At 42.4% G+C, this 72,089-nt stretch overlaps 1 non-coding gene across 1 annotated transcript; it reads left to right on the top strand.

Annotated features, from left to right (window-relative positions):
• Positions 1–35,611: 35,611 nt before the first annotated feature.
• LOC138072116 (U6 spliceosomal RNA) lies at positions 35,612–35,718 on the top strand. Its single transcript, XR_011144263.1, has one exon. It is a non-coding gene; the product is annotated as a U6 spliceosomal RNA (small nuclear RNA).
• Positions 35,719–72,089: the final 36,371 nt, after the last annotated feature.

The raw sequence follows: 72,089 nt of genomic DNA, 5'->3' as shown, positions 1-72,089 counted from the left end.
TGGACTGCAAGGAGATCCAACCAGTCCATTCTGAAGGAGATCAGCCCTGGGATTTCTTTGGAGGGAATGATGCTGAAGCTGAAACTCCAGTACTTTGGCCACCTCATGAGAAGAGTTGACTCACTGGAAAAGACTGTGATGCTGGGAGGGATTGGGGGCAGGAAGAGAAGGGGACGACAGAGGATGAGATGGCTGGATGGCATCACTGACTCGATGAAGGTGAGTCTGAGTGAACTCCGGGAGTTGGTGATGGACAGGGAGGTCTGGCGTGCTGCAATTCATGGGGTCGCAAAGAGTTGGACACAACTGAGTGACTGAACTGACTGATTGACTGACCCAAAGCAATCTACAGATTCAGTGCAATCTCTATCAAACTACCAATGATACTTTTCACAGAGCTAGAACAAAAAATTTCACAATTTGTATGGAAACTCCAAAGACCCTGAATAGCCAAAGAAACCTTGAGAAAGAAGAATGGAGCTGGAAGAATCAATTAGCTTGATTTCAGACTATACTACAAAGCTACTGTCATCAAGACAGTATGGTACTAGCACAAAAACAGAAATATAGATCAATGGAACAAGATAGAAAGCCTAGAGATAAACCCATGCACCTATGGATACCTAATGGAGAAAAGATAATGCCTTCAATAAGTGGTGCTGGGAAAACTGGACAGCCACATGTAAAGGAATGAAATTAGAACAATTCTGAACACCATACACAAAAATAAATTCAAAATGAATCAAAGACCTAAATGTAAGACCAGAAACTATAAAACTCTTAGAGGAAAACACAGGTGGAATACTCTTTGATGTAAATCACAATCACAGCAAGATCTTCTATGACCCACCTCCTAGAGTAATGAAAAAAACAAAAAAACAAATGGGACCTAATTAAACTTAAAAGCTTCTGTACAGCAAAGGAAACTATAAACAAGGTGAAAAGAAAACACTCAGAATGGGAGAAAATAATAGCAAATGAAACAACTGATGAAGGATTAATCTCCAAATTATACAAGCCACTCATTCAGCTCAATACCAGAAAAACAAGCAACCCAATCATAAAGTGGGCAGAAGATCTAAACAGATATTTCTCCAAAGAAGATACACATATGGCTAATAAACACATGAAAAGATGCTCAACATCACTCAGTATCAGAGAAATGAAAATCAAAACTACAGTGAGGTATCACCTGACACTAGTCAGAATAGCCATCATCAAAAAACCTAAAAACAATTAATGCTGGAGAGGGTGTATAAAAAAGGGAATCCTTTTGCACTGTTGGTGGGAAAGCAAATTGATACAGTTGCTATGGAGAACAGTATGGAGATTCCTTAAAAAAAAAACTAGGAATCCCCTGTGACCCAACAATCCCACTACTGGGCATATACCTTGAGAAAACCATAACTGAAAAAGATACATGTACTTCAGTGTTCATCACAACACTATTTACAGTAACCAGGACGTGGAAGCAACCTAGATGTCCATCGATAGATGAATGGATAAAGAGCTGTGGTACATATACACAATGGAATATTACTCAGCCATAAAAAGGAATGCATTTGAGTCAGTTCTAATGAGGTGGATGAACCTAGAGCCTATTACACAGAGTGAAGTGAGTCAGAAAAAGACAAATATCCTATATTAATGTGCATATATGGAATCTAGAAAGATGGTACTAATGAACCTATCTGCAGGGCAGCAATGGAGACACAGACATACCACAAGTCTATTCTCTATGTCTGGGAAAGAGGAGAGGGTGGGACGAATTGAGAGAGTAGCATTGAAACATATACTTTACCATATGTAAAACCATATATAGCAAGTGGAAATTTGTTATATGATGCAGGGAGCTCAAATCTGGTGTTCTGTGATACCCTAGAGGGGTGGGATGGGGTGGGAGGGAGGTTCAAGAAGAAGGGGATATATGTATACCTATGACTGATTCATGTTGATATATGGCAGAAACCAATATAATATTCCAAAGCAATTATCTTCCAATTCAAAATAAATAAATTTAAAAATAGAACCCTGTATGCAAGACAGGAAAAAAGACACAGATGTGTATAATGGACTTTTGGACTCAGAGGGAGAGGGAGAGGGTGGGATGATTTTGGAGAATGGCATTCTACCATGTATACTATCATGTAAGAATTGAATCGCCAGTCTATGTCTGACGCAGGATACAGCATGCTTGGGGTTGGTGCATGGGGATGACCCACTGAGATGTTATGGGGAGGGAGGTGGGAGGGGGGTTCATGTTTGGGAACACATGTAAGAATTAAAGATTTTAAAATTAAAAAAAATAAAAATAAAAATAGAACTCTGGGGGTGGGACCCAGGTAACTCCAATGCACAGTCAAGATCAGATGCTGAGGCCTTGTGTGTTAACTTTTAGTGTGCTGAACAAGAGCCTCCAAAGGTAAAATGATAGATATATTTATCTTTCCTATTTGACTTGTGACAAATGGTGTCTGCATTATAACTAGATTAAATTTATCAAGAATATTTTCTTAGTTCCCAAGATTGAAGACCACTTTGCATGACAAAGCCATTCCCTGAAGAAACATTGTTTGATTATAAAAATGAGAAGCTCTTCAAGAGCTAGCAATATTTGTCAGAACTTTGGAATGCCACCCTCCCTTCCCAGTCTTGTTATCTTTCAGCTCGCTGAGATGAGACTCATTTGGAGCTTCTCATTTCAAGTATTGGTCACCATTCATGGGCTCTCAGCAGCTTGCTGCCTTTCCCTGTCTATGAGATGATTACTAGCGAAAAATGTCACTTGCCCTAGTTGTGTTACATCATTTTTTAAAGACGTTGTTCACTTACTCTGAAAAATCTTCAAAAGAAGATAATAGTATAATTTCTGCTAATAGCAAGGAGGAAGACAAGTGTGGAGGGGTCCTCAGCAATTCTACATTCCTTTCCTCTCCTGTTTTTTTTTTTAATCTATTTTCAATATAGTAGTGTGTTCATGTAAATTCCAAACTCCAAGTTTATCCCTCTCCCCCATCCTTCCTCCCTGGTAACCATAAGTACATTCTCTAAGACTATGAGCCCATTTCTGTTTTGTAAATAAGTTCATTGGTATCATTTTCTAGATTCTGCATATAAGTGATACCATATGATATTTCTCTTTCTCTGTGTGACTTACTTCACTTAGTATGATAATCTCCAGGTCCATCCATGTTGCTGCAAAAGGCATTATTTCATTTTTTTTTTAGTGGCTGAGTAATATTCCACTGTAAATATGCACCACATCTTTTTTATTCATTCAGCTCTTGCTGGACATTTAGGTTGTTTCCATGTCTTCGTTATTTTAAAAAGCACTGCAATAGACACTGGGATGCATGCATTCTTTCAAAGCATGTTTTTCTCTGGATGTATGCTTGATGAAGGTAAAATAGGAGAGGGAAAAAGTTGGCCTAGAGCTCAACATTCAGAAAACAAAGATCATGGCATCCGGTCCCATCACTTCATGGCAAATAGATGGGGAAACAGTGGAAACAGTGGCCGACTTTATTTTTCTGGGCTCCAGAATCACTGCAGATGGTGACTGCAGCCATGAAATTAAAAGACGCTTACTCCTTGGAAGGAAAGTTATGACCAATCTAGATAGCATATTCAAAAGCAGAGACATTACTTTGTCAACAAAGGTCCGTCTAGTCAAGGCTATGGTTTTTCCAGTGGTCATGTATGGATGTGAGAGTTGGACTATAAAGAAAGCTGAGCACTGAAGAATTGATGCTTTTGAACTGTGGTGTTGGAGAAGACTCTTGAGAGTCCCTTGGACTGCAAGGAGAGCCAACCAGTCCATCCTAAAGGAAATCAGTCCTGAATGTTCACTGGAAGGACTGATGCTGAAGCTGAAACTCCAATATTTTGGCCACCTGATGCAAAGAACTGACTCAGTGGAGAAGACCCTGATGCTGGGAAAGATTGAAGGCTTGAGGAGAAGGGGACAGCAGAGAATGAGATGGTTGGATGGCATCTCCGCCATGATGTACATGACTTTGAGCAAGATCCAGGACTTGGTGATGAACAGGGACCCTGGTGTGCTGCAGTCCATGGGGTCGAAAAAGTCAGACACACCTCAGCGACTGAACTGAACTCAACATGGCATGGCTCATAGTTTCATTGAGTTAGACAAGGCTGTGGTCCATGTGATCAGTTTGACAAGCTTTCTGTGACACTGGTTTTCATTCTGTCTGCCCTCTGACAGATAAGGATGAGAGGCTTATGGAAGCTTCCTGTTGGGAGAGACTGACTGTGGGGAAACTGGGTGTTGTTCTGATGGGCGGGACAATGACCAGTAAATGTTTAATCCGATTTTCTGTTGATGGGCGGACCTGTGTCCCTCCCTGTTGTTTGACTGAGACCAAACTAAGGTGGAGGTAATGAAGATAATGGCCACCTGCTTCCAAAGGTCCCAGGCAGGCACCACTGCACTCAGTGCCCCTGACCGTGCAGCAGTGCACTGTGGACCCATGCCTCCACCAGGGACTCCTGGACACCCACGGGCAAGCCTGGGTCAGTCCCTTGTGGGGTCCCTGCTCTTTTCTCCCGGGTCCTGGGGCACACAAGGTTTTGTTTGTGCCCTCCAAGAGTCTGTTTCCCCAGTCCTGTGTAAGTTCTGTAAGCAAATCCCACTGGCCTCCACAGTCAAATTCCTTGGGGGTTCTCAGTTCCCTTGCCAGATCCCCAGGTTGGTAAATCTGTTGTGGGTCCTAGAACTTCCTTAACAGTGCGAGAATTTCTTTGGTATGATTGTTCTGCACTTTGTGGTTCGTCTGCTCGGGGGCTCTATGGTTGGGGTTAATGGCGACCTCCTCCAAGAGGGCTTATGCCACAGGGTGCGTGACCAGGGCTCCTGCACCCAGAGCCCCTGCCCCTGCGGCAGGCCACTGCTGACCCCCAGTCCCTCCACAGGAGACACCCAAACACAGTTCTGGCTCAGTCTCTGTGGGGTCTCTGAGCCCTGCTGTGCACAAGGTTTTATTTGAGCCCTCAAAGGGTCACTGGTGGGTATGGGATTTGATTTGAAACGAAATTTCACCCCTCCTAAATGACAGTAAAGGAATCAAAAGAAAAGATATGTTCTTACTGACAAAACAGGAGAGCAGGTACCAGCAGCCAAGTAGGGACAAGGGCACTTTAATGCTTCAGAACCCTGGAAAGGCTCAGGAATTCTAGGCTCTCTCTGAAGGTTGAGGAAAAATTGATATCAGAGTGGGCATCTAGCCTGTCCGCTACACTTTAAAACAAAACGAAGAAAGAACTGTGTAAGCATATTATGAGTTACAGAACCAAACACATGAAACTGCTAATGATTTAAAATGGTTGTTTCTGGGAAGTGGGAACTGGGACTGGAAAAAGCATTTTTGGCTTTTGCTCTTCTGAGAGCCTTGTGTCACTTGGCCTTTAAAATTAAATTCTGTAAGCAATTATCCTTCAATTACAAAATAAATTTATAGATAAATATATTTTTTAAAAACAAAACCAAATGAAAATATTAACTATATACAAAACATTTTTTTTAAAGTTGCTTTTGAAACACACTTGGGAGTGAAGGTATGCAAATACTGTAGATAAGAATGTAAAATTGTAAAATCTTTCCAGGTGACAGGTGGGTAATATGGATCAAAAATTTCAATGTGTGGAACATTTAGTCCAGCATTTTGACTCTTGGAATTTGTTCTGAGGAAGTAATTGGACAACCACTGCTTCGAGTATAAAATAGAAAAATTGGAAACTATCTACACGCCCTACACCAGAATTTTGATTTGAACAAGTGATGGCTCCTCCAAACAGTGAAATTATATGCAAATACTTTAAACAATGGATTGCAAACGTCCCAGATGCTCAAGAATTCTAAAAGCCTGAAAGCAACAAGAGTGCTGGGCATGTGAATCCGTGAAATGTTGATATAGTGCCGATGTACAGTCTTTGGAGAAAAGGCAAAAATTGGCATTACATAAATGAAAAGTTAAATATACACGTTGATCAGCAATGCTCATAGGGAGTCTAAAATGACTCCCATGAACTATACACTGCATAGAATTCTCCAGGCCAGAATACTGGAGTGGGTAGCCGTTGTCTTCTCCACGGGATCCTCCCGACCCAGGAATCAAAGCCAGGTCTCCTGCATGGAAGGTGGATTCTTTACCAGCTGTGCTACCAGTGAAGCCTGAGACCTTCTATGGATTTTTACAAACATTACATCCTGGGGTGGGAAGGGTGAGAACAGAACGAACACATCTACCTACCTACATAGGTTTACTAACTACCTCCACAAGTTTATGAACCAAGAAAACGAACCTATATGAATAGTGCAAATATGAAAGTTGACTACCACTAAATCCAGTAGTAATAACTGTGGATTAGAAAAAAACAATGGTGGCTCACATGGTAAACAATTCGCCCGCAATGCAGGACACTCGGGTTTGATCTCTGGGTCGGGAAGAGTCCCTGGACAAGGGAATGGAAACTCACTCCAGTATTCTGGCCTGGAGTGCCCACAAGACAGAGCAGCCTGGCAGGTTAGAGTCCATAGCGTGGCTGACAGTCCCACAGGACTGAGTGACTGACACTACAGAAAACAAAGCACAGCCCAAAAGACAATTACACCTGCGACAGAAACGCGGGATCACGCAGAAAGAGTTCTCCTTTTCCCAGGTGGCTCTCTCTCTGAAAGTCTCTCAGTCGTGTCTGACCCAGAGCCTGTCTGGCTCCTCTGGCCATGGGATTCCCCAGGCAAGAATACTGCAGTGGGTAACCATTCCCTTCTCTAGGAGAACCGTCCCCAGGAATTGAGCCTGGGTCTACCACATTGAAAGCAGGCTCTCTAAGTCAGCAGGGAAACTCTAATCAGAAAAAAAAAAAATAATAATAATAATAATAATAACCTGTCTGTCTGCCAATATCCGAAGCCTGGGTTCCATCCATGGGGAGCGAAAAATCTGGCTGGTTCATTTGCTCAGCCGTGTCCAAGTGGCCATCCTGTCTTCGCTTGAAAAACCCCATTGTGATTTTATGGATATTGGGCTTCCCTTGTGTCTCAGCTGGAAAAAAAATTTGCCTACAATGCGGGAGACCTGGGTTCCATCCCTGGGTTGGGACGATCCCAGCAAAAAGGGAAGGCTAACCACTCTGGTAGTCTGGCCTGGAAAATTCCAAGGACTGCCTAGTACATGGGGTCACAAAAAGTCGGAAACGACTAAGCGACTTTCACTTTCAACTCACCAAAGACCAAACCCGCAATCTGAAATGGTAAACAAAAGAGAATCTAAAAAAGTCGCCCGAAATCACTTATTTCCCAAGTTCTACTTTTCTACACAAGAATATCGGTCTTGTTTAAGCTCATAAGACCTCCAAAAACCGTTGGCTAATGTAAAATTTCTTTCTTTCTTGGTCCTACTTGACTTAGTCTGCACGGCAATACTAGAGTTTAAGCTCAAGCAGCTGCAAGAAATGGAGGACGGATACCCGACTGTGCCTGGGCACGTACTGATGAGGGGAAGCTCACCTAATACACTGAGGATGAGAAGCAAAAAACGGGTAAGTCCCGGTGAAGACGCTGTAGCAGATCTCTTCACGTTAGCGGAGGAAGGCTCATTCTTCGAAACATTATGTTTAAAGGAAATCTACAATAAAGTCAAATAATAAATTGAACATATTGTGTGCAGTGCCTTCTGGTTATACAAATGTACGCTGAGTCCCCACCCCCCGAGATTCGCCCCTTTCCCACACCAGCTCCCGTGAAGCCTGCTTCCAGTCTCTAGATCCCAGGCCCCTGACTCCATGTCTTCTCCTCGATGCTCTGCGTCTGATTTCTTTCAAATAAAGGATTTTCTCGATGGCTTAAGAAAATGATACGGGAGTGCTGCATTTGACACAGAAAAGGTTCACTATAATGTCAAATGAAACAGAGTGCCCTGAGTGCACAGTCATGCCAAACTATTTGCGACCCCATGGACTGTAGCCCTCCAGGCTCCTCTGTCCATGGAATTCTCCAGGCAAGAATACTGCAGTGGGCAGCCATTCCCTGGTAGCCATACACAAGAGGGTAGCTTCCCCAGGAGATTCTTCGCAGGAGTGCACCTGGGTCTCCCATATTGTAAGCGGACTCTCCACTGTCGAAGCCGCCAGGATGACTCTAGCCCCTTAAAAAAAAAAAATTACCTACCAATATAGGAGGATTTGGTTCCAATCCCTGGGTGGTAAAAATCGTCCAGTTCCTTTGCTCAGTCCTCTCCAAACAGCTCTTCTGGGGCTTGTTCAAACGCATGTCCACCGAGAGGGTGAGTGCTCTATAATGAGTCAACATCGTCCCTTTCTCTTCCTGTCTTCAATCTTTCCCAGAATCAAAAAACAAAAAAACCTCGAGGAAAACCCATTCAGCATTATTAAAATGCCACCGATTAAACACTATTGTTTCTCTACATAAACACACGTAAAAGTCTTAACTGCCACAGGTGTAGAGATATAAGTTCACTTTTTAAATTCTTTTTTTCCACACAACTGTGTTAGCCTTGTTTAATATAACAAGGCCTCCAAAAATTAGCAGAGCTCCTTTATACCCTTGCTTAGACCTACCCAGCCGAATCCTCAGTAAAACACTAAGGACTCATGCCGGGTAGAAGCAAGGGTGAGACTAAGTATACCACAAAGCCTCTGAACATATTGATTAGGTAACAGTCACTCCTAACTCAGTGAGGGTGAGGACCGTCAAGTGTAAGTCTGGGTCAGGGGTTGACAGGTCTTTTCACGGAAGTGGATGAAGGCTCATTCTTCAAAATACTACGTTTTAAATAAAATTATGAAAATGGAAATAATAAATAGAAACTACAGTGCGCGCAGTGCATGCTGGTTATGCAAATAAAGGCTGAGGCCCCGCTCCCGAGAATCACGCCTCTCCCCGCCCCAGCTCCCATGAAGCCAGCTTCCGGTCCCTTGTTCTCAGGCCCCTGACTCCATGTTCTCTCCTCCTGGACACACTGGGTCTGATTTCGTTTGAATAAGGCTTTTCTTGACGGCTTAAGGTAATGATATAGGGGCGCTGCATTTGACACAGAGAAGGTTCACTATAATGTCGAATGAAATAGACTGGAGAATTCCATGGACAGAGGAGCCTTGGAGGGCTACATCCATGGGGTCGAAAATAGTCTGAGCACGACCGACTGCGTTTGGCACTCTATTTCATTCGACATTATAGTGAACCTTCTCTGTGTCAAATGCAGCGCCCCTATATCATTATCTTACGCCATCAAGAAAAGCCTTATTCAAACGAAATCAGACCCAGAGTGTCCAGGAGCAGAAAACATGGAGTCAGGGGCCTGGGAACAAGGGACCGGAAGATGGCTTCGTGGGAGCTGGGGCCGGGAGAGGCGTGACTCTCGGGAGCGGGGCCTCAAGCTTCATTTGCATAACCAGCATGCACTGCGCGCAATGGAGTCTCTCTTTATTATTTCCATCATCATAATTTTATTTAAAACGTAGTATTTTGAAGGACGTGTGCCTTCCTCCACTCCCGTGAAAAGATCTGCAAAGTCTTGACGCGGACAGACCCTTGACGGTCCTCACCCTCACTGTGTTAGACGTGGCCGTTACATAATCAGTATGTTCACAGCCTCCTTCGTATCTTTATTCTTCGCTTTACCCTTGCTTCTGCCCAGTTCGCCTCCTTGGTGTTTTACCGAGGAGTTGGCTGGGTAGATCAAGTAAGGGTAACGTGAAGCTCTCCTAATTTTTGGAGGCCTTGTGTAGTGTTAAACAAGGCTGCTATGGTTGTGTGAAAAGTAGAATTTAAAAGGTGAATCTGTTTTTCTACCCCTGCAGCGGGAAAGACTTGTGTGTGTGTTTATCTCGGAAAACCATATTTGTAGATTTTAGTTAGTTCGTTGTTTCATAATGCTGAATGGGTTTTCCTCGAGCTTTTTTGTGTTTTGATTCTGGGAAAGATTGAAGACAGGGGGAGAAAGAGACGACGGTGCCTCGTTATAGAGCACTCACTTTCTCGGTGGACATGCGTTTGAACAAGCCCCAGAGAACTGTTTGGAGATGACTGAGCGAACGAACTGGACGGTATTTACGAGCCAGGGATTGGAACCAAATCCTCCTATATTGGTAGACAGCTTTTTTTTTTTTTTTTAAATATTTAAGTGCTTAGAGGCACCCCGGCGGCTTCGACAGTGGAGAGTCCGCTTACAATATGGGAGACCCAGGTGCACTCCTGGGGAAGAATCTCCTGGGGAAGCTACCCACATGGGTATGGCTGCCCACTGCAGTATTCTTGCCCGGAGAATTCCATGGACAGAGGAGCCTGGAGGGCTATAGTCTGTGGGGTCATAAATAGTTCCACAGAGTCCAAAAGACTGTTCTATGCATCTGTGTCTCTTTTGCTGTCTCGCATACAGGGTTATCATTACTTTCTTTCTAAATTCCATATATATACGTTAGTATACTGTATTGGTGTTTTTCTTTCTGGCTTACTTCCCTCTGTATAATAGGCTCCAGTTTCATCCACCTCATTAGAAATGATTCAAATGTATTCTTTTTAATGGCTGAGTAATATTCCATTGTGTATATGTACCACAGCTTTCTTATCCATTCGTCTGCTGATGGACATCTAGGTTGCTTCCATGTCCTGCTGCTGCTGCTGCTGCTACGTCGCTTCAGTCGTGTCCGACCCTGTGCGACCCCATAGACGCCAGCCCACCAGGCTCCCCCATCCCTGGGATTCTCCAGGCAAGAACACTGGAGTGGGTTGCCATTTCCTTCTCCAATGCATGAAAGTGAGAAGGGAAAGTGAAATCGCTCAGTTGTGTCTGACTCTGTGCGACCCCATGGACTGCAGCCTACCAGGCTCCTCCGTCCATGGGATTTTCCAGGCAAGAGTACTGGAGTGGGGTGCCATCGCCTTCTCCCTAGCTATTATAAACAGTGCTGTGATGAACATTGGGGTACATGTGTCTGTTTCGATTCTGGTTTCCTCAGTGTGTGCGCCCAGCAGTGGCATTGCATTCAGTTTGACAGTAATCCAAGACTATGCCCCAACCAGTAATGCTGAAGAAGCTGAATGGTTGAATGAAGACCAACAAGACCTTTTAGAACTAACACCCAAAAAAGATGTCCTTTTCATCATAGGGAACTGGAATGCAAAAGTAGGAAGTCAACAGATACCTGGACCAACAGGCATATTTGACCTTGGAATACAAAATGTAGCCAAGGAAAAGGCTAACAGAGTTTTACCAAGAGGACACACTGTTCACAGCAAACATCCTCTTCCAAAAACACAAGAGAAGACACTACACAAGGACATCACCAGATGGTCAAAACCAAAAACAGATTGATTATATTCTTTGCAGCAAAAGATGGACAAGCCCTATACAGTCATCAAAAATAAGACGGGGAGCTGACTGTGGCTCAGATCATGAACTCCTTATTGCAAAATTCAGACTTAAACTGAAGAAAGTAGGGAAAACCACTAAACCATTCAGGTATGACGTACATCACATCCCTTACGACTATACAATGGAAGTGACAAATAGACTCAGGAACTAGATCTGATAGAGTGCCTGAAGAACTATAGATGGAGGTTCATGACATTTTACAGGAGGCAGTGATCAAGACCATCCCCAAGAAAAAGAAATGCAAAAAGGGAAAAATGGTTGTCTGAGGAGGCCTTACAAATAGCTGAGAAAAGAAGAGAAGTGAAAGCCAAAGGAGAAAAGGAAAGATATACCCATTTGAATGCAGAATTCCAAAGAATAGCAAGGAGAGACAATAAAGACTTCCTCCGTGATCAATGCAAAGAAATAGAGGAAAACAATAGAATGGGAAAGACTACAGATCTCTTCAAGAAAATTAGATACACCAGGGGAATATCTCATGCAAAGACAGGCACAATAAAGGATACAAACCATATGGACCTAACAGAAGCAGGAGATATTAAGAAGAGGTGGCAAGAACACACAGAAGAACTATATAAAAAAGATCTTCATGACCCAGATAACCACGATGGTGTGATCACTCACCTAGAGCCAGACATCCTGGAATGCGAAGTGGGCCTTAGGAAGCATCACTATGAACAAAGCTAGTGGAGGTGATGGCGTTCCAGTTGCGCTGTTTCAAATCCTAAAAGATGATGCTGTGAAAGTGCTGCACTCAATATGCCAGCAAATCTGGAAAACTCAGCAGTGGCCACAGGACTGGAAAAGGTCAGCTTTCATTCCAATCCCAAAGAAAGGCAATGCCAAAGAATGTGCAAACTACCGCACAATTGCACTCATTTCACACACTAGTAAAGTAATGCTCAAAGTTCTCCAAGCCAGGCTTCAACAGAACATGAACTATGAACTTCCAGATGTTCAAGCTGGATTTAGAAAAGGCAGAGGAGCCAGAGATCAAATTATCAACGTTCATTGGATCACTGAAAAAGCAACAGAGTTCCAGAAAAACATCTACTTCTGCTTTATTTACTACGCCAAAGCCTTTGACTGTGTGGATCACAGCAAACAGTGGAAAATTCTGAACGAGATGGGAATACCAGACCACCTTACCTTCCACCTGAGAAACCTATATGCAGGTCAAGAAGCAACAATTAGAACTGGACGTTGAAAGCCAGGCTGGTTCTAAATTGGTAAAGGAGAACATCAAGGCTGTATATTATCACCCTGCTTATTTAACTTGAAAGCAGAGTACATCATGCAAAATGCCAGGCTGGATGAAGCACAAGCTGGGATCAAGATTTCCAGGAGAAATATCAGTAACCTCAGATATGCAGATGACACCACCCTTATGGCAGAAAGTGAAGAAGAACTAAAGAGCCTCTTGATGAAAGTGAAAGAGGAGAGTGAAAAAGTTGGCTTAACACTCAACATTCAGAAAACTAAGATCATGGCTTCCGTGCCATCGCTTCATGGGAAATAGATGGGGAAACAGTGGCTGACTTTATGTTTTGGGGCTCCAAAATTACTGCAGATGGTGGGTGCCGGCATGAAATTAAAAGACACTTGCTCCGTGGAAGAAAAGGTATGACCAACTTAGACAGCATACTAAAAAGCAGAGACATTACTTTGCTGACAAAGGCCCATCTAGCCAAAGTCCCTTGGACTGCAAGGAGATCAAATCAGTAAATCCTAACAGAAATCAGTCCTGCATATCCATTGGAAGGACTGATACTGAAGCTGAACTCCAATACTCTGGCCACCAGATGTGAAGAACTGACTCACTGGAAAAAGACCCTGGTGCTGGGAAAGATCCAAAGGCATGAGGAGAAGGGGACAGCAGAGAATGAGATGGTTGGATGGCATCTCCACTGCAATGTACATGACTTTGAGCAAGTTCCAGGAGTTGGTGATGAACAGGGACCCTGCTGTGCTGCAGTCCATGGGGTCGCAAAGAGTCAGACACGACTCAGGGACTGGACTGAACTGAACACGGCATGGCTCATAGTTTCATTGAGTTAGACAAGGCTGTGGTCCATGTGAAAGTGAAGTTGCTCAGTCATGTCTGACTCTTTGTGACCCCATGGACTGTAGCCTACCAGGTTCCTCCTCTGTCTATGGGGTTTTCCAGGCAAGAACACTGAAGTGGGTTGCCATTTCTTTCTCCAGGAGATCTTCCCAACCGAGGGATTGAACTTAGGTCTCCCACGTTGTAGGCAGACGCTTTACCATCTGAGCCACCAGGGAAGTACTCACAGAAAACTAGTCAATCTAATCACACTAGAACCACAGCCTTGTCTAACTCAATGAAACCAAGCCATGCCCGCGGGGCAACCCAGGACGGGCAGGTCATGGTGGAGAGGTCTGACAGAATGTGGTCCACAGGAGAAGGGAATGGCAAACCACTTCAGTATTCTTGCCTTGAGAACTCCATGAACAGTATGAAAAGGCAAAATAATAGCATGCTGAACGAGGAACTCCCCAGCTCAGTAGGTGCCCAATATGCTACTGGAGATCAGTGGAGAAATAACTCCAGAAAGAATGAAGGGATGGAGCCAAAGCAAAAACAATACCCAGCTGCGGATGTGAATGGTGATAGAAACAAGGTCCAATGCTGTAAAGAGCAATATTGCATAGGAACCTGGAATGTCAGGTCCATGAATCAAGGCAAATTGGAAGTGGTCAGACAAGAGATGGCAGAGTGAACGTTGACATTCTAGGAATCAGTGAACTAAAATGGACTGGAATGGGTGAATTTAACTCAGATGACCATTATATCTACTACTGCAGGCAGGAATCCCTCAGAAGAAATGGAGTAGCCATCATGATCAACAAAAGAGTCCAAAATACAATACTTGGATGCAATCTCAAAAATGACAGAATGATCTCTGTTCGTTTCCAAGGCAAACCATTCAACATCACCGTAATCCAAGTTTATGCCCCAACCAGTAATGCTGAAGAAGCTGAAGTTGAATGGTTCTATGGAGACCTACAAGACCTTGTAGAACTAACACCCCAAAAAGATGTCCTCTTCATTATAGGGGATTGGAATGCAAAAGTAGGAAGTCAAGAAACAGACTCTGATGCTGGGAGGGATTGGGGGCAGGAGGAGAAGGGGACGACTGAGGATGAGATGGCTGGATGGCATCACTGACTCGGTGGATGTGAGTCTGAGTGAAATCCGGGAGTTGGTGATGGACAGGAAGGCCGGGCGTGCTGCAATTCATGGGGTCGCAAAGAGTCGGACACGACTGAGCGACTGAACTGTGGTCCATGTGATCAGTTTGACAAGCTTTCTGTGACACTGGTTTTCATTCTGCATGCCCTCTTAACAGATAAGGATAAAAGGTTCATGGAAGCTTCCTCCTGGGAGAGACTGACTGTGGGGAAACTGCATCCTATTCTGATGGGCGGGACCATGCTCAGTAAATGTTTAATCCAATTTTCTGTTGATGGGCGGACCTGTGTCCCTCCCTGTTGTTTGACCTGAGACCAAACTAAGATAGAGGTAATGAAGATAATGGCCTCCTCCTTCCAAAGGTCCCAGGCAGGCACCACTGCACTCAGTGCCAGTACACTGCCGACCCACGCCTCCACCAGGGACTCCTGGACACCCGCAGGCAAGCCTGGGTCAGGCTTGTGGGATCTCTTGTGGGATCCCTGCTCCTTTCTCCCAGGTCCTGGGGCACACAAGGTTTTGTTCGTGCCCTCCAAGAGTCTGTTTCCCCAGTCCTGTGTAAGTTCTGTAAGCAAATCCCACTGGCCTCCACAGTCAAATTCCTTGGGGGTTCTCAGTTCCCTTGCCAGATCCCCAGGTTGGTAAATCTGTTGTGGGTCCTAGAACTTCCTTAACAGTGCGAGAATTTCTTTGGTATGATTGTTCTGCACTTTGTGGTTCGTCTGCTCGGGGGCTCTATGGTTGGGGTTAATGGCGACCTCTTCCAAGAGGGCTTATGCCACAAGCTGGGTGACCAGGGCTCCTGCACACAGAGCCCCTGCCCCTGCGGTGGGCCATTGCTGACCCCCAGTCCCTCCACAGGAGACACCCAAACACAGTTCTGGCTCAGTCTCTGTGGGGTGTCTGAGCCCTGCTGTGCACAGGCTTTGTTTGAGCCCTCAAAGCAGCACTGGTGGGTATGGGATTTGATTTGAAATAAATTTTCTGGAATTGAGCTGCATAAGTTGCTTGTATATTTTTGAGATTAGTTGTTTGTCAGTTGCTTCATTTGCTATTATTTTCTCCCATTCAGAAGGCTGTCTTTTCACCTTGCGTATATTTTCCTTTGTTGTGCAGAAGCTTTTAATTTTAATTAGATCCCATTTGTTTATTTTTGCTTTTATTTCCAGAATTCTGGGAGGTGGATCATAGAGGATCCTGCTGTGATTTATGTCAGAGAGTGTTTTGCCTATGTTCTTCTCTAGGAGTCTTATAGTTTCTGGTCTTACATTTAGATCTTTAATCCATTTTGAGTTTATTTTTGTGTGCGGTGTTAGAAAGTGATCTAGTTTCATTCTTTGACAAGTGGTTGACCAGTTTTCCCAGCACCACTTGTTAAAGAGATTGTCTTTACTCCATTGTATATTCTTGCCTCCTTTGTCAAAGATAAGGTGTCCATATGTGTGTGGATTTATCTCTGGGCTTTCTATTTTGTTCCATTGATCTATATGTCTGTCTTTGTGCCAGTACCATACTGTCTTGATGACTGTGGCTTTGTAGTAGAGCCTGATGTCCATCAGCAGATGAATGGATAAGAAAGCTTTGGTACATATACACAATGGAGTATTACTCAGCCATTAAAAAGAATTCATTTGAGTCAGTTCTGATGAGATGGATGAAACTGGAGCCGATTATACAGAGTGAAGTAAGCCAGAAAGAAAAACACCAATACAGTATACTAACACATATATATGGAATTTAGAAAGATGGCAATGACGACCCTGTATGCAAGACAGGAAAAAAGACACAGCTGTGTATAACGGACTTTTGGACTCAGAGGGAGAGGGAGAGGGTGGGATGATTTGGGAGAATGGCATTCTATCATGTATACTATCATGTAAGAATTGAATCGCCAGTCTATGTCTGACGCAGGATACAGCATGCTTGGGGCTGGTGCATGGGGATGACTCACAGAGATGTTACGGAGAGGGAGGTGGGAGGGGGGTTCATGTTTGGGAACACATGTAAGAATTAAAGATTTTAAAATTAAAAAATAAAAATTAAAAAAAAAAAAAGAAATAAATTTTCACCCCTCCTAAATGACAGTAAAGGAATCAAAAGAAAAGATATGTTCTTATTGACAAAACAGGAGAGCAGGTACCAGCAGCCAAGTGGGGAGAAGGACACTTTAATGCTTCAGAACCCTGGAAAGGCTCAGGAATTCTAAGCTATCTCTGAAGGTTGAGGAAAAATTGATAGCATCTAGCCTGTCTGCTACAGTTTAGAACAAAACAAAGAAAGAGCAGTATAAGCATATTATGAGTTATAGAAGCAAACAGATAAAACTGCTAATGATTTAAAATGGTTGTTTCTGGGAAGTGGGAACTGTGATCGGAAAAAGCATTTCTGGCTTTTGCTCTTCCGAGGGCCTTGTGTCACTTGCCCTTTAAAATTAAATTCTGAAAGCAATTATCCTTCAATTAAAAAAATAAATTTTAAAAATAGATAAATTTTTTTTAAACAAGTGAAAACATTAAGTATATACAAAGCATATATATATATATATATATATTTAAAGTTGGTTTTGAAACACATTTGGGAGTAAAAGATATGTAAATACTGCAGATAAGAATGTAAAATCATAAAATCTTTCCAGGTGACAGGTGGGTAATATGGATCAAAAATTTCAATGTGTGGAACATTTAGTCCAGCATTTTGACTCTTGGAATTTGTCTCGAGGAAGTAATTGGACAACCACTGCTTCGAGTATAAAATAGAAAAATTGGAAACTATCTACACGCCCTACACCAGAATTTTGATTTGAACAAGTGATGGCTCCTCCAAACAGTGAAATTATATGCAAATACCTTAAACGATGGATTGCACACGTCCCAGACGCTCAAAAATTCTAAAAGCCTGAAGACAACAAGAGTGCTGGGCATGTGAAACAGTGAAATGTTGATATAGTGCCGATGAGTGTGCACTGGTACAGTCTTTGGAGAAAAGGCAAAAATTGGCATTACATAAATGAAAAGTTAAATATACACGTTGATCAGCAATGCTCATAGGGAGTCTAAAATGACTCCCATGAACTATACACTGCATGGAATTCTCCGGGCCAGAATACTGGAATGGGTGGCCGTTCTCTTCTCCACGGGATCTTCCCCACCCAGGAATCAAAGCCAGGTCTCCTGCATGGAAGGTGGATTCTTTACCAGCTGTGCTACCAGTGAAGCCTGAGACCTTCTATGGATTTTTACAAACATTACATCCTGAGGTGGGAAGGGTGAGAACAGAATGAACACATCTACCTACATAGGTTTACTACCTACCTCCATAAGTTTATGAACCAAGAAAACGAGCCTATATGAATAGTGCAAATATGAAAGTGGACTACCACTAAATCCAGTAGTAATAACTGTGGATTAGAAAAAAACAATGGTGGCTCACATGGTAAACAATTCGCCCACAATGCAGGACACTCGGGTTTGATCTCTGGGTCGGGAAGAGTCCCTGGACAAGGGAATGGAAACTCACTCCAGTATTCTGGCCTGGAGTGCCCACAAGACAGAGCAGCCTGGCAGGTTAGAGTCCATAGCGTGGCTGACAGTCCCACAGGACTGAGTGACTGACACTACAGAAAACAAAGCACAGCCCAAAAGACAATTACACCTGCGACAGAAACGCGGGATCACGCAGAAAGAGTTCTCCTTTTCCCAGGTGGCTCTCTCTCTGAAAGTCTCTCAGTCGTGTCTGACCCAGAGCCTGTCTGGCTCCTCTGGCCATGGGATTCCCCAGGCAAGAATACTGCAGTGGGTAACCATTCCCTTCTCCAGCCTGGGTCTACCGCATTGAAAGCAGGCTCGCTTAAGTCACCAGGGAAACTCTAATCAGCAAATAATAATAATAATACTAATAACCTGTCTGTCTGCCAATATCCGAGGCCTGGGTTCCATCCATGGGGAGCGAAAAATCTGGCTGGTTCATTTGCTCAGCCGTGTCCAAGCGGCCATCCTGTCTTCGCTTGAAAAACCCCATTGTGGTTTTATGGATATTGGGCTTCCCTTGTGTCTCAGCTGGGAAAGAATTCGCCTACAATGCGGGAGACCTGGGTTCCATCCCTGGGTTCGGAAGATCCCAGCGAAAGGGGAAGGCTAACCACTCCGGTAGTCTGGCCTGGAAAATTCCATGCACTGCCTAGTACATGGGGTCACAAAAAGTCGGACAAACTAAGTGACTTTCACTTTCAACTCGCCAAAGACCAAGCACGCAAGCTGAAACGGTAAACACAAGAGGGCTTCAAGAATCTAAAAAAGTCGCCCGAAATCACTTATTTCCCAAGTTCTACTTTTCTACACAAGAATATCGGTCTTGTTTAAGCTCATAAGACCTCCAAAAACCGTTGGCTAATGTAAAATTTCTTTTTTTTCTTGGTCCTGCGCCCCTTTCCCACGCCAGGTCCCGTGAAGCCTGCTTTCAGTCCCTAGATCCCAGGCCCCTGACTCCATGTCTTCTCGATGCTCTGCATCTGATTTCTTTCAAATAAAGGATTTTCTTGATGGCTTAAGAAAATGATACGGGAGTGCTGCATTTGACACAGAGAAGGTTCACTATAATGTCAAATGAAACAGAGTGCCCTGAGTGCACAGTCATGCCAAACTATTTGCGACCCCCATGGACTGTAGCCCTCCAGGCTCCTCTGTCCGTGGAATTCTCCGGGCAAGAATACGGCAGTGGGCAGCCATACCCATGTGGGTAGCTTCCCCAGGAGATTCTTCCCCAGGAGTGCACCTGGGTCTCCCCTATTGTAAGCGGACTCTCCACTGTCGAAGCCGCCAGGGTGACTCTAACCACTTAAAAAAAAAAAAAAAGCTGTCTACCAATATAGGAGGATTTGGTTCCAATCCCTGGCTCGTAAATATCGTCCAGTTCGTTCGCTCAGTCATCTCCAAACAGTTCCCTGGGGCTTGCTCAAACGCATGTCCACCGAGAAAACGAGTGCTCTATAATGAGTCAACATAGGCCCTTTTTCCTGTCTTCAATCTTCCCCAGAATCAAAGAACGAAAAAACCTCGAGAAAAACCCGTTCAGTATTATGAAAATGCCACTGATTAAAAACTATGGTTTCCCTACATAAACACGTAAAAATCATAACTGCTGCAGGTGTAGAGAAACACGTTCATTTATTAAATTCTGCTTTTCACACAACTATGTTAGCCTTGTTTAAGACAACAAGGCCTCCAAAAATTAGCAGAACCACCTTACACCCTTGCTTGGACCTACCCGGCCGAATCCTCAGTAAAACACTAAGGGCTCATACCGGGTAGAAGCAAGGGTGAGACTAAATGTACCGCAAAAACCTCTGAACGTACTGATTAGGTAACGGTCACTCCTAACTCAGTGAGGGTGAGCACCGTTAAGGGTCAGTCAGGGTCACGAGTTTGCAGGTCTTTTCACGGAAGTGGACGAAGGCTCATTCTTTGAAATTCTACGTTTTAAATAAAATTATGAAAATGGAAACAATAGGTAGAAACTACATCGCGCGCAGTGCATGCTGGTTATGCAAATGAAGGCTGAGGCCCCGCTCCCGAGACTCACGCCTCTCCCTGCCCCAGCTCCCACGAAGCCATCTTCCGGTCCCTTGTTCCCAGGCATTTCACTCCATGTTTTCTCTTCCTGGACACTCTGGGTCTGATTTCGTTTGAATAAGGCTTTTCTTGATGGCGTAAGATAATGATATAGGGGCGCTGCATTGACACAGAGAAGGTTCACTGTAATATCGAATGAAATAGACTGGAGAATTCCATGGACAGAGGGGCCTGGAGAGCTACAGTCCATGGGATCGCAAATACTCTGAGCATGAATGAGTGCGTTCGGCACTGTGTTTCATTTGACATTATAGTGAACCTTCTCTGTGTCAAATGCAGCGCCCCTAGGAGATGACTGAGTGAAGGAACTGGACGATTTTTACGACCCAGGGATTGGAACCAAATCCTCCTATATTGGTAGACAGCTTTTTTTTTTTTTTTTTTTTTTGATATTTAAGTGCTTAGAGGCACCCCGGGGGCTTCGACAGTGGAGAGTCCGCTTACAATATGGGAGACCCAGGTGCACTCCTGGGGAAGAATCTCCTGGGGAAGCTACCCACATGGGTATGGCTGCCCACTGCAGTATTCTTGCCAGGAGAATTCCATGGACAGAGGAGCCTGGAGGGCTATAGTCCGTGGGGTCGCAAATAGTTTGGCATGACTGTGCACTCAGAGCACTGTGTTTCATTTGACATTATAGTGAACCGTCTCTGTGTCAAATGCAGCGCCCCTATATCATTATCTTACGCCATGAAGAAAAGCCTTATTCAAACGAAATCAGACCCAGAGTGTCCAGGGGCAGAAAACATGGAGTCAGGGGCCTGGGAACAAGGGACCGGAAGATGGCTTCGTGGGAGCTGGGGCCGGGAGAGGCGTGACTCTCGGGAGTGGGGCCTCAAGCTTCATTTGCATAACCAGCATGCACTGCGCGCAATGGAGTCTCTCTTTATTATTTCCATCATCATAATTTTATTTAAAACGTAGTATTTCGAAGGACGTGTGCCTTCCTCCACTCCCGTGAAAAGATCTGCAAAGTCTTGACGCGGACAGACCCTTGACGGTCCTCACCCTCACTGTGTTAGACGTGGCCGTTACATAATCAGTATGTTCACAGCCTCTTTCGTCTCTTTATCCTTCGCCTTACCCTTGTTTCTGCCCAGCTCACGTCCTTGGTGTTTTACTGAGGAGTCGGCCGGGTAGATCAAGTAAGGGTAACGTGAAGCTCTCCTAATTTTGGAGGCCTTGTGTAGTGTTAAACAAGGCTGCTATGGTAGTGTGAAACGTAGAATTTCAAAGGTGAATCTGTTTTTCTACCCCTGCAGTGGAAGAGACTTGTGTGTGTGTTTATCTAGGAAAACCATATTTGAAGATTTTAGTTAGTTCGTTGTTTCATAATGCTGGGTGGGTTTGCGAAATGTTGATATAGTGCCGACGTACAGTCTTTGGAGAAAAGGCAAAAATTGGCATTACATAAATGAAAAGTTAAATATACACGACTCCCATGAACTATACACTGCATAGAATTCTCCGGGCCAGAATACTGGAGTGGGTAGCCGTTGTCTTCTCCACGGGATCTTCCCGACCCAGGAATCAAAGCCAGGTCTCCTGCATGGAAGGTGGATTCTTTGCCAGCTGTGCTACCAGTGAAGCCTGAGACCTTCTATGGATTTTTACAAACATTACATCCTGGGGTGGGACGGGTGACACAGAACGAACACATCTACCTACCTACATAGGTTTACTAACTACCTCCACAAGTTTATGAACCAAGAAAACGAACCTATATGAATAGTGCAAATATGAAAGTGGACTACCACTAAATCCAGTAGTAATAACTGTGGATTAGAAAAAAACAATGGTGGCTCACATGGTAAACAATTCGCCCGCAATGCAGGACACTCGGGTTTGATCTCTGGGTCGGGAAGAGTCCCTGGACAAGGGAATGGAAACTCACTCCAGTATTCTGCCTGGAGTGCCCACAAGACAGAGCAGCCTGGCAGGTTAGAGTCCATAGCGTGGCTGACAGTCCCACAGGACTGAGTGACTGACACTACAGAAAACAAAGCACAGCCCAAAAGACAATTACACCTGCGACAGAAACGCGGGATCACGCAGAAAGAGTTCTCCTTTTCCCAGGTGGCTCTCTCTCTGAAAGTCTCTCAGTCGTGTCTGACCCAGAGCCTGTCTGGCTCCTCTGGCCATGGGATTCCCCAGGCAAGAATACTGCAGTGGGTAACCATTCCCTTCTCCAGCCTGGGTCTACCGCATTGAAAGCAGGCTCGCTTAAGTCACCAGGGAAACTCTAATCAGCAAATAATAATAATAATAATACTAATAACCTGTCTGTCTGCCAATATCCGAGGCCTGGGTTCCATCCATGGGGAGCGAAAAATCTGGCTGGTTCATTTGCTCAGCCGTGTCCAAGCGGCCATCCTGTCTTCGCTTGAAAAACCCCATTGTGGTTTTATGGATATTGGGCTTCCCTTGTGTCTCAGCTGGGAAAGAATTCGCCTACAATGCGGGAGACCTGGGTTCCATCCCTGGGTTCGGAAGATCCCAGCGAAAGGGGAAGGCTAACCACTCCGGTAGTCTGGCCTGGAAAATTCCATGCACTGCCTAGTACATGGGGTCACAAAAAGTCGGACAAACTAAGTGACTTTCACTTTCAACTCGCCAAAGACCAAGCACGCAAGCTGAAACGGTAAACACAAGAGGGCTTCAAGAATCTAAAAAAGTCGCCCGAAATCACTTATTTCCCAAGTTCTACTTTTCTACACAAGAATATCGGTCTTGTTTAAGCTCATAAGACCTCCAAAAACCGTTGGCTAATGTAAAATTTCTTTTTTTTCTTGGTCCTGCGCCCCTTTCCCACGCCAGGTCCCGTGAAGCCTGCTTTCAGTCCCTAGATCCCAGGCCCCTGACTCCATGTCTTCTCGATGCTCTGCATCTGATTTCTTTCAAATAAAGGATTTTCTTGATGGCTTAAGAAAATGATACGGGAGTGCTGCATTTGACACAGAGAAGGTTCACTATAATGTCAAATGAAACAGAGTGCCCTGAGTGCACAGTCATGCCAAACTATTTGCGACCCCCATGGACTGTAGCCCTCCAGGCTCCTCTGTCCGTGGAATTCTCCGGGCAAGAATACGGCAGTGGGCAGCCATACCCATGTGGGTAGCTTCCCTAGGAGATTCTTCCCCAGGAGTGCACCTGGGTCTCCCCTATTGTAAGCGGACTCTCCACTGTCGAAGCCGCCAGGGTGACTCTAACCACTTAAAAAAAAAAAAAAAGCTGTCTACCAATACAGGAGGATCTGGTTCCAATCCCTGGCTCGTAAATATCGTCCAGTTCGTTCGCTCAGTCATCTCCAAACAGTTCCCTGAGGCTTGTTCAAACGCATGTCCACCGAGAAAGTGAGTGCTCTATAATGATTCAACGTAGGCCCTTTTTCCTGTCTTCAATCTTCCCCAGAATCAAAGAACGAAAAAACCTCGGGAAAAACCCGTTCAGCATTATGAAAATGCCACTGATTAAAACCTATGGTTTCCCTACATAAACACGTAAAAATCATATAACTGCTGCAGGTGTACAGAAACACGTTCATTTTTTAAGTTCTACTTTTCACACAACTATGTTAGCCTTGTTTAAGATAACAAGGCCTCCAAAAATTAGCAGAACCACCTTACACACTTGCTTGGACCTACCCGGCCGAATCCTCAGTAAAACACTAAGGGCTCATACCGGGTAGAAGCAAGGGTGAGACTAAATGTACCGCAAAAACCTCTGAACGTACTGATTAGGTAACGGTCACTCCTAACTCAGTGAGGGTGAGGACCGTCAAGGGTCAGTCTGGGTCACGAGTTTGCAGGTCTTTTCACGGAAGTGGACGAAGGCTCATTCTTTGAAATTCTACGTTTTAAATAAAATTATGAAAATGGAAACAATAGGTAGAAACTACATCGCGCGCACTGCATGCTGGTTATGCAAATGAAGCTTGAGGCCCGGCTCCCGAGAGTCACGCCTCTCCCTGCCCCAGCTCCCACGAAGCCATCTTCCGGTCCCTTGTTCCCAGGCCCCTGACTCCATGTTTTCTGCCCCTGGACACTCTGGGTCTGATTTCGTTTGAATAAGGCTTTTCTTGATGGCGTAAGATAATGATATAGGGGCACTGCATTTGACACAGAGACGGTTCACCATAATGTCAAATGAAACACAGTGCTGAGTGCACAGTCATGCCAAACTATTTGCGACCCCATGGACTATAGCCCTCCAGGCTCCTCTGTCCATGGAATTCTCCTGGCAAGAATACTGCAGTGGGCAGCCATACCCATGTGGATAGCTTCCCCAGGAGATTCTTCCCCAGGAGTGCACCTGGGTCTCCCATATTGTAAGCGGACTCTCCACTGTCGAAGCCCCCGGGGTGCCTCTAAGCACTTAAATATCAAAAAAAAAAAAAAAAAAGCTGTCTACCAATATAGGAGGATTTGGTTCCAATCCCTGGGTCGTAAAAATCGTCCAGTTCCTTCACTCAGTCATCTCCTAGGGGCGCTGCATTTGACACAGAGAAGGTTCACTATAATGTCAAATGAAACACAGTGCCGAACGCACTCAGTCGTGCTCAGAGTATTTGCGACCCCATGGACTGTAGCTCTCCAGGCCCCTCTGTCCATGGAATTCTCCAGTCTATTTCATTCGATATTACAGTGAACCTTCTCTGTGTCAATGCAGCGCCCCTATATCATTATCTTACGCCATCAAGAAAAGCCTTATTCAAACGAAATCAGACCCAGAGTGTCCAGGAAGAGAAAACATGGAGTGAAATGCCTGGGAACAAGGGACCGGAAGATGGCTTCGTGGGAGCTGGGGCAGGGAGAGGCGTGACTCTCGGGAGCGGGGCCTCAGCCTTCATTTGCATAACCAGCATGCACTGCGCGCGATGTAGTTTCTACCTATTGTTTCCATTTTCATAATTTTATTTAAAACGTAGAATTTCAAAGAATGAGCCTTCGTCCACTTCCCTGAAAAGACCTGCAAACTCGTGACCCAGAGTGACCCTTGACGGTGCTCACCCTCACTGAGTTAGGAGTGACCGTTACCTAATCAGTACATTCAGAGGTTTTTGCGGTACATTTAGTCTCACCCTTGCTTCTACCCGGTATGAGCCCTTAGTGTTTTACTGAGGATTCGGCCGGGTAGGTCCAAGCAAGGGTGTAAGGTGGTTCTGCTAATTTTTGGAGGCCTTGTTGTCTTAAACAAGGCTAACATAGTTGTATGAAAAGAAGAATTTGAAAAATGAACATGTTTTTCTACACCTGCAGCAGTTATGATTTTTACGTGTTTATGTAGGGAAACCATAGTTTTTAATCAGTGGCATTTTCATAATACTGAACGGGTTTTTCTCGAGGTTTTTTCGTTCTTTGATTCTGGGGAAGATTGAAGACAGGTAAAAGGGCCTATGTTGACTCATTATAGAACACTCGTTTTCTCGGTGGACATGCGTTTGAACAAGCCCCAGGGAACTGTTTGGAGATGACTGAGCGAACGAACTGGACGATATTTACGAGCCAGGGATTGGAACCAAATCCTCCTATATTGGTAGACAGCTTTTTTTTTTTTTTTTAAGTGGTTAGAGTCACCCTGGCGGCTTCGACAGTGGAGAGTCCGCTTACAATAGGGGAGACCCAGGTGCACTCCTGGGGAAGAAACTCCTGGGGAAGCTACCCACATGGGTATGGCTGCCCACTGCCGTATTCTTGCCCGGAGAATTCCACGGACAGAGGAGCCTGGAGGGCTATAGTCCATGGGGGTCGCAAATAGTTTGGCATGACTGTGCACTCAGGGCACTCTGTTTCATTTGACATTATAGTGAACCTTCTCTGTGTCAAATGCAGCACTCCCGTATCATTTTCTTAAGCCATCAAGAAAATCCTTTATTTGAAAGAAATCAGATGCAGAGCATCGAGAAGACATGGAGTCAGGGGCCTGGGATCTAGGGACTGAAAGCAGGCTTCACGGGACCTGGCGTGGGAAAGGGGCGCAGGACCAAGGAAAAAAAAGAAATTTTACATTAGCCAACGGTTTTTGGAGGTCTTATGAGCTTAAACAAGACCGATATTCTTGTGTAGAAAAGTAGAACTTGGGAAATAAGTGATTTCGGGCGACTTTTTTAGATTCTTGAAGCCCTCTTGTGTTTACCGTTTCAGCTTGCGTGCTTGGTCTTTGGCGAGTTGAAAGTGAAAGTCACTTAGTTTGTCCGACTTTTTGTGACCCCATGTACTAGGCAGTGCATGGAATTTTCCAGGCCAGACTACCGGAGTGGTTAGCCTTCCCCTTTCGCTGGGATCTTCCGAACCCAGGGATGGAACCCAGGTCTCCCGCATTGTAGGTGAATTCTTTCCCAGCTGAGACACAAGGGAAGCCCAATATCCATAAAACCACAATGGGGTTTTTCAAGCGAAGACAGGATGGCCGCTTGGACACGGCTGAGCAAATGAACCAGCCAGATTTTTCGCTCCCCATGGATGGAACCCAGGCCTCGGATATTGGCAGACAGACAGGTTATTAGTATTATTATTATTATTATTTGCTGATTAGAGTTTCCCTGGTGACTTAAGCGAGCCTGCTTTCAATGCGGTAGACCCAGGCTGGAGAAGGGAATGGTTACCCACTGCAGTATTCTTGCCTGGGGAATCCCATGGCCAGAGGAGCCAGACAGGCTCTGGGTCAGACACGACTGAGAGACTTTCAGAGAGAGAGCCACCTGGGAAAAGGAGAACTCTTTCTGCGTGATCCCGCGTTTCTGTCGCAGGTGTAATTGTCTTTTGGGCTGTGCTTTGTTTTCTGTAGTGTCAGTCACTCAGTCCTGTGGGACTGTCAGCCACGCTATGGACTCTAACCTGCCAGGCTGCTCTGTCTTGTGGGCACTCCAGGCCAGAATACTGGAGTGAGTTTCCATTCCCTTGTCCAGGGACTCTTCCCGACCCAGAGATCAAACCCGAGTGTCCTGCATTGTGGGCGAATTGTTTACCATGTGAGCCACCATTGTTTTTTTCTAATCCACAGTTATTACTACTGGATTTAGTGGTAGTCCACTTTCATATTTGCACTATTCATATAGGTTCGTTTTCTTGGTTCATAAACTTGTGGAGGTAGTTAGTAAACCTATGTAGGTAGGTAGATGTGTTCGTTCTGTGTCACCCGTCCCACCCCAGGATGTAATGTTTGTAAAAATCCATAGAAGGTCTCAGGCTTCACTGGTAGCACAGCTGGTAAAGAATCCACCTTCCATGCAGGAGACCTGGCTTTGATTCCTGGGTCGGGAAGATCCCGTGGAGAAGACAACGGCTACCCACCCCATTATTCTGGCCCGGAGAATTCCATGCAGTGTATAGTTCATGGGAGTCGGGTATATCTAACTTTTCATTTATGTAATGCCAATTTTTGCCTTTTCTCCAAAGACTGTACGTCGGCACTATATCAACATTTCGCAAACCCACCCAGCATTATGAAACAACGAACTACCTAAAATCTACAAATATGGTTTCCCTAGATAAACACACACACAAGTCTCTTCCGCTGCAGGGGTAGAAAAACAGATTCACCTTTGAAATTCTACGTTTCACACTACCATAGCAGCCTTGTTTAACACTACACAAGGCCTCCAAAAATTAGGAGAGCTTCACGTTACCCTTACTTGATCTACCCGGCCGACTCCTCAGTAAAACACCAAGGACGTGAGCTGGGCAGAAGCAAGGGTAAGGCGAAGGATAAAAAGACCAAAGAGGCTGTGAACATACTGATTATGTAACGGCCACGTCTAACACAGTGAGGGTGAGGACCGTCAAGGGTCTGTCCGCGTCAAGACTTTGCAGATCTTTTCACGGGAGTGGAGGAAGGCACACGTCCTTCGAAATACTACGTTTTAAATAAAATTATGATGATGGAAATAATAAAGAGAGACTCCATTGCGCGCAGTGCATGCTGGTTATGCAAATGAAGCTTGAGGCCCGGCTCCGGAGAGTCACGTATCTCCCGGCCCCAGCTCCCACGAAGCCATCTTCCGGTCCCTTGTTCCCAGGCCCCTGACTCCATGTTTTCTGCCCCTGGACACTCTGGGTCTGATTTCGTTTGAATAAGGCTTTTCTTGATGGCGTAAGATAATGATATAGGGGCGCTGCATTTGACACAGAGACGGTTCACTATAATGTCAAATGAAACACAGTGCTGAGTGCACAGTCATGCCAAACTATTTGCGACCCCACGGACTATAGCCCTCCAGGCTCCTCTGTCCATGGAATTCTCCTGGCAAGAATACTGCAGTGGGCAGCCATACCCATGTGGATAGCTTCCCCAGGAGATTCTTCCCCAGGAGTGCACCTGGGTCTCCCATATTGTAAGCGGACTCTCCACTGTCGAAGCCCCCGGGGTGCCTCTAAGCACTTAAATATCAAAAAAAAAAAAAAGCTGTCTACCAACATAGGAGGATTTGGTTCCAATCCCTGGGTCGTAAAAATCGTCCAGTTCCTTCACTCAGTCATCTCCTAGGGGCGCTGCATTTGACACAGAGAAGGTTCACTATAATGTCAAATGAAACACAGTGCCGAACGCACTCAGTCATGCTCAGAGTATTTGCGACCCCATGGACTGTAGCTCTCCAGACCCCTCTGTCCATGGAATTCTCCAGTCTATTTCATTCGATATTACAGTGAACCTTCTCTGTGTCAATGCAGCGCCCCTATATCATTATCTTACGCCATCAAGAAAAGCCTTATTCAAACGAAATCAGACCCAGAGTGTCCAGGAAGAGAAAACATGGAGTGAAATGCCTGGGAACAAGGGACCGGAAGATGGCTTCGTGGGAGCTGGGGCAGGGAGAGGCGTGAGTCTCGGGAGCGGGGCCTCAGCCTTCATTTGCATAACCAGCATGCACTGCGCGCGATGTAGTTTCTACCTATTGTTTCCATTTTCATAATTTTATTTAAAACGTAGAATTTCAAAGAATGAGCCTTCGTCCACTTCCGTGAAAAGACCTGCAAACTCGTGACCCTGACTGACCCTTAACGGTGCTCACCCTCACTGAGTTAGGAGTGACCGTTACCTAATCAGTACGTTCAGAGGTTTTTGCGGTACATTTAGTCTCACCCTTGCTTCTACCCGGTATGAGCCCTTAGTGTTTTACTGAGGATTCGGCCGGGTAGGTCCAAGCAAGGGTGTAAGGTGGTTCTGCTAATTTTTGGAGGCCTTGTTGTCTTAAACAAGGCTAACATAGTTGTGTGAAAAGCAGAATTTAATAAATGAACGTGTTTCTCTACACCTGCAGCAGTTATGATTTTTACGTGTTTATGTAGGGAAACCATAGTTTTTAATCAGTGGCATTTTCATAATACTGAACGGGTTTTTCTCGAGGTTTTTTCGTTCTTTGATTCTGGGGAAGATTGAAGACAGGAAAAAGGGCCTATGTTGACTCATTATAGAGCACTCGTTTTCTCGGTGGACATGCGTTTGAGCAAGCCCCAGGGAACTGTTTGGAGATGACTGAGCGAACGAACTGGACGATATTTACGAGCCAGGGATTGGAACCAAATCCTCCTATATTGGTAGACAGCTTTTTTTTTTTTTTTAAGTGGTTAGAGTCACCCTGGCGGCTTCGACAGTGGAGAGTCCGCTTACAATAGGGGAGACCCAGGTGCACTCCTGGGGAAGAATCTCCTGGGGAAGCTACCCACATGGGTATGGCTGCCCACTGCCGTATTCTTGCCCGGAGAATTCCACGGACAGAGGAGCCTGGAGGGCTACAGTCCATGGGGGTCGCAAATAGTTTGGCATGACTGTGCACTCAGGGCACTCTGTTTCATTTGACATTATAGTGAACCTTCTCTGTGTCAAATGCAGCACTCCCGTATCATTTTCTTAAGCCATCAAGAAAATCCTTTATTTGAAAGAAATCAGATGCAGAGCATCGAGAAGACATGGAGTCAGGGGCCTGGGATCTAGGGACTGAAAGCAGGCTTCACGGGACCTGGCGTGGGAAAGGGGCGCAGGACCAAGAAAAAAAAGAAATTTTACATTAGCCAACGGTTTTTGGAGGTCTTATGAGCTTAAACAAGACCGATATTCTTGTGTAGAAAAGTAGAACTTGGGAAATAAGTGATTTCGGGCGACTTTTTTAGATTCTTGAAGCCCTCTTGTGTTTACCGTTTCAGCTTGCGTGCTTGGTCTTTGGCGAGTTGAAAGTGAAAGTCACTTAGTTTGTCCGACTTTTTGTGACCCCATGTACTAGGCAGTGCATGGAATTTTCCAGGCCAGACTACCGGAGTGGTTAGCCTTCCCCTTTCGCTGGGATCTTCCGAACCCAGGGATGGAACCCAGGTCTCCCGCATTGTAGGCGAATTCTTTCCCAGCTGAGACACAAGGGAAGCCCAATATCCATAAAACCACAATGGGGTTTTTCAAGCGAAGACAGGATGGCCGCTTGGACACGGCTGAGCAAATGAACCAGCCAGATTTTTCGCTCCCCATGGATGGAACCCAGGCCTCGGATATTGGCAGACAGACAGGTTATTAGTATTATTATTATTATTATTTGCTGATTAGAGTTTCCCTGGTGACTTAAGCGAGCCTGCTTTCAATGCGGTAGACCCAGGCTGGAGAAGGGAATGGTTACCCACTGCAGTATTCTTGCCTGGGGAATCCCATGGCCAGAGGAGCCAGACAGGCTCTGGGTCAGACACGACTGAGAGACTTTCAGAGAGAGAGCCACCTGGGAAAAGGAGAACTCTTTCTGCGTGATCCCGCGTTTCTGTCGCAGGTGTAATTGTCTTTTGGGCTGTGCTTTGTTTTCTGTAGTGTCAGTCACTCAGTCCTGTGGGACTGTCAGCCACGCTATGGACTCTAACCTGCCAGGCTGCTCTGTCTTGTGGGCACTCCAGGCCAGAATACTGGAGTGAGTTTCCATTCCCTTGTCCAGGGACTCTTCCCGACCCAGAGATCAAACCCGAGTGTCCTGCATTGCGGGCGAATTGTTTACCATGTGAGCCACCATTGTTTTTTTCTAATCCACAGTTATTACTACTGGATTTAGTGGTAGTCCACTTTCATATTTGCACTATTCATATAGGCTCGTTTTCTTGGTTCATAAACTTATGGAGGTAGGTAGTAAACCTATGTAGGTAGATGTGTTCATTCTGTTCTCACCCTTCCCACCTCAGGATGTAATGTTTGTAAAAATCCATAGAAGGTCTCAGGCTTCACTGGTAGCACAGCTGGTAAAGAATCCACCTTCCATGCAGGAGACCTGGCTTTGATTCCTGGGTGGGGAAGATCCCGTGGAGAAGAGAACGGCCACCCATTCCAGTATTCTGGCCCGGAGAATTCCATGCAGTGTATAGTTCATGGGAGTCATTTTAGACTCCCTATGAGCATTGCTGATCAACGTGTATATTTAACTTTTCATTTATGTAATGCCAATTTTTGCCTTTTCTCCAAAGACTGTACCAGTGCACACTCATCGGCACTATATCAACATTTCACTGTTTCACATGCCCAGCACTCTTGTTGTCTTCAGGCTTTTAGAATTTTTGAGCGTCTGGGACGTGTGCAATCCATCGTTTAAGGTATTTGCATATAATTTCACTGTTTGGAGGAGCCATCACTTGTTCAAATCAAAATTCTGGTGTAGGGCGTGTAGATAGTTTCCAATTTTTCTATTTTATACTCGAAGCAGTGGTTGTCCAATTACTTCCTCGAGACAAATTCCAAGAGTCAAAATGCTGGACTAAATGTTCCACACATTGAAATTTTTGATCCATATTACCCACCTGTCACCTGGAAAGATTTTATGATTTTACATTCTTATCTGCAGTATTTACATATCTTTTACTCCCAAATGTGTTTCAAAACCAACTTTAAATATATATATATATATATATATATATGCTTTGTATATACTTAATGTTTTCACTTGTTTAAAAAAAATTTATCTATTTTTAAAATTTATTTTTTTAATTGAAGGATAATTGCTTTCAGAATTTAATTTTAAAGGGCAAGTGACACAAGGCCCTCGGAAGAGCAAAAGCCAGAAATGCTTTTTCCGATCACAGTTCCCACTTCCCAGAAACAACCATTTTAAATCATTAGCAGTTTTATCTGTTTGCTTCTATAACTCATAATATGCTTATACTGCTCTTTCTTTGTTTTGTTCTAAACTGTAGCAGACAGGCTAGATGCTATCAATTTTTCCTCAACCTTCAGAGATAGCTTAGAATTCCTGAGCCTTTCCAGGGTTCTGAAGCATTAAAGTGTCCTTCTCCCCACTTGGCTGCTGGTACCTGCTCTCCTGTTTTGTCAATAAGAACATATCTTTTCTTTTGATTCCTTTACTGTCATTTAGGAGGGGTGAAAATTTATTTCTTTTTTTTTTTTTTAATTTTTATTTTTTAATTTTAAAATCTTTAATTCTTACATGTGTTCCCAAACATGAACCCCCCTCCTACCTCCCTCTCCGTAACATCTCTGTGAGTCATCCCCATGCACCAGCCCCAAGCATGCTGTATCCTGCGTCAGACATAGACTGGCGATTCAATTCTTACATGATAGTATACATGATAGAATGCCATTCTCCCAAATCATCCCACCCTCTCCCTCTCCCTCTGAGTCCAAAAGTCCGTTATACACAGCTGTGTCTTTTTTCCTGTCTTGCATACAGGGTCGTCATTGCCATCTTTCTAAATTCCATATATATGTGTTAGTATACTGTATTGGTGTTTTTCTTTCTGGCTTACTTCACTCTGTATAATCGGCTCCAGTTTCATCCATCTCATCAGAACTGACTCAAATGAATTCTTTTTAATGGCTGAGTAATACTCCATTGTGTATATGTACCAAAGCTTTCTTATCCATTCATCTGCTGATGGACATCAGGCTCTACTACAAAGCCACAGTCATCAAGACAGTATGGTACTGGCACAAAGACAGACATATAGATCAATGGAACAAAATAGAAAGCCCAGAGATAAATCCACACACATATGGACACCTTATCTTTGACAAAGGAGGCAAGAATATACAATGGAGTAAAGACAATCTCTTTAACAAGTGGTGCTGGGAAAACTGGTCAACCACTTGTCAAAGAATGAAACTAGATCACTTTCTAACACCGCACACAAAAATAAACTCAAAATGGATTAAAGATCTAAATGTAAGACCAGAAACTATAAGACTCCTAGAGAAGAACATAGGCAAAACACTCTCTGACATAAATCACAGCAGGATCCTCTATGATCCACCTCCCAGAATTCTGGAAATAAAAGCAAAAATAAACAAATGGGATCTAATTAAAATTAAAAGCTTCTGCACAACAAAGGAAAATATACGCAAGGTGAAAAGACAGCCTTCTGAATGGGAGAAAATAATAGCAAATGAAGCAACTGACAAACAACTAATCTCAAAAATATACAAGCAACTTATGCAGCTCAATTCCAGAAAATTTATTTCAAATCAAATCCCATACCCACCAGTGCTGCTTTGAGGGCTCAAACAAAGCCTGTGCACAGCAGGGCTCAGACACCCCACAGAGACTGAGCCAGAACTGTGTTTGGGTGTCTCCTGTGGAGGGACTGGGGGTCAGCAATGGCCCACCGCAGGGGCAGGGGCTCTGTGTGCAGGAGCCCTGGTCACCCAGCTTGTGGCATAAGCCCTCTTGGAAGAGGTCGCCATTAACCCCAACCATAGAGCCCCCGAGCAGACGAACCACAAAGTGCAGAACAATCATACCAAAGAAATTCTCGCACTGTTAAGGAAGTTCTAGGACCCACAACAGATTTACCAACCTGGGGATCTGGCAAGGGAACTGAGAACCCCCAAGGAATTTGACTGTGGAGGCCAGTGGGATTTGCTTACAGAACTTACACAGGACTGGGGAAACAGACTCTTGGAGGGCACGAACAAAACCTTGTGTGCCCCAGGACCTGGGAGAAAGGAGCAGGGATCCCACAAGAGATCCCACAAGCCTGACCCAGGCTTGCCTGCGGGTGTCCAGGAGTCCCTGGTGGAGGCGTGGGTCGGCAGTGTACTGGCACTGAGTGCAGTGGTGCCTGCCTGGGACCTTTGGAAGGAGGAGGCCATTATCTTCATTACCTCCACCTTAGTTTGGTCTCAGGTCAAACAACAGGGAGGGAAACAGTCCCACCCATCAACAGAAAATCGGATTAAACATTTTTGGGCATGGTCCCACCCATCAGAACAACACCCAATTTCCCTACAGTCAGTCTCTCCTAACAGGAAGCTTCCATAAGCCTCTCATCCTTATCTGTCAGAGGGCAGACAGAATGAAAACCAGTGTCACAGAAAGCTTGTCAAACTGATCACATGGACCACAGCCTTGTCTAACTCAGTGAAACTATGAGCCATGCCATGTTGAGTTCAGTTCAGTCGCTGAGGTGTGTCTGACTTTTTCGACCCCATGGACTGCAGCACACCAGGGTCCCTGTTCATCACCAAGTCCTGGATCTTGCTCAAAGTCATGTACATCATGGCGGAGATGCCATCCAACCATCTCATTCTCTGCTGTCCCCTTCTCCGCAAGCCTTCAATCTTTCCCAGCATCAGGGTCTTCTCCCCTGAGTCAGTTCTTTGCATCAGGTGGCCAAAATATTGGAGTTTCAGCTTCAGCATCAGTCCTTTCAGTGAACATTCAGGACTGATTTCCTTTAGGATGGACTGGTTGGCTCTCCTTGCAGTCCAAGGGACTCTCAAGAGTCTTCTCCAACTCCACAGTTCAAAAGCATCAATTCTTTGGAGCTCAGCTTTCTTTATAGATCAACTCTCACATCCATACATGACCACTGGAAAAACCATAGCCTGACTAGACGGACCTTTGTTGACAAAGTAATGTCTCTGCTTTTGAATATGCTATCTAGGTTGGTCATAACTTTCCAAGGAGTAAGCGTCTTTTAATTTCATGGCTGCAGTCACCATCTGCAGTGATTTTGGAGCTCAGAAAAATAAAGTCAGCCACTGTTTCCACTGTTTCCCCATCTATTTGCCATGAAGTGATGGGACCGGATGCCATGATCTTTGTTTTCTGAATGTTGAGCTCTAGGCCAACATTTTCACCAGGAGTCCCTGGCAGAGGCGTGGGTCGGCATTGTACTGCTGCACAGTGGGTTGCACTGAGTGCAGTGGTACCTGCCTGGGACCTTTGGAAGGAGGTGGCCATTGTCTTCATTACCTCCACCTTAGTTTGGTCTCAGGTCAAAGAACAGGGAGGGAAACAGCCCCGCCCATCAACAGAAAATTGGATTAAACATTTACTGAGGATGATCATATATATTTTATGTACTCTGCATATAAGTTAAATTAGTACAGTAACCACCACAGAATTCCCTCTAAATGGTCCTTTATTTTAAATCTGTTTGTAGGTGCTCGCTTCGGCAGCACATATACTAAAATTGGAACGATACAGAGAAGATTAGCATGGCCCCTGCGCAAGGATGACAGGCAAATTCGTGAAGCGTTCCATATTTTTTCTAACACCGCACACAAAAATAAACTCAAAATGGATTAAAGATCTAAATGTAAGACCAGAAACTATAAAACTCCTAGAGGAGAACATAGGCAAAACACTCTCTGACATAAATCACAGCAGGATCCTCTATGACCCACCTCCCAGAATTCTGGAAATAAAAGCAAAAATAAACAAATGGGATCTAATTAAAATTAAAAGCTTCTGCACAACAAAGGAAAATATACGCAAGGTGAAAAGACAGCCTTCTGAATGGGAGAAAATAATAGCAAATGAAGCAACTGACAAACAACTAATCTCAAAAATATACAAGCAACTCCTGCAGCTCAATTCCAGAAAAATAAACGACCCAATCAAAAAATGGGCCAAAGAACTAAATAGACATTTCTCCAAAGAAGACATACGGATGGCTAACAAACACATGAAAAGATGCTCAACATCACTCATTATCAGAGAAATGCAAATCTCAACCACAATGAGGTACCACTTCACACCAGTCAGAATGGCTGTGATCCAAAAATCTGCAAGCAATAAATGCTGGAGAGAGTGTGGAGAAAAGGGAACCCTCCTACACTGTTGGTGGGAATGCAAACTAGTACAGCCACTATGGAGAACAGTGTGGAGATTCCTTAAAAAATTGCAAATAGAACTGCCTTATGACCCAGCAATCCCACTGCTGGGCATATACACCGAGGAAACCAGAATTGAAAGAGACACATGTACCCCAATGTTCATCGCAGCACTGTTTATAATAGCCAGGACATGGAAACAACCTAGATGTCCATCAGCAGATGAATGGATAAGAAAGCTGTGGTACATGTACACAATGGAGTATTACTCAGCCGTTAAAAAGAATTCATTTGAATCAGTTCTGATGAGATGGATGAAACTGGAGCTGATTATACAGAGTGAAGTAAGCCAGAAAGAAAAACACCAATACAGTATACTAACACATATATATGGAATTTAGAAAGATGGCAATGACGACCCTGTATGCAAGACAGGAAAAAAGACACAGCGGTGTATAACGGACTTTTGGACTCAGAGGGAGAGGGAGAGGGTGGGATGATTTGGGAGAATGGCATTCTATCATGTATACTATCATGTAAGAATTGAATCGCCAGTCTATGTCTGACGCAGGATACAGCATGCTTGGGGCTGGTGCATGGGGATGACCCACAGAGATGTTATGGGGAGGGAGGTGGGAGGGGGGTTCATGTTTGGGAACACATGTAAGAATTAAAGATTTTAAAATTAAAAAAAGAAAAAAAAAGAAAAAATAAAATTAAAAAAAATTAAGGCATAAAATAAATAAATAAATAAATAAATAAATAAATAAATAAATCTGTTTGTAGGATTTTCCCCTCCTCCAGTACAATGATATATATTGACCCATCTTTTTCTTTACTGATAACTATTACAAATAATGCCTATACGTTTTGCAGGCTAAAGCTAAAACTCAGCAAGACTAACCAGCCTCTCTAAGAATTAAGCCTGTTTTCAATAACGCTTTATGGGGGAGGGAGGTGGGTGGGGGGTGCTAATATAGTGCATCCGTGTGTGCACTATAAGGAGATCCAAACTGTCCATCCTAAAGGAAATCAGTCCTAAATATTCATTGGAAGGACGGATGCTGAAGCTGAAAGTCCAATACTTTGGCCACCTGATGTGAAGAGCTGACTCATTGGAAAAGACCCTGATGCTGGGAAAGATTGAGGGCAGGAGGAGAAGGGGACGACCGAGGATGAGATGGTTGGATGGCATCACTGACTCAGTGGACATGGGTTTGGGTGGACTCTGGGAGTTGGTGATAGACAGGGAGGCCTGGTGTGCTGCAGTTCATGGGGTTGCAAAGAGTTGGACACAACTGAGCAACTGAACTGAACTGATGTCCAGGAGTGGTATTGCTGGATCATATAGTAGCTATATTTTTAGTTTTTAAAGGAACCTCCAAACTGTTCTCCACAGTGGCTGTTACCAATTTACGTTTGTACCAATGGCATGTAGGAGGGTTCCCTTTTTTCCACAGCTTCACCAGCACTTATTTGGAGACTTTGATGGTGGTGTGGGGTGATACCTCACTGCAGTTTTGATTTGCATTTCTCTAATAATTAGTGATTTTGAGCATCTTTTCATGTGCTGTTGCCCATTTGTATGTCTTCTTGCCTTCTTTGGAGAAATGCCTATTTAGGTCTTCTGGCTATTTTTTTTTAAATTGGGTTGTTTGTTTATTTATTTGTTTATTTTTATATCAAGCTGCATGTTGTTGTTGTTGTTCAGTCGCTAAGTCATGTCCAACCCTTTGCAACCCCATTGACTGTAGCACGCCAGGCTCCTCTGTTCTCCACTATCTGGAGTTTGCTCAAATTCATGTCCATTGAGTCAGTGATGTTATCTAACCATCTCATCCTCTGCTGCCCCACTTCTCCTTTTACCTTCAATCTTTCCCAGCATCAGGGTCTTATCCAATGAGTCAGCTCTTCACATCAGGTGGCCACAGTACTGGAACTTCAGCATCAGTCCTTCCAATGAACATTCAGGGTGGATTTCCTTTAGGACTACTGATTGGTTTGATCTCCTTGAGCTACATGAGCTGTTCATAAATTTTGGAGATTTACATCTTGCCTGTTGCCTCATTTGCAAATATTTTCTCCATTCTGTGGGTTGTGACCAGATAAAATTTTTAGAAATAAAATTACTCTGAAAAATTCATTCATTGTGAAGCAGTTCCAAGGCCATTTGCTTTCCATTCACTTATATAACAGATAATTGAGTCCCTTTATGCTAGGCACTGTGACATTGACTGTGAATACAATGGTGAACAAGGCCTTTTATTGTCCCTGATTTCATGGAAGTAATGTTCTGATGGAAGTTTTATTATCAAAAAAGGATTGAATTTATCCATGTCAGAATTTTAGGCATTTATAGAGAAAATTTTGAGTGATCTTGGATATCCTTATAGCATTTAATATGCTGTGCTCCGTTGCTGTCATGTTCAACTCTTTGCAACCCCTTAAACTGTAGCCTGATAGGCTCCTCTGTCCATGGGGTTTCCCAGGCCAGAATACTGGAGTGGGTTGCCATTTCCTTCTTCAGTATCATTGTATATAAGTACCGAATACTCTGCTGACAGCATGGTTGGCCCTATTAACTCTCTTTAACACAGTCTAAGTGATACTTATTGGATTGGCCAAAAAGTTCTTTGGGGTTTATTTCATAACAGCATATGGAAAAACTTGAATGAAATTTTTGGCCAACCCAATATATAAATACATTTGTGTACAGGTACATGCATAATTGTATTTGAATATTATTTAATTTGCAGGCTAAATATTTACTGAAAGCTTATTACAATCCAAGTCCAACTTGAACAGACATGGTAAATAACTTTTAAGATAAAGAACACCTTATTTAAAAAAAAATGCTTACCAATACCTTCACCACTCACTCTCTTGTTTTTTCTGTCACTCTGGTATTTACTAGAGCCTGTAGGAAAAAAGACTCATAGAGGCCCCTGCCTATATTTGTTTTCACAAGAGCCTTAAGGCATTGAACCTTTGGCAATCAGCACACTCCAGGCAAGTATGACTTGAGAGATGGTTGATAAGCTTTTGAAGAAAACAGATCTTAGTGGGTTACAGAAGGGGAAAAATGAGAGACAACAAATGAAGCCTCAGCGGAGTGGCAGGGGCACATCAAGGGCTGCTGCTCCCCATCGTCCTGGTGGCTCTCCAGTCGCAAGGATTAGTTGTTGTTTTTTTTTTTTTTCCCAATGGATTAATTTTTTTAAAGAGCCATTCATGTTTATCTTTTAGTTTGATTATTTCTTGGCCTTTCAAAACTCTATTTAAAAAATTGTATAAATTAGATCTTTCCCTTCTTTTCTCAGTATTGTTTATTTTTCTTAGTTTTTGAAAAGAAGAAGCTTTACTAAATACATGTCTTGTATGTTTTGCTTGGTTTTAAATCTCAGCATGAATGGTATCTGAAATCATTGGACTGAAAATAGATTATATTGTGTTATTAAGGAGAAAATTCTTAATAAAACAGAAATCATTTAGGAGAAGAAAGCAGTCTTTAGGCTGTTTTAGAACCTTGAATTTTTTTCTGTCTATCAAGCAATCATCTATCAATCCAGTTTATTTCTTTTAGCACATAAACCTTTGTGCTTAATATAAGCAGGAATTATGTAGAAATATGAGGGTTACAAAACTGAATGACCTTCTTCCCTGTTCTCTATTTTTACATTCTATCTATTGTAATATTTACCAGATCTACTTTGGTGATGATGACTTGAAAACAGTTCCTCACATATAAGATGTACACAATAGCAGGTGATGACAACTCAAGTACTTTTTCCTAAAGGAAACAAATGCATTGATGCCTGAGACAGCCTTATGGGTCCCTCTGGATAGTGTAGATCAATGAAACCATAATTACTAATTAGTTGCTCTGTGCAAGGCCCTCACCAAGTGTATTTAAAGAGATGGATGAATAATACTCCTTGCAATTTATAAAAGATCCTACGAATTCCTCTGGAGACAAGTGGATAGTAGAGGGAACAGGCATGACACCAGACACAATCAGGGAAGTTTGAACTGACACAGAAAAGTTACAGGATCTTAGATGCCAAGTAGGGGATTGATAGGTGCAGAAGGGCTAGCGAGGCATTCAAATTTGAGTACATGGTTGCCAAGGAAAATTGGAGAATCAGAGTGCCCCCTGGGCCCTGTGGCTGACACCCTAATCACTGGCACATGCCACTGTAGTGACAGATGCCTACTCATGTCTCTTAGGGGTCAGCAATTTTCTTTAAAAGACCAGAGTCGATAATTCTGGCTTTGTGGGTCATGAAGCTACTCAGTTTTACTGTTTTAGTGAAAGCAGCCACAGAGAATATGTAACCAAATGGGCTTGGCTGTATTCCAAGAAAACTATTTACAAAAATAGTGGCAAGCCAGATTTGGCCTGTGGACTGTCATTTGCTGACCCTCCTATCTACCAATATGTAATTGTCCCCTCTTTTTTGCTTTGTTCTCATTCAATGGTAGTAAAGTAGCCATCCTTGAAAAGAAGACTAAGAAATTAAATAAGCTAGTTGATACAAGTCATCTTAGTAGGTGAATGTTCCAGAACAAATCATGGACCAAACAGAAGCCACTGCTGTGCTTGTTTCTAGTTCATTTGTCCCTTTCTTGGCTCTAATGTCATCTTAACAAAGTCCAGTTTTCAGCTTATTTACAAAGATGGAATGACCTATTACATTTTTGGTTCAGTGAATGGATAGAAGTTACCTGACTTCGCCATGTTCTGCCTGACCCTTATCCTTTAGGGATGACCAGGCTGGGGTGGGATGTGCTCTAGAGTCACCAGATTGCATCTTTGTAGCATATACTACTGTAAACATGCAGTAAATTCTTATTCATTAATTCCCAACAAGAGTAAAAGAGGTATTTCCTCAGAAGTCACGATCCATATTACACACAGTGACAAGGCCCATTCTTTTATGCAGTGCATAAATAAGACATTATTAATGAATATGCAGGTAGATAATATTAGAAAGAGCATAATATCTTCAAATTTAGCATTCCATTTCCCACACAACAGTTTGAATCCATCCATCTTTATAGAAATACAGGGTACAATGATGATTTATGATTGCCATAGTAAGCAATAACTCTCTCACACACAGGAGATAGAAACCATACTAGTAATAGTAACAGAAAGAATTTAATATAAATAATATTCTCAGGCATCAGAAAATTTAAAAGGCAAAAAGGAAATATATCATGGAGGTAGCAACTATACAAAGTACCATCACCTCTATGGCTCTGTGAAAAAAAGAAAGGAGAAGGAGAAGAAAGAGAAAAGGTTGCCGCTATTAAACCTTAGAAGCTTAAAGGAGGGGGCCCCCAGGAAGTGGGACTCAGGTCTCTGGGGAGACAGCAATGCTTGGCTGCTGTTGGTGTCTTTTGAGCTCACAACAGGGGTGCATGAGGCTGGGACCTAGAACTCTTAAGAAAAGGGCTTTGCCTGTGAGGGATGATATCTCCAGGGGTATACTGTGAGGCCAGTTCTGAGACTGTCAGCAAAATTGCAAAGTGGGATCAACCATTGCTAGTGGAATGAACTGCCAAGGCTAGGATAAATAAACATTGCTAGGATGAGGCTGAAAGAACAACAACAACAAAAAAAGCAGACAGGAAGGAGCAAATCTGTTGTTCTTCCTCCTCCAGGCTTGAAATGTCCCTCCAGTGCCACATGTTGGCAGAGCATAATGCAGAGTCGCTGGCAAACTTGAGGTGTGGTTTCCTGAACGCCAGCTACAGCATTACAGTGGTGGGGTTAAAGCTGAGAGTCAAGGGCTTAAAAATGGTGACCCCTTTAAGAAAGGGCTTCCAAAAAGTTGCATGTCAATAAAATTTTATTAAGTGGAGTACATTTTTTTTCACTAACTGTCAGGATAATTTCAATAGCCGCTTTATCTATTATTCCTGGGGGAAAAAAAAAACCCTGCAAACGATTGATTGCTGGACATATTGAGTTCCATGTCTCTGGTTTCTTCAGACCAGGGGTTGCTAAACTTTTTCTGTAGAGTCGAATAGTAAATGTTTTCATTTCTGTGGGCCACAGGGCCTCTGTCACACTACTCAACTACACAGCTGTTGCAGTTCACAACTTTTTGTTGTGTGAAAGAAGCCATAGACAATATATATGGAAATAGCTGTGTTCCGATAAAACTTTATTAACAAAAACAAATGGCTTGTAGAAATTAGCCCACTCATGCTTTAGATTCTCAACCCTGGATGCACATTTAGATTAATCCCAGAAGGCTTTCAAATGCTGATGCCCAGTTGTAACTTTCATTGTTATTTCATCGGTTTGAAGTGGGGCCTGACCATTAGCATGTTTTAAAAGCTCCTTAACTGATTTGAATGTGCAACCAGAGTCAAGAACTCTGTACTGTTTTCAGTTCAGTTCAGTTCAGTGGCTCAGTCGTGTCCGACTCTTTGCAACCCCATGAATCGCAGCACGCCAGGCCTCCCTGTCCATCACCAACTCCCGGACTTCACTCAGACTCACCTTCATCGAGTCAGTGATGCCATCCAGCCATCTCATCCTCGGTCGTCCCCTTCTCCTCCTGCCCCCAATCCCTCCCAGCATCAGAGGCTTTTCCAATGAGTCAACTCTTCTCATGAGGTGGCCAAAGTACTGGACTATCAGCATTAGCATCAGTCCTTACAAAGAAATCCCAGGGCTGATCTCCTTCAGAATGGACTGGTTGGATCTCCTTGCAGTCCAAGGGACTCTCAAGAGTCTTCTCCAACACCACAGTTCAAAAGCATCAATTCCTCGGCGCTCAGCCTTCTTCACAGTTCAACTCTCACATCCATACATGACCACAGGAAAAACTATAGCCTTGACTAGACGGACCTTAGTTGGCAAAGTAATGTCTCTGCTTTTGAATATGCTATCTAGGTTGGTCATAACTTTTCTTCCAAGGAGTAAGCGTCTTTTAATTTCATGGCTGCAGTCACCATCTGCAGTGATTTTGGAGCCCCCAAAAATAAAGTCTGACACTGTTTCCACTGTTTCCCCATCTATTTCCCATGAAGTGATGGGACCAGATGCCATGATCTTCGTTTTCTGAATGTTGAGCTTTGAGCCAATTTTTTCACTCTCCTCTTTCACTTTCATCAAGAGGCTTTTTAGTTCCTCTTCAGTTTCTGCCATAAGGGTGGTGTCATCTGCATATCTAAGGTTATTGATATTTCTCCCGGCAATCTTGATTCCAGCTTGTGTTTCTTCCAGTCCAGCGTTTCGCATGATGTACTTTGCATAGAAGTTAAATAAGCAGGGTGACAATATACAGCCTTGACGCACTCCTTTTCCTATTTGGAAGCAGTCTGTTGTTCCATGTCCAGTTCTAACTGTTGCTTCCTGACCTGTATACAGATTTCTCAAGAGGCAGGTCAGGTGGTCTGGTATTCCCATCTCTCTCAGAATTTTCCACAGTTGATTGTGATCCACACAGTCAAAGGCTTTGGCATAGTCAATAAAGCAGAAATAGATGTTTTTCTGGAACTCTCTTGCTTTTTCCATGATCCAGCGGATGTTGACAATTTGATCTCTGGTTCCTCTGCCTTTTCTAAAACCAGCTTGAACATCAGGGAGTTCATGGTTCACGTATTGCTGAAGCCTAGCTTGGAGAATTTTGAGCATTACTTTACTAGCATGTGAGATGAGTGCAATTGTGCAGTAGTTTGAGCATTCTTTGGCATTGCCTTTCTTTGGGATTGGAATGAAAACTGACCTTTTCCAGTCCTGTGGCCACTGCTGAGTTTTCCAAATTCGCTGGCATATTGAGTGAAGCACATTCACAGCATCATCTTTCAGGATTTGAAATAGCTCCACTGGAATTCCATCACCTCCACTAGCTTTGTTCATAGTGATGCTTTCTACGGCCCACTTGACTTCACGTTCCAGGATGTCTGGCTCTAGATGAGTGATCACACCATCATGATTATCTGGGTCGTGAAGATCTTTTTTGTACAGTTCTTCTGTGTATTCTTGCCACCTCTTCTTAATATCTTCTGCTTCTGTTAGTTGCATACCATTTCTGTCCTTTATCGAGCCCATCTTTGCATGAAATATTCCCTTGGTATCTCTAATTTTCTTGAAGAGATCTCTAGTCTTTCCCATTCTGTTCTTTTCCTCTATTTCTTTGCATTGATCGCTGATCAATATTTCTTCTTGCTATTCTTTGGAACTCTGCATTCAGATGCTTATATCTTTCCTTTTCTCCTTTGCTTTTCGCTTCCCTTCTTTTCACAGCTATTTGTAAGGCCTCCCCAGACAGCCATTTTGCTTTTTTGCATTTCTTTTCCATGGGGATGGTCTTGATCCCTGTCTCCTGTACAATGTCATGAACCTCATTCCATAGTTCATCAGGCACTCTATCTATCAGATCTAGGCCCTTAAATCTATTTCTCACTTCCACTGTATAATCAGAAGGGATTTGATTTAGGTCATTTCTGAATGGTCTAGCGGTTTTCCCAACTTTCTTCAATTTAAGTCTGAATTTGGTAATAAGGAGTTCATGATCTGAGCCACAGTCAGCTCCTGGTCTTGTTTTTGCTGACTGTATAGAGCTTCTCCATCTTTGGCTGCAAAGAATATAATCAATCTGATTTTGGTGTTGACCATCTGGTGATGTCCATGTGTAGAGTCTTCTCTTGTGTTGTTGGAAGAGAGTGTTTGCTATGACCAGTGCATGTTCTTGGCAAAACTCTATTAGTCTTTGCCCCGCTTCATTCTGCATTCCAAGGCCAAATTTGCCTGTTACTCCAGGTGTTTCTTGACTTCTTACTTTTGCATTCCAGTCCCCTATAATGAAGAGGACATGTTTTTTGGGTGTTAGTACTGTTTTAGCCTCTGGATAATCCCTCTGGATAATCCCTTAATCAAGAGATCAATTATCAATAACTCTTAAATGCCCTAAGGGGATTTACTATTTGAAAGAACCCAGAGGTGAATTCCAGAGAAGGCAATGGCACCCCACTCCAGTACTCTTGCTTGGAAAATCCCATGGATGGAGGAGCCTGGTAGGCTGCAGTCCATGGGGTCGCTAAGAGTCGGACACGACTGAGCGACTTCACTTTCACTTTTCACTTTCATGCATTGGAGAAGGAAATGGCAACCCACTCCAGTGTTCTTGCCTGGAGAATCCCAGGGACGGGGCAGCCTGGTGGGCTGCCGTCTATGGGGTCGCACAGAGTCGGACATGACTGAAGTGACTTAGCAGTAGCAGCAGCAGCAGCAGAGGTGAATTATTTCATAAAAATTTTTTGGAAACCAGAACATAATTTCCTGAATTATCTTTCATAAGTTCAGATTTTCATGTATTAATTTTTTAGGAGCAAGAATCAAGTGTACATATACAAATCAGACCCTTATGCATTTGTTGGTTTGGAGTAACATGATTTATAACAAGAAACTGGTGTTTTATTCATCTTTGTGTGTCCAGTGTCTAGTATACATCTGGCATGTAGTGACAGTCAAAAAATATTTGTTGAAGGAATAAATAAACAAGTGAATGAAGAAAGGAAAGAAGGAATTACCATCCTTCTTAATCATCTTAACTGTCATTCAATTCAGATTGACTACTACTATAAGGCTACCATCGATAATTTGTCATGGGTATAATAGCCTTTGTTTCTGTACATAGATTAATTTCTTTCAGTATACTAGTAAAAGCAAGTTATATGACACCCTGAAGTCAGGGCAAGACCCAATGGCCATTTCATTGTTTAAGGCCACACTTGTAAAATTCTCACTATTTTTATTTACAATCTCACACATAGAGTCCTCAAAAACATAGCAGTGTTTTGGCTGGTGCTAGAGTTTCCATGGCAATGTGCTTATGGTATCCCTAGTGTTATGAGAAGGCAAAAGAAGAAAAGATATAAATACTTAAGACAGTAATATTGTTTCCTTTTGTCTTATTTGACTGCTCCAGGCACCAAGACCCATGTCTTGGGTATAATGAGGAACAGCAGCTGTGACTGCAGCGGGGTTCATACTTGGATATTGTTAGTAGGAAATTAGCACTGCCAAAGCTTTACAGTCCAAGGCTTCCCTATTACCTTACATTGAATGTCTTAATTACCAACAAGCTCCCCTCTTTTAGAAACACTCAGCTATTTATCCCCCTCCCTTTTGAATAACACAATTTTAAAGTATTTTTAACAGTTTTGAGATTTGAAAATTTAAGTCAAAAGTGGAAAGAAACCGTTGTAACTTCTTAATGTTTTTTTTCCTCATTACAATGATTTTGGAAGCACTATCAGACCACAGAACAGCTGCCAAATCAGATGCCAGTTTCAGTGAATACTGTATATTTTACACACACGTACATCTGCACAGCTAAGTTAGGGCTGCTAGTATCTACAGACATTTAAAAAATTCTCCTGTGGGTTTTCTAGCCCTCTAGAAAGCCCTCTAAGTCAGTCCTGACTTTAGTCACAAAGATAAAAGATGTACGACTTACCCACTAATCATCTATTCCCAGCCTTAATTTGACACTGGAAACACCCAGAGAGCTTGAACCATCACTGTTGACTCTGTCCCACCTCTAGATGATGTATCTGGTCTAGAAGGGTGCTCTGGTAATTTCCTCCAGATGATTCTAATGTGCAGTCAATACTGAGAACTTTTCCTCTATGTCCTGTGCAGGAAACCTGGTTTTCTAATTGAAGCCCGTTTGCTGTTTTCCCTACTTCAAAGGTTTTTGTAGGACTTGGACTTGGCCTTTTCTAAAGACCAGATTGCTGTCTAAGAGGGGTCTTGTAGCCGAGGGTGTTGACTTGCTTGTTGATCTTTATTCTCTGTGCCTACAATTTTTATTTATTTATTCATTTATGGCTGTGCTGGGTCTTTGTTGCTACACACAGGCTTTGCTTAGTTGTGGCAAGCGGGGGCTACTCTTCCTTATGGTGTGTAGGTTTCTCATTGCAGTGGCTTCTATTGTTGCAGAGCACGGGCTTTAGGGCACGTGGGCGTCAGTAGTTGTGGCACATGGGCTTAGTTGCCCCAAGGCATGTGGGATCTTCCAGGAGCAGGGATCAAACCCATGGCTCCTGCACTGGCAGGTGGATTTTTAATCACTGGACCACCAGGGAAGTCCTGTGGCTATAGTTTGAGTTTGGGCTCTTTGTGGAATCTCTGCTGGTACTGCCTGCTAAAATACCCAAGTACTACATGCTTGACTGGGTGGCACCTATTACTCTGCCTGGTATCACCACACACAGGCTTTTGCATTCTACCTCCCAGCCCTTTTGGACCCCAAAGACAGATCTCATTCTAGGCATCCACCTTTCTCAGCCTATCTCATTATGTCACAGGTTTCTGGACTGTATCCCAAGATATGAAAAACCACAGATAATTTTTATGTCTATATATTTTACACAGAAAAATACTTTTGTTCAAAGAACTCAGGTATGTATCAATGATGTTAGAATTCTTCTTAAGTCTTTTCAAGTCACACCGTTTTGAAAAGAAAGTGAAACTTTTCCTCAGATTCTTTAGAAAGAAGAAAGAGAATTCACTGGAAAGAAATAAACAAGGCTCAATTCTAAATCAAAGCAATAAAAAATCTTATAAAGAAACTTATTTTATTGACATCTTTCTTTTCCTTATTCTCCACCACTGCAGCAGAAACAAAACTATCTGTTCACCAAACTGTTTTATTTTCCTCTTTTTGGACAGACAGGGAGACTCATTTTCCTGGCTTCTTCATAGCTGAGAACACATTACTGTCCACTGAGATGTTGGTGGAAGCTAAATAAGTCATTCTCAAATTAAGTCCTTAAAAACATCCACCCAATTATTACTCAGTCTTCTCTTCTCGTGCTGCTGAAAGCTTGGAAATCAGGTGCCCAAGATGATGCAGCTACAAGTCTCCCACCATGTATCCCTTAATGAAATGAAGAGAAAAGCCTCCCTGACCATCCGTGTGGGCTTTTTAATGAGGGTGAAATAGGCCTTGGTTAAGCCATTGACTGTTTCTGTTACCAAAGAATAGCCTAGCCAACTAATATATCTCATTTCTATTTTTTCCTTATAATTTTCTTTAAGATACAATTGAGAAGAAACAAACTCACAGACTTACCAAACAAACTTATGTTTACCAAAGGGAAAGGGTGTGGAGAGAGGGATAAATTAGGAGGTTGGGATTAACATATACACACTACTGTATATAAAACAGATAATCAACAAGGACCTACTGCATAGCTCAGGGAACTCTACACAATACTCTGTAATAACCTATATAAGAAAAGAATCTGAAAAAGAATAGATATATGTGTATACATAACTGAATCACTCTGCTGTGATTCAGCAGAAACACCTGAAACTAACACAACATTGTAAATCAACTATACTCCAGTATAAAATAAAAATAAAAAATAAAATAATAATTTTAAAAACATACAATTGAGAAAACACAAAATTTGATGTAGAACCACTTGTGGAAAACAAATGACCAAAATCTTTATCATAGCATGATAATAATAATGATCTATGAAATATTCCTATGACCATAGAAATTTATTATATTTATAATATATACACAGGAAATGAGAAATTGACCTATTTTATGCCATATAGGCTTCCCAGGTGGCGCTGGTGGTAAAGAATCCATCTGCCAATGCAGGAGATGCAAGAGATGTGGGTTTGATCCCTGAGTCAGGAAGATCCCCTGGAGGAGAAAATGGCAACTCACTTCAGTATTCTTGCCTAAAATATGCCATAGACAGAGGAGCCTGGCGGGCTACATCCATGGGGCTACAAAGAGTTGGACATGACTGAGTGACTGAGCACCATGTCACTCATACATGTAACAAATTCTTGTAAACACAAATTAACACAGAACAAGATCTAATGGCTCCACTTATGTTTCTATGGGCTTCCCTGGTAGCTCAGCTGGTAAAGAATCTGCCTGCAATGCAGGAGACCCCGGTTTGATTCCTGGCTTGTGATGTTCCCCTGGAGAAGGGATAGGTTACCCACCTCAGTATTCTCAGACTTCCCTGATGGCTCAGACAGTAAAGAATTCACCTGCAGTGTGGGAGACCTGGGTTCTATCCCTGGGTCAGGAAGATCCCCTGGAGGAGGGCATGGCAACCCATTCCACTATTCTTGCCTAGAGAATCCCCATGGACAGTGGAGCCTGACGGGCTACAGTCCATGGGGTCACAAAGTGTCAGACACAACTGAGTGACTAAGCATGTTTCTATATGTTCATAGTGTCATGGGGCCCTAACATAGTAATTACCATAATATTAATCACACCTTTGTCTTTGAAAGCTTTTTCACCTGGCTTCTTGACAGCTCATACTTCTGATTTTCTTTCATTTCAACAGCCATTCATTCTCAGTCTTTTTACTTGTTTCTTCACATCTCCTTGAACTTCGAATCAGGCTGCTACAGGCCTCAGTCCTTGAATCTATTCTTTTTTTTCTACATAAAATCCTCACTGGATCTTCTAAATTATTGTCATGGATATAACTATTACATTTATATCAATAATCTCCAAATTCCCATCTCCTATTTTGAGTCTCCCCTGAACTTCAGATTTGTATATCCAGCAGACTCCTTGACATCTCCATCTGGATGTCTAACAGATATATCAAACTTAGCATAAGCAAAACTGAATTCATGATTTCTCCTGAAAACCTACTCCTATATAGTCTTTCTTGTTTCAGTAATACACAGTGCTTTCTTTCTGTCACTCAGGCTAAAATTCTGGGAGCCATCTTTGGCTTCTTTCTCAGCTTGCACATACCCAGACTGACTATATGGAGAAGACCCTCCCTGAACATCTATAGGAGAACAAGTTGCACTCTTGCCAATGAATACAGAATCCAATGATTTATTTCCCCACAGTTTTCACTATATTTCTGTTCAGATTATTGCCTTTCGGTGCACTACCATAATCTATTCTCAACACAGAAGTTAGAGTTGTCTCGTTACAATGTAAGTCAAATCATATCACTTCCCTGTTAAAATCCTTCCACTGGCTTCCTATCACACTCATAATAAAGCCAAAGTCCTTATAATGATATACAAAGCCCTATAAGATTGACCCTTCACTGTCTCTCTAACATTCTCTCCTACAGTTCTCCCTCTGATTTCAAGTCCAGCCAGATTGGCCTACTTCCTATTCCTTGAACAAACCAGGCATCCTTCCAACTCAAGGCCTTGAGAGTGAAGCCTTGCTGTTAGCTCTGCCTGGAACACTCTTTTTCCCCAGATATCCACATGCTTTCTCCTTCATCTCCACCAGGAATTTTTTGGAATGTTACTTTTATAGTGAAATCTTTTCTGATCAATCTTTTTGAAAAATGTACCCCAATCCAGCCCTTCCTATCTTCCTTCCATTCTCCATATCACTAATCACCATCTGACACATTTATACTTGTTTACCATCTCTTTCACTAAAACATAAATTCTGATTTTTAAGATTTTTGTCTATTTTATTCACTATTATACCAACAGCACCTAGAATAGTACATAGCACAAATGGAGTGATAAATAAATAATTACTAAATGAATGAATGAGTGAAGGAAGGAAGAAATGAAAGAATGGATTTTCCTCTAGCATTTAAGTGGTACTATCCTTAAACTATTTCAGACAGATGCTTAAAATATTATCTTAGGGAGGCCACTCATTCAGTAGATTCCAATTAAAATACATTTCTGACTTACAAGATATATGCTGATGTTTAACAGTCTTCATTTTGTAAGAATTATTTCTATCTGACCTGCTGAAGTAAAACAGACTTCTATTCCTTACTCAGTAAAGAAGACGGATGAACTGACTATAAAGCTTCATATGACTGTATTCTCAAGGGTCTAGTCAGAAAAACAGAAATCATACTAGGTACTTCAACTGAAGAAATTTAATGCAGGTAGATGACCACACAGTCATTGGAGGTTAGAAAGATCAAAAACGGAACATCAAGGTAATCTAGTGATTTTAACTGCAGGAATGAGCTGCTACTCCTGAGACTGTGGGAATAAAATAAAGAGGCAGAGATTATCAGAATTAAGAAGCTTGGAAAATATCATACGACCTAGCAATTCCACTTTTAGGTATATATTTAAGAGAAATGGAAACATAGGTCTTCATAAAACCTGTACACAAGTGTTCATAACAGAAGCATTCATAACAGTCAAAAGAGTAGAAACAACCCAAATGTCTATCAACTGATAAATGGCTAAATTAAATGTGATATATCCATACAATGGAATACTATTCAGCCACAAGGAATGAAGTACATGCTACAACATGAATACATTTAAAAAAATATGCTAAGTGAAAGAAGCCAGTCACAAAAGGCCATAAGCTACATGATTTCATTTATATGAAATATCCAAGTAGACAAATCCTTAGGCAGATTAATGGGTGGCTTAGGACTGGAGGAGGGGTGAAAAGTGACTCCTAAAGGGTACTGGGTTTCTTCTGGGGATTGTGAAAATGTTCTAAAATTAGACTGCTTTGATGGTTGCACAATTCCATGAATACACTAAAAATCACTGAACTGTACACTTTAGATGGGTGATTTAATAGTACATGAGTTATATCTCAATAAACCTATTTAAAAAAAGAAGCTTGGAAGAGAGGCTCTGTGGATCTAGGGCTCAGATCTCTGATGAGGGGCCCAATCTGACTGCTTCCGGTACCTCTGAGGTCATACAATAAAGCTGGCTTTTGAATGGAAGATGGAGGTTGGAACCAAGTGCACTGCAGGGATAAAGGTCTACTGCAGCTTGGATGACACTTACAGAAAGAGCAGCCCCCAGCTGTTTCTCCCCAGCTTTGTACTCTCCATCTGCCCCACCACCACCACCACGAGAACTTCATGGAAGCCCACTGGTAAAGAAGAGATGTAGTTTGATGAACTCCAGTCCCAAAGCAGAGTCTATTAGAAGGCTGGGTTGGACTTATCATTGGCCTAATAACTGACAGAACACAGACCTGTGGCACCTGAGGATCCATGCACACTCTTCAGTTTCATGCAACCAAATGATGAAATCTATTATTCTGCCTAGTAAGATACACAGAAAACTAAGCAATCTAATCACATGGACCACAGACTTGTCTAACTCAATGAAACTATGAGCCATGCTGTGTAGGGCCACCTAAGACAGATGGGTCATGGTGGAGAGTTCTGACAAAATGTGGTCCACTGGAGAAGGCAATGGCAAACCACCTCAGTACTCCTGCCCTGAGAACGCCATGAACAGTATGAAAAGGCAAAAAGATAGGACACTGAAAGATGAACTCTCAGGTCGGTAGGTGCCCAATATGCTACTGGAGATCAGTGTAGAAATAACTCCAGAAAGAATAAAGAGACAGAGCCAAAGTAAAAACAACACCCAGCTGTGGATGAGACTGGTGATGGAAACAAGGTCCAATGCTGTAAAGAGCAATATTGCATAGGAACCTGGAATGTTAGGTCTATGAATCAAGGCAAATTGGAAGTGGTCAAACAGGAGATGGCAAGAGTGAACGTTGACATTGTAGGAATCAGCGAACTAAAATGGACTGGAATGGGTGAATTTAACTCAGATGACCATTATATCTACTACTGTGGGCAAAAATCCCTTAAAAGGAATGGAGTAGCCCACAAGGTCAACAAAAGAGTCCAAAATGCAGTACTTGGATGCAATCTCAAAAACAACAGAATGTTCTCTGTTCACTTCCAAGGAAAACCATTCAATACCACAGTAAGCAAAGTCTATGCCCCGACCAGTAATGCTGAAGAAGCTGAAGTTGAACAGTTCTATGAAGACCTACAAGACCTTCTAGAACTAACACCCAAAAAAGATGTCCTTTTCATTATAGGGGACTGGAATGCAAAACTAGGAAGTCAAGAAATACCTGGAGTAACAGGCAAATTTGGCCTTGGAATACAGAATGAAGCAGGGCAAAGGCTAATGGAGTTTTGCCAAGAGAACACACTGGTCATAGTAAACATCCTCTTCCAACAACACAAGAGAAGACTCTACACATGGACATCACCAGATGGTCAAACTGAAATCAGACTGATTATATTCTTTGCAGCCAAAGATGGAGAAGCTCTATATAGTCAGCAAAAACAAGACCGGGAGGTGACTGTGGCTCAGATCATGAACTCCTTATTGCCAAATTCAGACTGAAACTGAAGAAAGTAGGGAAAACCACCAGACCATTCAGGTATGACCTAAATCAAATCCCTAATGATTATACAGTGGAAATGAGAAATACATTTAAGGGCCTAGATCTGATAGACACAGTGCCTGATGAACTATGGACAGAGGTTTGTGACAGTGTACAGGAGACAGGGAGCAAGACCAGCCCAAAGAACAAGAAATGCAAAAAAACAAAATGGCTGTCTGGGGAGGCCTTACAAATAGCTGTGAAAGAAAGAGAAGCGAAAAACAAAGGAGGAAAGGAAAGATATACCCATTTGAATGCAGAGTTCCAAAGAACAGCAAGGAGAGATAAGAAAGCCTTCCTCAGTGACCAATGCAAAGAAATAGAGGAAAAGAACAGAATGGGAAAGACTAGAGATCTCTTCAAGAAAATTAGAGATACCAAGGGAACATTTCATGCAAAGACGGGCTCAATAAAGGACAGAAATGGTATGGACATAACAGAAGCAGAAGATATTAAGAAGAGGTGGCAAGAATACACAGAAGAACTGTACAAAACAGATCTTTATGACCCAGATAATCATGATTGTGTGATCATTCACCTAGAGCCAACATCCTGGAATGTGAAGTCAAGTGGGCCTTAGAAAGCATCACTATGAACAAAGCTAGTGGAGGTGATGGCATTCCAGTTGAGCTATTTCAAATCCTGAAAGATGATGCTGTGAAAGTGCTGCCCTCAATATGCCAGCATGGAAAACTCAGCAGTGGCCACAGGACTGGAAAAGGTCAGTTTCCATTCCAATCCCTAAGAAAGGCAATGCCAAAGATGCTCAAACTACCGCACCATTGCACTCATCTCACATGCTAGTAAAGTAATGCTAAAAATTCTCCAAGCCAGGCTTCAACAATACGTGAAACGTGAACCTTCAGATATTCAAGCTGGTTTTAGAAAAGGCAGAGGAACCAGAGATCAAATTGCCAACATCCGCTGGATCATCGAATAAAACAAGAGAGTTCCAGAAAAACATCTATTTCTGCTTTATTGACTATGCCAAAGCCTTTGACTGTGTGGATCACAATCAACTGTGGAAAATTCTGAGAGAGATGGGAATACCAGACCACCTGACCTGCCTCTTGAGAAATCTGTATGCAGGTCAGGAAGCAACAGTTAGAACTGGACATGGAACAACAGACTGGTTCCAAATAGGAAAAGGAGTACGTCAAGGCTGTATATTGTCACACTAGTTATTTAATGTATATACAGAGTATGCAATGAGAAATGCCCGGCTGGATAAAGCACAAGCTGGAATCAAGATTGCTGGGAGAAATATCAATAACCTTAGATATGCAGATGACACCACCCTTATGGCAGAAAGTGAAGAGGAACTAAAAAGCCTCTTGATGAAAGTGAAAGAGGAGAGTGAAAAAGTTGGCTTAAAGCTCAACATTCAGAAAACGAAGATCATGGCATGCAGTCCCATCACTTCATGGGAAATGGATGGGGAAACAGTGTCAGACTTTATTTTTCTGGGCTCCAAAATCACTGCAGATGGTGATTGCAGCCATGAAATCAAGAGGCTTACTCTTTGGAAGGAAAGTTATGACCAACCTAGATAGCATATTGGAAAGCAGAGACATTACTTTGCCAACAAAGGTTTGTCTAGTCAAGGCTATGGTTTTTCCAGTGGTCATGTATTGATGTGAGAGTTGGACACTGAAGAAAGCTAAGCGCTGAAGAATTGATGCTTTTGAACTGTGGTGTTGGAGAAGACTCTTGAGGCTCTCTTGGACTGCAAGGAGATCCAACCAGTCCATTCTAAAGGACATCAGCCCTGGGTGTTCTTTGGAAGGAATGAGGCTAAAGCTGAAACTCTAGTACTTTGGCCACCTGATGCGAAGAGCTGACTCATTGGAAAAGACTCTGATGCTGGGAGGGATTGGGGGCAGGAGGAGAAGGGGACGACAGAGGATGAGATGGCTGGATGGCATCACCGACTTGATGGACATAAATTTGAGTGAACTCTGGGAGTTGGTGATAGACAGGGAGGCCTGGCATGCTGGGATTCATGGGGTCACAAAGAGTTGGACACGACTGAGCGACTGAACTGAACTGAACTGAACTGAGAGTACTGTTACCATTAACTTACTCTTGGACAAAGAAAGCAACAGAAGGATCCCCAGAGAGTTCTTCAGATTCCAGATGTAATCTACTCTGACCCTACTGAACGGCAGCAGGCAGTCTCCCCTAGGTAACCTGGATCATTCATCTCAACCAGGACAGATCTTTACCCTTCTTTGATTAAGGGTCATTAGAAGTCCAAAATGGCAGTGCCAGTTTCAACTTCCAATTCAGTGAAATCGTGGTTGTGACCTCTGCTTGGAATTAAGTCCTCCAAACCAGCAGAACCCAAGTAATGAGTTTAAAATCAGACATTCTATGAGTAGGATATCCAGCGTAATGATGAGAGGAGCCACTCCCATTTCCACGTCTTGATTCCTGGGCCCATGATTTCTGCCTATGGGAGTCACACATGGATGTTGGTTGCTGATTCAAAGCAAATTGCACCTCCTATGAGATAGCTCTCAACTTCTGTTTTTATCTCCCAGCTGGTCACAACTAAACCTTTAGTTGGGTTTTACTTCCTTCTGTTAGTTAGACCAGTTGCTTCTGGGTGATTGGGTATGTGGTAAGATCAGTGAATCACATGGCTATGCACTCATTACCACATTTTTCCCCCTCTGAACTGAGCTCTTTGGTCAGAAGCAATGATTTTGTGGGACATCACAACGGTGAATAAAACCCTCTGCCTGTGCAGATGGTGGTGCTGGCAGAAGTATTAGCAGCAGGGAAGGCAAATCAGTATCCAGAAAACATGTCTGCTCAAGTGAAGAGAGCACACTACTCTGTAGGTGATGGAGGGGATCTAGCATAATTAACCTCCCATCAGGTGGCTGTTTGGTCCCCTGGAAGAGTGTTGCCATATCTGAGACCTCACGTTGGTTTCTGCTGTTAGTAGTTTGGGTGCTCAGCAGTGGCAGTCACTGGATCAGCTGGATCAGGAATAGCTAGTTTATACAAAGAAGGCACTCCCTCTCCCCTCCTGTGATCTACAAACCTTCCTCTAGTGCCCCCTATTGGCAAACCCAAATAGTCCCAGTCACAGCTTCAAGAAATGGATTTTATGGGCCGAAACAGCAGATTCATCACCATCTGTACTTGGTAAGTGGAATTCTCCCCTTCCTGGTCACGGAAAACTGTAGGTCGAGGCTGAGCCTTCTCTATTTGAACTGAGAATCATGAAGGCATCATACAATGGAGCATGGGCTTTGTTGTCAGAATAGTTATAATGGGTGATTGGGCAAATCACTTGATTCCTATGAGATTTCCCATCTGTGCATAAGGGATAAACACTAGGACTATTGTGAAAATGACATGAATTACCTGAGATAATATCTGTCAGAGCACTGATTGTTCAAAAAATATTGTATCCTATCCCCCCCCAATACTTTTCAATTTGAACTTATGGTCACTTATCTTGAGTATGGAATTACTTGTTGGTTTTTAGCAGTTCTTCTCCAAGGGAGTGCTTGTCCCCCCAGAATTCACTTGGCAATGTCTGGAGACATGTTGGTTGTCACACCTGGGGTCGGGATGCTAATGGCATCTAATGGGGAAAGGCCAGGTAAGCTGCCTTCACTGTAACATCCTACAGTGAACAGCCCCCTACAACACCCAAAATATCGGGCACCACAGATCAATAATACTGAGGTTGAGAAATCCTGCCCTATGATCACTTAGGTGAAAGCCACTCTCTCAGATGCAAAGCCCCAAAAGAAGTCACTGCAAAAGTGGCTGAACTAGGTTAACTGAGTACTTGCCACCCTGCCTTGATTTAGCTCCAAACCTTGCTCCCAAATGGGTTCATAGTGGCGCTTTCGGATCATATTGCAATGGAATAGCACCAGAGCACTTAGAGAAGATAAACAGCTGCCAACCTGGCTAGAGATCAGCCATCTTCCTTTCTAAATTTATAGCAGTTTATTAGTTTGCCTCATGGAGCATGGGATGAGTCAGCCATGTAGTCCCTTCCCCAGGTTAAATGTCAGTGACATCTAGGACAGCTTTAGCAGCAATGAGAAAAGCTAAAATTTATGGAGCATTCACTGCACCAGGCACTCTACTCAACACTTGCCATGCATTATCTCAATTTGCTTTTCTTCAGGGGTTCCACTTCTTGCTTATTCTTTTACATTCACCCATCCTATCAGTTCAGATCAAAGTGTTAACACTTTAAATGGTACCGCAGGAACATTCACAGGGTGCAGGCATTCATTACCCAAAATGGTAAGTGTTATGCAGATACTATGCTTTGCCTGTTCTCTTCTTTAATTATCTAAAGAGAGAAATAAATCACTGACTTTCAGACAATTAATTTGATGAAAGTATTGTCTACATAGGACTGAGTGAAAAACAACATCTCAGAGTTTTCAATTTAGAAAATTATTTTGCACTTGTCTTTTGGCTTCTATATTACAATAACCAAAAAGAAAATCACATCACAAATCTTGGTGAGGAAAGATCAGAGGCACTCTGATATTGTGTAAGATGGAGGAGTTTCCCATAAATTTTGATCATTAAATATTTGACTTGGTTAATCAATAACAGAGGACTATGTCTCAAATGTGACTCTACACACTTCTACCTTGAGGAGAATAAAATTGAGAATCAAACTCTCGAAGGGTAGTGACTCACACCTACACATGCTTGGTTTGCTGTTAACGGTTTCCCAGTACAGGAAATTCTTATCTGTGCTGGGAAAACCCTGCTTCTGGAGGCAGACAAATCTTTTATGACTTTGAGTGAGCTACATATTTTCAATGAAACTCAATGAAATGGTGATAATGAGACTAACTTTACAGAAAAAAAACAAATGCAGTGCACCTAGTATATAGTTGACATCCTATAAATAATAGTATTTCCACTCTCCTTCTGCAGTGTTAGAATAGTATTTCTTTTTTTAAATATTTCTTTATTTGGCTGCACCAGGCCTTAGTTGCAGCATATGGGATCTAGTTCCCCGACCAAGGATTGAACCCAGGCCCCCTGCATCAGGAGCATGGAGTCTTAGCCACTGCACCACCAGGGAAGTCCTGAGAATACCATTTCTAAAGAGATCATGGTTAACATCACAAGTAATAAGACACATCAACATCATGAGCCCCTTGATATGATGCACTCTTGCCAAAAATGCAAAACTTCAATTGAAATGTTAGAAACATCAGACAAAGCCCAACGAGAAACATTCTACAAAATAGCCAATCAGTATTTTTCAAAAGTTTCAACATCGTGAAAGACAGGGGAAAACTAAAGAACTGTTACAGACTGGAGAAGACCAAGGGGAAATAAGTGAAAGCTGCTCAGTCTTGTCCAACTCTTTGGGACTCCAGGGACTATACAGTCCATGGAATTCTCCAGGCCAGAATACTGGAGTGGGTACCCTTTCCCTTCTCCAGGAGATCTTCCCAACCCAGGGATCGAACCCAAGTCTCCGCATTGCAGGCAGATTCTTTACCAGCTGAGCCACTGGAGAAGCACTGCATACAAAGGGAAATCTTGGATAAGTTTCTGGAATATAAAAAATACCTTAGGGAAATAACTGATAAAACTTGAATAAGTTCTGCAGTTTAGTTACTAATAGTCTGATATCAATTTCCTGGTCTTGATAACTGTGATGCAACCAACAGGAAAACTGGAGAGGGATAGAAGGAGATTCTATGTTTCTGTAACTTTTTTTATGCAAGGCTAAAATTAGTTTAGAGTAAAAAAAAAAAGGCAGATTCAATAATCTGTAGGAGCTAAATAAACACATGTGTAACCTGTATTGTATATTACATTAATTCTCCCCAGTAGTGAAGCTTCCCAAAAGAAGTATCTTTTTCTGGGGACTAAATACACTCTCTTTTTCACTCACATAAACACGTACACAAACACACATACATCTGAAGAGCAATTTGGAAATACATATATTTTTAAATATACATGTCAAAATGTACTACTCCACATCAAGAAATTTATCCCAAGGAAATCACAGTACTCTTAATAGGTACTCAGTTAACTATTAGTTCAATAATTGAATGCATTGAAGTATATAAAGGTATATTTCACAGGATCACTTATAATAATAGGAAGAAGAAAAGCCTGAACTATGTCAAGAAAGAATTGATTAAGTAGTGGTAGCTTCCATACAATGGAATAGCTTTTACGGGTTAAAATGTTGATGTAGAGACTTATAGACATGGAAAGATGCTCAGAACATATTGTTAACTGGAAAAAAATTCAGGTTACAAAATAATCTCATTTTTGTTAAGAAATATATATTTTAAATATATAAAAGGGTGTTTTCAGCGATTGTCTCTAGGGTATGGAATTTTGCATGTATAAACATGCTAAGATTGAAGTTTCAGGCCAGACAAGAAATGACCATACAGTTGAAAGTCCAAAAATAAGTCAGCCAAATCATCCTAAGTGATTTGAAGGAAATGAGTCCAAGACTGTGCTCCAGGACTCCCGAAGCCCTCAGCCATATCAGGGCGATAATATAAAAGGCATCAGAGAGAGGACTTTGTAAAGGAGATTGCTGAAGCAAGAGGACTGCTGCAGAACTGTGGGTTCTCGCTCCCTTCATAAGTGGGGTGGGAACTATATTCTATATGCTATATTCTAGTCCCATCCTTGGCAGAGGGCCTGGAAGGAAAGCACTGATAAGAGTTTGAGATGTGCCTGTTTGGAGATGCGGAAACTGGTGAGAAAGAGTGAAGTCAGACTCCCACCCAAGAAATGAAAAAAGGGTTCAGGAAGGACTGAGAAACTACTTTGTCTCTAGAGCCAAGAGAAGGCTTTTATATTCAGATGGCCTGAATTTCTCGTTTGGGGATGTATGACATGCAATTTGGAGTGTTTCCTGGAGAGAGAGTGAGAGAGAGAGAGAATAGGAGAGGGGAAAGAGAGAAAGAGAAATAATGAGAGAAGCTATATGGTGATGGACAGGGAGGCCTGGCGTGCTGTGATTCATGAGGTCGCAAAGAGGCGGACACGACTGAGTAACTGAACTGAACTGATACTAGGAAATGTCCAGTGTGTACAGGATACATGTATCTCCTAGTGAAGGGAAGTCAGTACAGAAGAGATCAGTCAAGAAACAGTGATGAGGACTTCACATGTCTCAGGAGGTAGCTTTAAACATCTATGAAGCTCACAGAGGACACTGACAGCTTAAGGGACTATAAGACAAAATACAAGCATTCCTCCTCCCTCCTCTTCTGTCTCCTCACATCTGCCTAGTTCTAAAGGAGTCACTGTTGTTCAGTCACTAAGTCATGTCCAACTCTTTACAACCCCATGGACTGCAGCAGGCCAGGCTCCTCTGTCCTCCACTATCTCCCAAAGTTTGCTCAAATTCAAGTCCATCAAGACGGTGATGCCATGCAACCATCTCATCCTCTGTCGTTCCCTTCTCCTGCCCTCAATCTTTTGTGGCATTATTATACATACTATATATACTATAATATTATACATATTATATATACTCAAACATATGACTCATCAGCTCTTCACATCAGGCGGCCAAAGTATTGGAGTTTCAGCATCAGTCCTTCCAGTGATTATTCAGGGTTGACTTCGTTTAGGATTGACTGATTTGATCTCTTTGCAGTCCAAGGGACTCTCAGAAGAGTCTTCTCCAGCACTACAATTCAAAAGCATCAATTCTTTGGCACTCAGTCTTCTTTATGGTCCAACTCTCACATCCATACATGACTACTGGAAAAACCATAGATTTGACTGTATGGACCTTGGCAATATACTGTCTAGGTTTGTCATAGCTTTTCTTCCAAGGAGTCTGTTGCTGCTGCTGCTACTGCTGGTAAGTCACTTCAGTTGTGTCCGACTCTGTGCGACCCCATAGACGGCAGCCCACCAGGCTTCCCCGGCCCTGGGATTCTCCAGGCAAGAACACTGGAGTGGGTTGCCATTTCCTTCTCCAATGCATGAAAGTGAAAAGTGAAAGGGAAGTCGCTCAGTCGTGTCCGACTCTTAGCGACCCCATGGACTGCAGCCTACCAGGCTCCTCCATCCATGGGATTTTCCAGACAGGAGTACTGGAGTGGGGTGCCATTGCCTTCTCCGAAGGAGTCTGTTAGGTCCTTACTATTTCTGCCCTTCATCATGCACATCCTTGCATCAACTGTTCCCTGTATATCTCTAATTTTCTTGAAGAAATCTCTAGTCTTTCCCATTCTCTTGTTTTCCTCCATTTCTCTGCATTGTTAATTTTAAGGGCTTCTTATCTCTCCTTGCTGTTCTCTGGAACTCTGCACTCAGTTGGGTATATCTTTCCCTTTCTCCCTTGACTTTCATTTCTCTTCTTTTCTCAGTTATCCATAAAGTCTCCTCAGACAACAACTTGGCCTTCTTGTATTTCTTTTTCTTTGGGATGGTTTTGGTCAAAGGAGTCATATGTTTGAGTATATATAATATGTATAATATTATAGTATATATAGTATGTATAATACCATAGGTATTATAAAACACATTTGTTTTTCCCAACCCAGGGATCGAACCCAGGTCTCCCACATTGCAGGCAGACGCTTTAACCTCTGAGCCACCAAGGAAGCCCTCCACATTTGTCTAAAGAGCAACAATAGTTCAAAGCTCTACCATATGATCCGGCAATCCCACTCTGGGACCTATATCTGTGGCAAACCATAATTCAAAAAGATACATGCACCCTGATGTTTATAGAAGCACTATTTACAAAAGCCAAGACATGTAAGCAGCCTAAATGTCCATCAACAGATGGATGGATAAAGAAGATGTGGTATAGATATATAATGGGATATTATTTAGCCATAAAAAAGAATGAATAATGCCATTTGCAGCAACATGGATGGACCTAGAGATTATCATACTAAGGGAAGTAAGTCAGACAGACAAAAACACATATCATATGATACCACTTATATGTGGAATCTAATAGGAAAAGATACAAATTACCTTATTTGTATGAGTGAATAAAATTTATCATCTTTATATTCTTTGTTTCATAACTTATATTGTTTTCAAATACAAAAATTAGAGAAAAGAACTGTAGTCTGAAACAGACTCACAGTTCTCAAAATCAAACTTATTACCAAATAAGTTTGGTTACCAAAGGGTAAAGATGGGGAGGGGGAGAGATAAATTAGGAAATTGCGATTAACATATACACACTACTATATATATAAAGTAGATAACTAATAAGGACCTACTATACAGCACAGGGAACTCAATATTCTGTAATAACCTATATGGGAATAGAATGTGAAAAAGGATGGATATATGTATATGTAGGGCTCCCCAGGTGACTCAGTGGTAAAAAATCCACCTGCAATGCAGGAGACTCGGGGTCTATCCCTGGGTTGGGAAGATCCCCTGGAGAAGGAAATGGCAACCCACTCCAGTATTCTTGCCTGGGAAATTCCGTGGACACAGGAGCCTGGCAGGCTACAGTTCATGAGGTCACAAAAGAGTCAGATACGACTTAGCGACTAAACAACAACAATATGTATATTGTTGTACTGATTCACTTTGCTGTACACCTGAAACTAACACAACATTATAAATCAACTATAACAAAAATTTTTTAAAAATCAAAAGTATTTTTCAAAAGATCAGATCAGAATAGGAGGCCCCAGTCAGAAGTTTGGGTGTTCAAATGTTGGTCCTTCTTGTGTCAATGATCTCAGGTTACATTAGTACTGAGGATAGTGTGAAAAAGGATGAACCCTTCAGGTAAGAATGGACTGAACATCCATCAGAGTGCAGTGGAGGTTCTGCAGAAATGGATGACATGCACTGAAATGGAGGCTAAAAGCACTTGTATTTCATGAGAATAAAAAAGGATTAATTATAATGGATGGTCATATTCTCCTGGAGAGATCCAAGAAGATATGTACAAATAATTCAGAGATAGTAACTCATTTTTCACTGATACTGTGCTCATTGGAGAAGATAAAAGCTTTGGAATTAAAGTGCTAAAGAGATGGCATGTTTATTTTGGGGCAATGTGGTAATTCTTTTGTTTGGGTTACCCTTGTTTCTCTTCTCTCCTAATTCCCTTTTGGCTCATTCCACTACATTTTGACTATGTTTTCATGATGATTATGCTCTAATCAGCTTGACATTCCTTCAACAGCTGTACTAATTTCCATCCATAAAACTCACTCCCACTGCTATCCAAAGCAAAGCATACCCATGATTGTGGGAGAGCACCGATCCCTCCTGGGAAGACTCAATATGTTCCTTCTAGATCATGGGCTAACTTATTTGAATTGGTCTTTTATCTTTGCTGAAGAAGAAAATAACAAATATATTACTTTTGAGGGGAGCTAAGCATGCTCTTGCTTTAAACACTGGGAAATGCAATTCCACTAACTTCTTGCAATAAAAAGATGTAAAGTCCTTATATGATTTTTCATTCCCATATTTGGTACAAGCACTGGAAGACATGATCAGAAAGCAGGATACTCCACTCAACTGACTGCTGGGTTAATGGTAGTGGAAAGTAGCGACTTATGCCTACTGCCCACTGAATGCTTATGCCTGGTAAGCTGGTCTCAATCACTCTCTCTCTCTCTCTCACACACACACACACACAGACACACACACACACCTGTTCCCACTGTTAGGATCTGTGCTTATCAAGTATTCATTGCATTTGCTTCTATACTTGTTTGTGCTACTCTTCTTTGTCATAGCAATTATACAATTTAATAAGGAAGATAATTGCTATACTAAGTAACTGAGTTGGGTGCTTTGAGAAAATGCTTGTAAAGGCAAATTTCTGAAACGTCAAAAAGTGTGAGGAGCACAACCACAAAAGATTGGAGAAGTTTATAAAGATTAGAATGATGCTGTGCCTTAAATGAATTTGCAAACAGCTTTAAATTCTAATTCTGCTTGAGACTAAATTGAACTAGAAACTTTAGTCAAAGTCCTGAGGAAGGCCAACTGAAGGTTCATTGGTGGACTTCTGCTAAAACCAAACATCATGGCCCTATGCTGAAGGAATCGGTAAGTGCATATATATTGATGTGTTGTTATTTAAAGTAATTTATTAAGATAAGTATTATTATTTTTATGATTACTTATTTCAACTGACTTTTTAAATTTAACAGCTAACTTCCAGTCCTGAAGGATCAAAGAGGCAAAATTCTACCCTGTGACCTAGGGCAGGGGTTGGCACACCAAAGACCTTGGGCTAAATTCAACCCACCCTGTTTTCAGTTGGTCTATAAACTAAGAATATTTCCTTAAATTGTTGAACAATATTAAAAGAAGAATATTTTGAGATATATGGAAATTATATAAAGTTCAAATTTCTGTGGCCATTAATAAAGTCTAGATGGAAGATGACCACACCCCTTCTTTTAAGTATCACCTAGGGTTGCTTTCCAGCTACTCTGCTAGAATTGAGCAGTTGGAACAGAGTTGGTATAGCCCTCAAAGTAAAAAGTATTTACTATCTGGTGCTTTACAGAAAAAGTTAGCTGACCTCTGTGCTAGAGCACTGTTGAGAACTTTCTTACCTCCCATCTCTTTTCCTGTGGTTGGGTGGGAGGCATTTAAGGTTGCCTTCACCTGTCATGGCCGGTTGGATGAATGTTGCCTTTCTGTGAGCTCGGCTTCACACCAGGACAAAATGCTCTTCTTGGCAAACAGACATTTTTCTACATCAGAACTGAGTGAAAAGAATCAAGAGTGACCTTTTAATGCACATTATTTACTCACAGGAAGGCTTTAAGTCCAGGCAACTCAGAGTTCATCGTTTCCTTCTGCTTCCTTGGGGCCAGGTTGTCTGAAAGAACAAAGCAATTCTTTTGCTTTGTTTCTGTTCTGAAGGAATGATGTAGGTGAATAACCTGGAGAAAATTGATTTTTTTTTTCTGCTTATGCATCTTGGTTTGATTTTCCTTTCAGAGTTGACAGATAATCCTCCTTTCTGATTTACTGGAAAATACTGGTATTCAGAGTTAGGTATTGGATAGCCAAATATATGATTTTAAAAAGGAGGAAAAAAAAAAGAAAAGTCACATTGATCTCTCTCTCTCTCTCTCTCTCTCTTTTTTTTTTTTTTGACTGGGAGTGGGGGAGCCAGAAGAGAAAATAGGGAGAATTAAGAATTGCAAGGGTTTTTTTTATGAGGCAAAATAATACCTTATTGAGTATTAAAAAGTGTTCAGGAGGACGTCACTGTTCCAGTGGAAGAGGACTAGGATAACACAGGATTATCAGGTTCTGGTATAACAAGGTGCTAACTGAAAGCTTTGACTAGGGAACCAAGGTACAATATGTGGCTGTCTTAGATGGCATTCTCTAGAAACAGAGCCTGAGACAGAGATTTCCACGTAAATAGTTTATTGAGAAAACAGAGGAAAAGTCAGTAAAGGTGTGAAGAAAGCTGACCAGGGAAGGAGAAAGGAAGCAAGAATGTGTTTTCCAGGTGAAGTGTAACCTTGGTACAAAACTTTGGGGATTTTTGGAGCATGAATAGCACCAGAGTCTGCCCCACCCCGAGGCAAGGAAGTAGGACTTCAGTTCCTTCGCATCACCCAGTCCTTTGTTGCCTTGGGTGAGGCAGTGAAACTCCCAGGCATCTCTAGCCAGGCTACCCCAACTGCCAAGCACAGTTGCTCAGTGTGGTGAAGCTGGCAGGGGAGTGGGCAGCTGCATTCACAGCAGAGGGTCAAGGGACCCATGGGACAGATACCACTGGGTATGGGATTAGATTCCACATCAGGTTGTGAGACTGCCCATCATGCAAAACTTGCAAAGAGTAAACAAATCTTAACCTCTCAGACTCATCAAGGAGATGAGAGTGTTGAGGCAAATATTTGCCTGCAGGAGAAAGTAAGGGAGGCATATTTTTCTTTCTTTCCTTTGTGTGTGTGTGTGTGTGTGTGCAACACACCAGACCCAAGGGAGGACAATAAGAATCTTCAAATGAAGACTGACAGGTTCATTATCATATGGGACTGAGAACACACTGATTGGAGACTGTGTTCCGAAATTTAAAGTTAACACAGACTCTTGAAATACCTATGAATAAGCAGAAAAGTAATTGCATATCCCAGTTTTAATTCTGGGACAGGGGAAGAACTAGTCCCACCTGGGGGAACTGAAACAGGGCAATGGGAAATAAAAATGTGCTTGCTTGGTGACAGTGCTCCATTAGTCTTGCTGAACAGTGTATCTCTCTATGTAGAAGACACAGAGACTTGAACAATGCACTGGTTCAAAATTGGGAAAGGAGTATGACAAGGCTGTATACTGTCACCTTGCTTTTTTAAGTTATATGCAGAGAACATCATGTGAAAAGCCAGAGTGGATGAATCACAAGCTGGAATCAAGATTGCCAGGACAAATAACAGCCTCAGATATGCAGATGATATCACTCTAATGGCAGAAAGTGAAGAGGAACTAAAGAGCCTCTTGATGAGGGTGAAAGAGAAGAGTGAAAAAACTGGCTTAACTCAGCATTCAAAAAACTAAGATCAAGGCATCTTATCTCATCACTTCATGGCAAACATGGAAGGGGAGAAAGTGGAAGCAGTGACAGATTTTATTTTCTTGGGATCCAAAATCACTGTGGATGGTGACTGCAGCCATGAAATTAAAAGACACTTGCTCTTTGGAAGAAAAGCTATGACAAATCTAGACAGCATATTAAAAAGCAGAGACATCACTTTGCTGACAAAGATCTGTATGGTCAAAGCTATGGTTTTTCCATTAGTCATGTATGGATGGGAGAGTTAGAATATAAGAAGGCTGAGTGCTGAAGAATTGATGCTTTTGAACTGTGGTGTTGGAGAAGACTCTTGAGAGTCCCTTGGACTGTGAGGAGATTCAACCAGTCAATCCTAAAAGAAATCAACCCTGAATATTCATTGGAAGGACTGTTGCTGAAGCTCTAATACTTTGGCCACCTGATGCAAAGAGGCAGTTCATTGGAAAAGACCCTGATGCTGAGAAAGAAGAAAGGCAAAAGGAGAAGAGGGTGGCAGAGGACAAGATGGTTGGATGGCATCATCCACTCAATGGACATGAATTTGGGCAAACTCTGGGAGACAGTGGAGGACAGAGGAGCCTGGTATGCTATAATCCATGAGGTCGCAAAGAGTTGGACACAACTTAGCGACTGAACAACAACTACATAGAAGGCATTCAAATTACCTACCTAAAATCTGTGGCCCCTGTTTCTAGAATTGATCAGAATTGTCAAATCCAAGGAAAATTATTTTTCATGTTTAATATTCTAAAGTTTGTGTCCTAGAGTCCTTTTTGGATTTTAAAACATCAAATTTGGAAATACATATGTAGAAAGAAGCAGAAGGAGGAACCCAGAGATCTGCCTGGGTGGCTAATGGCTTTCCACTTCCAAGTTCTGATCTTCTGTGGGCTCCAAGAGATATGCTAGCACCCTTCTAAGAAACATTTGTTTAGCTGGTTTGAATGGATTTCTATATCTTACAACCAAAGTCTTGTAACTAAGACTCATTCCATGGAGGGTCTTAGAAACAGTGATCCAGTTCCCTATGGGATGGATGCAGGAAATGAGAAGAAGGAAGAGTTTAAGTATTTAGCCTGAAGCTCTGTTTTCAGGGCAATCACACTATTTGTACTTAGTTTATCTTTACTTGTGATGACTTTGTGGATGGGTGGTTAATGGAAATTACGGAGGTCCTCAGAGTATCCCAAGCCACCTATGGGAGGTTGCTATTGTAAGACAGTATCATTTCCTTCCTTTTCAGAGATGAGGAAAAAGAAACTCTGAAGTCCAAGTAAATTGCTGAAGATCACACAGTGGCCAAGTGGCAAAGCCTGGGAGCCTAGTCTGTCTGCCTCCAATGGCCTTCCTCTTTCACTCCTTTTTCTCAGCCTGGTGGAAAAGACCCAGCTTTGGGGAGAAGCCCCTTTAAATGTGTCTGGTGGATGCATCATGGAACAAAGCTTTTGTTTGGAAAGATTTGAAAACCTTTGGAGGAAGGTTATGTGTTTCTGTTCACGTAATGCAATTAGCCTGTTGAATGTGAAATGAGAGTAAAACGTTTTTCTCTGCCTGGTCTCTCCATTTTTAAAAGCACACAGAGAACCAAGTGTACTGATGCTGACACTAATGTGCGTGCAAACGCTCACCAGAAATGAAAACACTAATTTATCTCCGTCTAGTTATTGCTTTGGCTCCTTCCTTCCCTCTTAGTGTAAATTGCTAAGAACGTAAGACTATGTCCTGACTGGAGGTTTATCATTTTGCTTAATTAGATAACATTCTCTGAGGCATGGTGTTGTCATTATTTCCTCCCTTTCTTATGCCTGCTAGTTCAAATCCTTACATTTATTTCTGAAACATGGTAGGTTTTCCTCCCTCTCACTGCTGCTTCCAGCAAGGTAGTTTTTTCTTGCTCTTTGATTTTCACTGTATTGGAACAGATTTTCATTAAACTTTATGGCAATTACTTGTACCATATCACAGGACTCATCTTTTTGCTATAGATGGCAAGATTCTCATCTTGGGCAATTTTCTCTGGAAGAGATTTTGATCATGTAATCTCAAAATTCTACAAAATGAAAAGGGAGGAAAATATCACAAAAGTATTTTTTAAAAACTAAGCAGCTGGTTTCATTATCATTCCCCCCCCCCGCCTTGAGTGTATATTTGTGTATATAGTAAGCTTTTGCATTTAGGAAAATAATAGTTTTACATACAAGGTTCATCAGAAAAACAAAGGAAAATAATATCACTAGTGCAGGCATATTCATTTATAAGTCCACGAGGAGGTTAGGAGCTCCTAATTTACCACTTAACATAAGTTGCTTTGGACAAATTCAAAATTAAAATCTTGAGCAATGAAATTTCTTCTATTAAATTCCTTATGAAACAGCAAAGTTATTTTTTCAAGGCAGAAAGTACAAAAATAATACCTAATGATAGTAAAAAATATATGTGACTGACCCTGTGCCAAGTATTTTATATGCACTATTCAAATGTTTCTTGATATTATATAAGCCACTTAATTGAGGTATGACTGACATGTCAAAAGCTGTACACTTTTAATGTATAAAATTTGATGAGTTTGGGGATAAAAATGCATTTAGAAAACTACCATTATCATCATCATCAAGGCCATAAACATATTCATCACCTTCCAAAGTTTCCTCCCACTGTATAATTATTATTTTGACATGCACTATGCTATTTAATATTTTATTTAATTGATATAAAAATCCACATGATTTAGGTATTTTTATTATTTTGTCCATCTTAGAGTTAAGGCAACTAAAGCTTGCAGATTGCTCAAAGTCCCATGCCTTCTATTAGGCAGAATTGGGATTTAAATCTTCACCTGTAAGTTTAGATCTTAGTCTCTTTCTTTTGCTACTTCTCATCCCAGAATAAGAGAGGGGATTCTAGGGAGTCAGTTAAGCTTCAGATCAGAAACTTTCACAGGCAGACCTCATTTTATTGTGCTTTACCTTTATTGTTCTTTCCAGATACTGTGTTTTCCACAAATTGAAAGTTTGTGGCAACCCTATGTTGAGCAAGACTGTGAGCATCTTATTTTATAACAGTATTTGCTCACTTCATGTTTCCATGTCAAAAATTTTCCTTATTATATTTGGGATAGTGATCTGTGATCTTTGATGTTACTATTATAATTGTTTTAGGGCTCCGTGAACCTAACCCTCTTAAGATGGCAAGTCTAATCGATAAATATTGTATGATTGTATGTTCCACTGACAGGCTGTTCCTCATCTCTGTCCCTCTCCTCAGGTCTCCCTATTTACTGAGACACAGCAATATCAAAATTAGGCCCATTAGTAACCATACTAAAACATTCAAGTGAAAGCAAGAGTCACACGTCTCTCACTGTTAGTCAAAAATGAGAAATGATTAAGGTTAGTGAGGGAGGCATGTCAGAAACCAAAATAGGTCAAAGGCTAGGCTCTTGCACCAAACAGTTAGCCAAGTTGTAAATGCCAAGGAAAAGTTCTTGAAGGAAATTAAAAGTTCAGTGAACACACAAATGGTAAGAAAGCAAAACAGCCTTATTGCTGATGTGGAGAACGTTTTACTGGTGTAGATAGACCACATCAGCCACAACATTCTCTCCAGTCAAAGTCTAATCCAGAGCAAAGTCCCTAACTCTCTTCAGTCCTGTGAAGACTGAGAGAGGTAAGGAAGCTGCAGAACAAAAGTCTGAAACTTGCAGAGACTGGTCCATCAGATTTGAGGAAAGAAGCCATCTCCTAACATAAAAGTGCAAAGTGAAGCATTAAGTGCTGACGTAGACAGAAGCTGCAACAGGCTATCCAGAGGACCCAGCTAACATAATGAATGAAGGTGGCTACATTATGTAACAAATTTTCAGTGTAGATGAAACAGCCTTCTATGGGAAGAAGATGCCATCTAGGACTTGCATAGCTAAAGAGGAGAAGTCAATGTCTGGCTTCAAAGGACAGGCTGATTCTCTTGTTAGAGGCTAATGCAGCTGATGACTTCAAGTTGTAGTCAATGTTCACATATCATTCTGAAAATCCTAAGGCCCATGAGAATTATGGTAAATCTATTCTGCGTGTGCTCTATGAATGTAACAGTAAAATCTGGCTGCCAGCACATCTGTTTACAACATGATTTGCTGAATATTTTAAGCCCACAGTTGAGATCTACTACTCAGGATAAATGATTCCTTTCAAAATATAACCTGCTCATGGTCACCCAGCTGGATTTAGAAAAGACAGAGGAACCAGAGATTAAATTGCCAACATCCATTGGATCATCAAAAAAGCAAGAGAATTCCAGAAAAAAATCTACTTCTGCTTTATTGACTATGCCAAAGCCTTTGACTGTGTGGATCACAACAAACTCTGGAAAATTCTTCAAGAGATGGGAATACCAGACCACCTGACCTGCCTCTTGAGAAACCTGTATGTAGGTCAGGAAGCAACAGTTAGAACTGGACATGGAACAACAGACTGGTTCCAAATAGGAAAAGGAGTACATCAAGGCCGTATATTGTCACCCTGCCTATTTAACTTATATGCAGAGTACATCATGAGAAACACTGGGCTGGAGGAAGCACAAGCTGGAATCAAGATTGCCGGGAGAAATATCAATAACCTCAGATATGCAGATGACACCACCCTTATGGCAGAAAGTGAAGAGGAACTAAAAAGCCTCTTGATGAAAGTGAAAGTGGAGAGTGAAAAAGTTGGCTTAAAGCTCAACATTCAGAAAATGAAGATCATGGCATCCGGTCCCATCACTTCATGGGAAATGGATGGGGAAACAGTGTCAGACTTTATTTTGGGGGGCTCCAAAATCACTGCAGATGGTGACTGCAGCCATGAAATTAAAAGATGATAACTCCTTGGAAGGAAAGTTATGACCAAGCTGGACAGCATATTCAAAAGCAGAGACATTACTTTGTCAACAAAGGTCCGTCTAGTCAAGGCTATGGTTTTTCCAGTGGTCATGTATGGATGTGAAAGTTGGACTATAAAGAAAGCTGAGCGCCAAAGAATTGATGCTTTTGAACTGTGGTGTTGGAGAAGACTCTTGAGAGTTCCTTGGACTGCA

The sequence above is a fragment of the Capricornis sumatraensis genome, chromosome X (genome assembly GCF_032405125.1).
Source record: "Capricornis sumatraensis isolate serow.1 chromosome X, serow.2, whole genome shotgun sequence".
NCBI classification, from domain to species: Eukaryota; Metazoa; Chordata; class Mammalia; order Artiodactyla; family Bovidae; genus Capricornis; species Capricornis sumatraensis.
This window is presented reverse-complemented; position numbering and strand designations above follow the sequence as displayed.